Source organism: Oreochromis aureus, linkage group 3 (genome assembly GCF_013358895.1).
Source record: "Oreochromis aureus strain Israel breed Guangdong linkage group 3, ZZ_aureus, whole genome shotgun sequence".
Classification (NCBI taxonomy): Eukaryota; Metazoa; Chordata; class Actinopteri; order Cichliformes; family Cichlidae; genus Oreochromis; species Oreochromis aureus.
The window spans coordinates 23,247,934-23,320,022 of NC_052944.1; the positions used below are offsets into that span (position 1 = coordinate 23,247,934).

Here is a 72,089-nt window from a genome sequence, read left to right on the forward strand (position 1 = left end):
ATCTGGTCTCCAGCAGCCACTCCCCATCCTTGGCTTGCTGTTTGTTGGCAGTGGCCGAAACTTTTTTTTTTTAAGTGTGCGGTAATTAAAAGTAGTGCGAGGTGAGTCAGTTGCCTTAATTAGTTTAGTCTTTCTTCTACCTCTCTCATGGAGTCATTAATGTCGACATGAACATTTTTCTCTCATTTGAATGGGTAAATAATGAAAGCAGAGTGACAGTTGGGAGGTGAGCTAGTCACAACCTTTTAAAGCAGCGGGAAGAAGGCAATTAACAGGATGTGACAACCCACACACAAATACACACATTGAGGCGCACAACGAACACTCAAATAGATTCCATACATACTAACATAAAGACCTGCAGCTGGGAAACTTTAGACCAGTGTGTTGTTTGAGAACTTGTAGCAAAAAACCACAAATTTGCCGTCTGTCACTCCTGATTCACCTCGTGTGTGTGTTAGCCACTTGTGCGACATATCCCGAGCTTGTCTGTTTGTCATTGAGATTTTAATCTTGACTTTTTTTTTCTGTCACTTTAGGTCACCTCATATCAAGCAACACCCATCCCATCAGAGAGATAGATGGACGAAAGTTCAATTAACAAATCAAAGCTGTAATTGTTTGGATGCTTTTCTCCTCCATAAATTTAGCAGCGATAATTAATTATAGTGAGTAAAACCACTCATCAGGGAGATGACCCATTAGAGTGTTAGGTAAACAAACCCTTATCTATTATGGGTGAGTGGCTAAGGAATGATGAGAAAAGTTTGATTTTCACACAAAAAAGCCTCACAGCTTTATTTCAGCCTCAATCCAGGGTCAAAATACCAGCAAGTCATCGTGATAAAGTTTTAATTGCATTAGTTATTTTATGTTAATCAGATGACAGAATGATTGTGTTTGCAGTGTTTACTCATCGGTGAAAGTTTACCTGGCTGTCTTGGTGCTTCTGTTGTCTATATTAATTAAGCTGATTCCGTCCTCTGTCTTGATCTTTCTTTCATAATAAGGCAAATGCACATTAAGGAGTGCTTAAGGTAACTTTTCTGACATTAATGGGAAATAACGAATTAATGTAGAACATATTGATGATCATTTGTTCTCTTTGATATCAGTTTTTACTCAAAGTTTCTTTAAGTAGAAACTGTTTTAAGTAAAAAGTGTTTTTAAATGATAACCAGCTACTTGCTACTGCTTCTGGCATATCCAAGGATAGACTGAGGTATTGCCACCCAGCTTAGTACTGCATTTGGTAATGAAGAAGGTTATTTTCTTCTTTGATTTTTAATTGATTTGATGCACACAAAGAAGGAGCCACAGTGAAGAATGGGAGACTATTTTTTATCAACCTTTTACGGTTTTCATTTTTCTTAAAGAGGCGTAAAGTTTTTCAACAGAAAAGCCATCTTTAGAAAAAAAAATTACAATTTTCCTCACAATTAAATGTAAGTCACGCTTTTTATGAATTGATACAAAAGCGAAAATTAGCACAATTACATAATGGTTTGTTGTAATGAGTCTAAAATGCTTCAGTACTTTACAGAAATGACTGAATTAGTTTCCTTTCTGCATCTATCACAAGTTTTATGGAGACGTTATTAAATCAGTTATTGCAGGTTTAGATATTTTGAACGTGTCAACAAATTATACATTTACTGATTCTTAATATCTACCTGAAAAACTGGCAATGTATCTTACTGCCTTAAAAGCACTGCTTGGTTGTCTGGGTCGTTTCACATTCATTATTCACCGGGGACTTACCATAAATTAGCTAAGAATTAACACATGCAAATGTGAGACCCACTGTAGTAACATTCATTTTTTCTCCTCCTCGACAAGCGGTTATCACATGTAATGTAATTACCACCTATTTTTTTATTGTGTTTTATGCTTTTAAACATAAGCAATAAAGGGTAGTAATGCTTAAGCTCTACTACGATGTGTCCCTAGAAGCTTATGTTAACAACAAAGTAATCCTTTTTCAGCAACATGAGTCATTACTCTTCCCCCTGAACATGTTACATTTTTCGTCAAGATATTAAATTAGTTAATGCTCATTAGCCTCAACATTACATATGATGGTGAAAATTAAATATTCAGGCATCTCAAACTGAAGCACCTCAGCAAAGTATGTCACCGAGAAAGAATGGGGACGAAAAGAAAGTTGAATGAGTGAGTGATGGCTGGCAGAGCCAGAGGGAGGCCAAAACAGAGGAGCGAGGGAGGAAAAATGGAAGAGAAGATGGAGACTGCTTGATTGGAAAATGGATCTGTGACAAAACGCCACAGCTTGGAGCTAAGATTAGGATTCCATCTGTCTTGAATGAAATATTCAAATATACGCTGACGAGAGGAGGCATATTACTAAAAGGATGGATGTGGAGAATATGTGAAACAATGACAGGCTCTTTACATCCAGAAGGGTCAGCGCTCACCCAGACTCTTATTTAGCTTGTGGTAGATGAGCTCATATGTTCCTTAGGCATATGTGCTGTTTCGTTTGTGAAGTGAGTAATAGGAACAAATTCAATACGTTGAATGAAATGTTTCCATACACTGTTACTACGAACAGCTGATTATACGTAGTCTACTCAGTATGGGTATTTAATATTTGGGAATTACTGGGCGATCAGAAACAAAACATCCATGTGTTTCAAAAAAATGACAGGAACATATTGCTACAGAATCTGGTGAGATCATTAAATATGAGCCAGGAAAACATAATAAGGTATTACAATTACCATTATCAAAAATCAGCATGATATCTCCATGATTTATAAGATGTTTTGGATGACAAATCAGTTATAAACTCAGAGGAAGGATTTTGCAATTTTAAAACGAGACCACCGTGATCGTTTGTGCTGCAGGCCAACAGTAGAAATATGGAGTTCACGTAGGTGTCCTGTGAAAAAGTATTTGCCTCTTTAAGATCATTAAACAAATTTTAATATTGATAAGTTGAGTAAATGTACACCCAGGCACGATTACAGTTAGATCTGATGAATCAGGAAATCGCGTAAATAGAAGCTGTCTGGCAAAGTAAAAGTAGCCTAAAAGATCTCAAAAAGCAACAAATCATGCAACAATCTAAAAACTCATAAAAAAGTCATTGATCAGTCTTGAACAGGTTGCTAAGTTATTTCTAGTGGCACTGTGATGGTGTGGGGCTGCTTTGGTGCTTCGTGACCTGGACGATTTGCCGTAATTGATGCAATGATGGATTCTGCTCTCTACCAGAAAATGCTAAAGCAGGAAGTTCAAGTGGTAGAAATCAATCAGGAAGTGAAGCAAATGCTTTTTGCAACAAAAGGCAAGGCAGCTGATCTCAAATAAATATTTAATATCTAAAAGGAAAAAATGATTAGAATTAATTAATTTACTCGGTTTTATTATTTTGACCAATTCTAGTATATTTTTGTTAGCATTAGCATAAGCCTGTGTTGAGCCTTAGCTGTTCTATAGCTACTTATGGCTGCCAAAACAAAAACAGCAGCGAATGTAAATGGTTACAGTTTTGCCACTCTGGGCTTCAAAATAGCAGTCCTCAAACCAGTGGGTTAGGTTAATCTTTTATATACAGTCTATGCATAAAGATAATATATCTGTCAAACATTTGCAGGTCTCTGACAGATCATAAATTATATTCCCCTTCATGAATGTCTGGCTCACTTTATTCCCAGCCACATCCTTTCCTTTTCTCGTAGCCACACAAAGACCACACCACTGCACTCACACAAATGTTGAGTTGTTAATGAAGATTACATGTTGTCTTAGATGAAAATAACTAGTGTACCCTTTTGCTTCCCGAGCATGTTGATGCCAAAATGTTTGAGGAGCTTTTCAGTTCTGAGACACTAAAGATCATTATCAATCTAGCCACAAATGCACGAGTATTGTCTGTATTTCACAGAAAATTATTAACTTTCTAATGCAATCCTTCTCCAAATGTTGTGTAGCTGCTGTACTAATCTCCTGAATTTGAAGCCAAAAATCAATTAAATCTGTCATTAATCATTTCTACTGCAGCTTTCATAATTCTTGATATTGAGGGTGGGAAGCAGAATGAAAACAACCCCCCTTGGCATCATTGAAAAAATAAACACAGAACCCCAAATTATTGAAATGTGGCTTCACATAAGTTTAATATAATCAGATGTCTGCTGTTTGGCAAAGTGTGGCTAGCAATTTGTGGTGGATTTCCTTATTGCAGGATCAAGAGCACAGACGACCTCTGAGGTTATGACAAATCACAGAGAATCGAGCGTAATAAAAGCCCTGTATAAATAGTACTTTTAAGTGGAAAAATTAAAGGGCACCACTTACAAGAAATTGCTCGGACGTTCAACGTCATTGTTGAAGATGTCACAGCCACCACATAGAAAGTTGTTTAGCAGCCGAACCCTGACCTCCCTGTGGAGTATGACAGTCAATCCATGTGGGTGGAGAAGGAGGTGCAAGGTGGGATTGGCTGGGTGGGTATGTGAGGAGAGATAATTAGTGCTAAATACAAAAATGCATTTAGAAAAAGAAGTCGTGCCATGATATTCTTATTAGTTGCACCTTTCAGGAGAGCCTCGGCTTGGTCCAACTCATCAAGCATTAAAGGTGGATTGTGGACATAGTGATTTTCATGCTTTAAAGTAATTTAGGAGTGACCTTCAAAGAGAAGGCAAAGAGTGCAAAAACAAATAAGGCAACCAAAATGTCAGGACTGTTATGGGAGATGGGATGTCATTAGGAAATGCACCATAACAGATCCGCTTTAATTCCAGAGAATGGGAGTCTATCAAATGAACGGTGAGCTTTATTACAAAGCAATCAGATGAGATGCATCGACACATTTCCAGAAAGTTAACATTGTATGAGAAGCTGCCGTGGTGAGATTTTAAATGCCATAATGTAGCTATGGGTTGATCATTGAGGACTACGAAGATTGTTATTATTATCATTGTTATTATTATTTCCCACATGCTTTTAGTGGAGCAAATAATCCTAAATACATGGAACATCCCATCTCGAATTAACATAAAAAAGGACTCAGTAAGTGTCTTTAACAATCCGTTACAATTTACGTTTAAAAATTGTTTAAGGGATTAAATAATTAATTAAAGTTATAACCTCAATATAAATGAATGGTAGCTATGACATTATGGCCAATATCGTTTAGAGATGCTCCTGGTGGCTAACGTCCTAGGTTCCTAGTTAGAATTAAATATAAAACTTGAATATTGGCAAAACAAATACTTTTTTAATGAAACCACTAATCAAACTCCTCGTTAATCAAATCATGCTTTAGAAGTAGCCAAAATTTTCATAACTAACATTGCAAACACACATAGTTTTAGATTAGTTGGTAGGGTTTAGCTAACATTAGCAGTGCTAGTAGAAGTAGCCTTGTTTTCTTTCATGCTAGCAACCATATGCTGGTGCAGAATGTGGCTGGTTATTTTCCACTTTATTCTGACAAAGTTGACAAAGCACCTGATAGTGGCCAGTAACTCCTATTTTACATAAATAAAACAAGAATAATGCATTTAACTTACATACATTTCTGGAATATGCTAGCAAATACAGAAATGTTAAAACGTCTAGACAACTAGGTGAATAGTTGCACACATCACTAACAGCTATATGTATTTTTATATATTTCAAAGATAACAAAAGAGCTAAAGTAGTCCTGTACAGTGTTGCCAACTCCTCAGTAAGGAAAATCGCTATTGGCTGTCCTAAAAGTCGCTAGAAGTCGCTAAATGACGTCATCACCTAATTTGCATAATTGGTCACGCTAATGTAATTGTAACCTATGTTGTTGGAGAGAGAAATAACATCGTGGAAGAGACATAAAGTGAGTAAAAAACGTCCTACATGCATTTAGAGTTTATTTAGAACTACAAATTAAATTTCTTTTAGCAATTATTGTTTTTTTAATGTCACAATTCCAACCCTGCTCCTTTACCCGGGCTTGGACCGGCAAAAGTGACCCGAAATAGGCACTCTGGTGGAGTTACTTTGTGTTTGTGTGTTTATAAGTAGTTTTAAACCTTGTGATCCACAAAACAGCATAAGAGTAAAAGATTAAAAGAAGAACTGACTGCGTTACAGCACCCGCTGCTTGTTGAGAGTAAAAGCGATCTGGCGCTTTCACGTCTTTTTAGCGACTTTTTATAGAAAAAAAGTCGCTAGGGGGTCTGAAAACTCGCTAAATATAGCGACAAAGTCGCTAAGTTGGCAACACTGGTCCTGTACACTTGCCTTATAAATGTTATACAAGAAGATGGTCCAGTAAGTTAACATAGCCTCCAGTCTGTACTGAATCTAATGCAAGATGAAAAGTGTTTAGCATTTTTCCTCAGACCATCAGCATCAACATTTGCTCCCAGTAAGATGTTAGATATTAAATTAAAGAAATTCTTCTAAAAGGAGACTGAACATCACTGTACCTTTCCACACTAGACACAGGAATAAAGTTTACTGCTGAACTGAATTTCTTTTACACTGGTAAACAAGCAGCTTCCAGCGATAACACATAAATTTAGCCTTTAAAGGGGGCTTACTGTGTAATGTTACAAAAAGTGTTAGTGCATTTAGTTACTTAGCTTGTTGTTTATAAGTAGCTAAGACAAAATGCAATCGCTGTATATGAGTAACCCAGTTCGCACTTAACCATCAAATTGAAGCATGTAGTAAACAAACCAACAGGGCACAGTGACCTTGTTTGGGTGATTCACAATGGATTTTAAGTGTTGCTGATGCCAACACAGTCCACAAATGTAACAAAAAAAATGTAACTTTGTGTAAAAATGAACAAACATACATACATAAAAAATACCAAATGTATTAATGTGCGGTACTAGACAATTTGTACTTCTGACTGCATCATGTTGAAAACAAAAAGACAGCAATCAGCGTTGCTGCAACGCATCTTGTGGAAAACATGACTGTACAGAGCGTTAGAGATCCACACAAATAGGGTATTTGAAAGATATTTGACCTCCAGCTGTTATTAGCAGACATGTCTAAAAGCACATACAAGCAGCAATGAAACACAAAATAAGCTTTCAAATCTGTAAATCTAGAGCTGAACCAATACATCAGCTGATATTAGCTATTTGCTGATATTTGAGTGCTGATGTTGCATAGTTTGTCCACTAGATGGCACTCCTTGCATAAATGCCACAAACACAATAACCACCTTATCTGAATAGAGTCAAAGCATAAATGACATATAAGAAAATATATATTTAAATGATTTTAAAACCACATTACAATGTTATCTTATTAATAACTTATAAATAACTATACATAACAAATGTTAGGAAAATCTGTTAATGTCTGAAAGAAAGCAAATATTGTCTTTTTTTCAAATATCGTTATTGTTATCTGTCTTAAAATCCTATAATAGTCAAGCTCTGCTTTAAATTACGAAGCAAAACTAGTTTAGCTGATGATTAGATATTATGTACCGTATTTTCCGCACTATAAGACGCACTTAAAATCCTTTAATTTTCTCAAAAATCGACAGTGCACCTTATGTATGAATTCTGGTTGTGCTTACTGACCTCGAACTGATTTTATGTGGTACACGGCGCTCAAAAATCTGTCAAAAAATGTTTTAGTATGACTTTGGTAAGCTACGAAGCCGTACCGCTTGATGGATTGTCAGAGCATTACGGCTACCGTAGTCAGGAGCCTCAAGGAATAATCTGGGTCCAAAACTCCGTCCGCTTCAGGTCCCAAAGTCAAACGAACACTGCGGCATCATTGAGAGTTAAAAACTGTCTAAATTCTTTCATCTTTAATAAAATGATCAGCGTTGCTGCTTTACCAGGTGTAATAATTAAGTTTAACATCCAGGCATCCTTGAAAACAGAATTTATTAAATTTAACGGATTTAGAAGTTAGCAGGAAGTTAGCTCGCTAGTTTCCACCTAAACATGATATACCATGTTCTGACTAAGAGATTACTAAGAAAAATAAGATGTATAGCTCTGCTATCACTTCCAGCATAAATGAAGACAGAAAACTAAAGAGCATTGACATTTGTAGGGTTGCTGAAGTTAGACTAGCTGGCATATAATGATGTGCTACGTGATCGCTAGCGACACAGGTATGTTAGCATAACAAACAGTAAAGCTGGAGGATGAACGCTAACTTTTTTCCACTCGATAAAAGTTAACATGAGGGTTCCCGAAGGTTAGGGACAAATGCAATCGCATGGCAGGATGCTGTAAATGGACCAAACTGCAGTCAGGAGAACAACTGAGATAATCCATCCACTATACGAGGTTAGTCATTAATATACTTAAACAACATGGGAATAGAGCAGCTGTGAGAGAATTCAACATTATTTATTGAGTCAATGGAAGTGGAGGAAGCAAGAAGAAAATGTTGAATAAAGTTTGACTTATCTTACTGTTTTGTTTCGCTTAATGCGCCTTATAATCTGGTGCGCCTTATGGTCTGAAAAATATGGTAGATTATGTTAGCATTACAAATATGATTGTAGAAAACTGGTCAGTAGGAGCACTTAATCACCACTTTTGAAGAAAGTCTTTTTATTGTTCTATTTTGGTCGAGTTGTTAGAAGAGTTTTTTTTATTTATTTATTTTGAAATAAGCTTTTTTCCCCCTCCATCCCACTCGATAAAAGCAATTAGACAATTCTGCACCCATGGATCACACGTAGTTGAATTATGTCAAGGTGAACAATTATCCTTTTGAGATGAATAAATTAGAAGAATGTAATTACCAGCCCAATGCCAAAGAGATGCAAACCCAAACTCTGGCATTTCGGAAGTGAAGATTTAATCACGGTTTGGGTGGCTTGAGAGACCGTGGCTTTCATTGGCTGTGACAACCGTGAGCCTGCAGGGGAGGGGGAGGAGGGCGGTGGACTGGAAGTTTTGGCAAAGCAAAACAGGAATAAGAAGCTGCAGAGTTGAGGTTCGGTGTTGGCACTTTGCAAAAGTCTAGACAGCAATCACTCACGTGTTTGTCCAAGGTGAGATAAAGCCAGGCTGGACCGGCTCTGGGGAGAGTGTACGACAGGAAGGGGGACTTCCATTACAACTCGTATCACCTGTGAGATAGAAGCTTTGGATAAGAGAGCTTCATGTTCTTTTTTTTTCCTTCTTTTCTCTTAATCGTTTAGGTTCCCTCGTACTTTCGTGTCAGCATTTGAAAACAGCAGCCTGTTTGGTGTTTTCTTCACAGCTTTCTTTCTACCGCACAACTCGCCGGGTACGTGCTCACCTGTTATGCTTCTTAACCAAACCGAACACAAGGCGTCTTTAAGAACAACAAAAAGAAGATGACAACAAGTAAACAATCTCAGTTCCCCTAATTAATGCCTCTAAAGTGTATTTCCTTTCCGTCTTTGATAGACTCACTTTTGTTTACGCTTCTTCAGAACACAGCTCTGCAATGTGAAAAGAAGCTCATATCAGTGTCACGAAAACAAACAAGCTAGTGCTTCATTTGATCAAACTTTCTTCTGTTTTTTTAAGGGATGAATTTAAGTGTTTAATTTATGAGAATTTTCGGTTCAAAGAATGAAAGAGTACGTGTAATTTATTCGGCAGTCCAGCGTTCCGTATCGTAGTGTTTTTGCATAATGCAGAAGTTGGCAAATAGTGAATTTAATATAATAATTGTTCCATCAAATGTCACTCCATTGCTTCTATTACTTTATACTGTGTTTTCTGAAGCAAAATGAGCCGCTGAACTGTAAGTGCTCCGTGTTAACAATACTTTAAATGAAGCAAGTCGGAATCTTTTCAGCGGGTTAATTGGAATATTCACAAATGCTTAAAAAAGAAAAAAAACTGCTGACGGTATGCTCTAATGGCACAAGAATGACTGACGCTGGCCAAGTGCAAAACACCTCGAACGCGTAGAGCCAGTCATATATTTGACCAGGCGTGAAGATCGGTTTATTTATTTGCAGCACTTCAATAAGGATGGAGGAGAAAGTTAAAGGTTTGAGACGGAGATGTGTTTAGAGGGATGGTCTGTCCTTGGAGGAAATGCGAGGAACAATTCAAAGAATGTGGATACAAGACAAGAAATGAGAAAAAGGACCTAAAACTATCTCCGTAGCCCCCTCCTGCCCGCCTGGACCCAATGGAGTACTCTCAACTGCCCATGATCATAAATCCAGATCTGGGCTCTGCAATATAGGGTAGCTCCGTGCTTCCTCTCCGCCCCCCTCCCGTTTCCTTTTTTTACCTGCACCGTACCTGTTGGCGGAAGCAAAATACGTCCTACATATCAGCGAGGAAGAAGGGAGGGGAGCCACCAACTCAAAGGATGTTGATCACTTGTGTCTTATCACAGGCTGAGCCAGGCCACCCCTTGTGAATTAAAGGAGAAATAGTATCTCGCTCCCTCATTTTTCACCGCCCAGAGATGTTCAGTTGCTCCCTTTCTTCCGGCTCCTGCGCCAGAGAGATAATCCGGGCCCATTTCGGGCAGCGGAATCCATCTTTCTCTGGATACTGGACCGCAAGTCCTTGGCTCTGCTGAGGTCATCAGTGTTGCCAAACAGAACCTCCTTTTTTATATATATATATATTGTTTTTATTCACCAAGCGTTTTACTCCAAAAGTTTGGGACAGATAGAGCAAGGACCACAGCGCTGAATCTTTTAGTTATGTGCAGAAGAGGGAACTCATTGATTACATTTTTTAATTCCTTCTCACAAAGCCAAATGATTATTATTACATTTTACTGTAAGAGTTATTAAAAGACAACATTTCATTCTGTGCTGGCGGAGAAATGTATTGATTTAGTTATTTAGTAATTAAAATGCAGCCCTGCTAAGAAAATGGTGTATATTGCACTGTATACTTTTGATTACATTGGAACAGGGGTTAAAGAGGGATTAGTTGTAGTGGTGCAGCAGGATCATCATCATCTGCATTGCTAGCTTCATTGATACAGGCCATGATCACCTGACCTGTGCTGGTGCTACTCTGAGAGTCACTGCTCTTTGTGGATTAACCAACTGAAATCAAATAGGTATAAAGAGATGTTACATGAGCTAAAAGGACTCATAGCAGAAATTAGTATAAAAGAAAGAATTCAGCGAGTCTAATCAGCACCATCGGCTTAAACTGATGCTCGCTAACCTTGATGTGACCTTACACTGACCATAAACATCACAGCCTGCTCTGCCACAGTCCAACATACAGTAAATGCTGCAAACAAGGCAGTTTAGTCTTCATCAAATAGCCTCATATTTCCTGATGCAGCCTATGAGTAACACACGATTATAGTGCTTCAGTTTGATGTTACACAGATCACTTCGGCACTACATCATGTATAGATCCAATATGTGACTAAACAAGTGTAAAATGAATTAGGACATTGCAAGAAAGATTTAAATTTCCAGTGTATCAAATGTCACTTGCTGAGCAGTTCTCACCGATGAAAATGACTTCTCATCTTCCTCTCCTGTCCTCTCTTTCTTACATCTTTCTCCATCTCTGATGGTGTCATGTATTACCTTTTATTCCTCTCTCTCCCTGGGAAATACAACTGTGCAGACACACTGTGGGCCAAACAGAACAGAAACTATTTGTATTTTTGCTGATATTTGTCACACTGTTAGAAAAGATGCATTTGAAATCACCTGTCACTTAAAAAGCCTTACTGGCTTTATTACTGCTCCTCTTCTGTAGTGGTAGCTAGATGCTGAGTACATCGACCAGTGTAATAAGGATGAAATGTGCTTACTTGCTAATAGGTCAATTAAGTATGCTTATATTTAAAGTTTATATTAATATAGCTGTTACTTACTTTATATGGTGGATCAAATTATGTATCATGTCACTTCTGTGTTGTGTTTTATTGCCTTTTGTGGGTTTTTTCTATTTGTGTCGACATATATTATGTCAGATAGTTTGAATGAATATAACTCTCCATGAAATATATTTTATGTATTCCAGTTTTTTTCTCCTCTGTTTGTTGGTTGTCCTTTTAAGCTGGTATTCAGCCTTCACTGAGTGTATGTGAGGAAGACTTTTTTAGTTGATACGCGTAGGCTGTTTATTCTTTGCCGTATTGTTCCAACTGTTACATATTTTTATCATTTGTATTAAATAATTTTATTATTCCAACCAACATGAGTGCCTCGGGCATATTTCTGCTTTTATATATCAATGAACTACTTTTCAAATACATCTATATTTTGGTCAAAAATTTCTATGAACTGTGTCAGTTCATTATAAAAATGACTAAATGTTGGTATGCAGTATGTACAAAGCAAAATGTAGGTTAGAGGAGAAATCTAATAGTTTCTTTTTTTTTTCTGGTGGAGTCTGTTATAGCAAGCGCTCTTGTTGTTTTTTTTAATTTTTCCCTTTCATTAACTTTAACTCCAGATCTCCTTTCTTATTGTGTTGTATAAGAAGGCGAATTAGCTTCTTTTTGTTTTGAAAGTCTTGTCAAGACAAGTTTTGCGTCCCTATGACTTGGAATTGGAGAATCTTCCCCGGTGGATCGTGGTTCTACTACGCAGACCGAGGTCCCCCTACAGTATCTAGTTGAGAATGACCGAGCTAAGATCCTGTGTGACTTCCAGATACAGACACACAAACTGGTGTTGGCTTACCAACCAGACATAGTAGTGGTGGACAAGCAGATGAAGACGGCTGTAGTGATAGACGTAGCGATACAGACCAATAGCAACATCAGGAAAAAGGAACACGAGAAGCTTGAAAAATAACATGGAGTGTGAAGCAACAGTGCCCCCAGTGGTAATCGGAGCACTCGGTGCAGTGACTCCCAAACTGGGCGAAAGGTTTTAGCAGATCCCAGACATGACATCCGAGATCTCTGTCCAGAAGAGCACAGTCCTAGGAGCAGCAAAGATTACTGCAGGACCCTCAAGCTCCCAGGCCTCTGATAGAGGACCCGAGCTTGAAGGATAAAGACCGCCCAGCAGAGCGACTGGGACTATACTCTCTATATAGTAACTAGTTATCCTTCCATTGTTTATTCCATAATTTTCATGCAAACATCTGCATCATTGCCCCATAAATATATATGTTGTTATTGTCTGCTGTCTACTCTGTAAAGTACAGCGAGAGCAAAGCGTGCAGGCGCACTTGGTCAGTAAAGCTGATTCTGAGCTAAGTAACTTTTCATGAGTTAGCTGCTATAATATAATAACTTCCCAATTTTCTAGATAAATAAAGTGTATCTTATCTCAGCTGGCCTGTGCTCATGAAATTTTAGATTGTTTTTACTCCTTGGCAGAGACCTGCTATGTCAATTGAAGAGAGGTTGTTTTTTTTCCAACATTGTTCCAAATTTTGCTATAAACAATGCTATTTCCTTCCTCCCCTCATTGGATTGTATATATTTTAATATAGATAGCTTTTCTTGCAGGGTCTTGCTCAGCTGACCTGTTGCTTCCACTTACAGAACAGTGAGATACCACTTGGTTGGAATTTCTTATTTATCTGTTGTGGCTGTAGTGTACAAAGGTTTGTTTGTGTGTGATATATAGAAAAACGCAGGATTGACTGGATATTGCTGTGTGACTTGCTAAGCCCTTGTCCTTGCCTTCTCCTCTGACAGCAAATAAAAAAGTCAGACATCCTAGAATCCTGGATATCAGCACCTATGAAGCAGATGAAAACTGCCAGGATTGTGTGGGCGAGGGGAAAAAGAGAAGTAAATAAATAGCTTGGAAAAGATATTTTCTTCTAAGATTTTATGCGTCTCAGAGAGGCGACACAGTTTCTTTGTAAGGGGAATATTGGTGTGACTTGACAGGAGTTTAAAAGATTTATGAAACACACAGTGAGTGGTTGTGTGTTCCTGTATGTGCAGCCTACGCTCCTGTAGAGGGTAAAGAAATATCTCTTTCCCCCTTGCTTTAAATTCAAACTATGATGCAAGTCTGGAAACTTACACTGTAAACTATAGATGTTAGGGGACAAAATGTGATTACTCTGGACTTGTCTGCATGTGTTTTGCCACTTTCTATGCTTGGCTTCAGATGAGTGCTTTCAGGCCACTAATTGGACAGCAGACCATGCCTGCTGAATGGCATATGTTTCTGCCTATAATGACCCTCCTGTAGTAGCTCGGTGAGTGGACAGGAGGAGAAGAGGAGATGCCGTCTGACCTGTAAATGTGCCAGAACCCCAGCTCATTGCATGTCTTTGATGTGGCATTTTGTAGTTCAAATCGTGCTACGACAACGTTGCTCGCAGACCTGAGTTTGTCACACGGACATGTTCTACGTTTGTGAATGTTTCTGACTCCAATTTCAATAAAAACGCCTTTACTGTGCTGATTAACAGGGCATAATCAATGGCCTTCGTCTCCACTCCAGAACTTAGCCCTAAATTAAGACGATTTTCATTGTGAGAGTTGAATTTCAGTGATGACACTCCCTGCTGTGTCCCCTATTCAGATGTTGAGTGTGGATACATTATTGAAGGTCAAGATAGAGCCCAAAGCAAATGGTCTGAAAGGATAAGACAGAGAAAAGGGAAGAGAATAAAGATCTTCAGGATCTGAAGATTCTCTGTCTTTCAGCTTTCAGGCCTGCTCAAGGATGAGGACGGCCATTTCTTTAATTGGTACTCCAGATTTTTGAAGCTTTCTCCTTTAGCTCAGTCACGACACTTCATAGGATCATCTCAGCCAAAAAGACAGTGAAAAACCGAAGGAATAGCGATAAAGGGGTCTTATAAAGAGATTAATACCACTAGGAAAATTACCAACGCTAGGTGCAAGTCTTCTTTTCAAGCAGGGCTCTTTATATATGTTCCCGCACAAGCATTTGCATTTGATTTAACGTGCCGGATGTTCAAATTTAAACAATGGCTGGAAGCTGTATCTCGTGGGAGAGCATTTGTAAAGGTATCCCTGCACAAACTAAAGTGTCACAGCATGACAAAAGTACAATCATACATGAGCGCCACCATTCATCCAAATATCTGTCCAGGTATCAGCTCGCGAGCAGCTTGTTCCTTCAAACTGCTCATGCATCACGTGTAATCTTGAAGGAGGATGTATCCCGTCAGTGTCTGCAACGGAAGAGGTTTACTGGCGATTTGCTCTGAGGTTTTTTTTTTCCATTAACTGAACTGTGTTGCTTCCTGAAATCAGAAGCCCCAGACTCAGATAACGCAAGTGGATGTAGTGTGTATGTGAAGGGGGGGCACATGCAAAACAGAAGAGAGGCAGACTGAATCAGAGAAGAATTCTTGTTTGATTGGTTTTAGTTTAAATACCAACAAATTAAGCAAAAACTGATGACTAGTGCTCCTGTGTGATATATACGCATATTATTTTAACGAGTAGTGTCTTTGAGACAGTTTTTGTTTAATCATTCATTTCCAGTCACATACACAAAGAAGACACACAGGTATGAAAGACTGTGCTGAGCACTCAAGTATTGACAAGCAGTGTCTGACAGCAACAGGAAGTAAGTTCATTCCAGTAGAGGGAAACAGATGGAGAGCAATGGACTAGCACCACCTTGTGGCCTTTGGACCATTTTCCTGACCAAGTAGAAAAATAGAATTTTCTCAAATGGCCACTAGAACCAGTTTTGTTCTGTCTGCGTGTGGAAAATGTGAATGTTTGAAATCTGCAGATGAGCAATGTCACCACCAGCAAAGGAGCTGCACTGGATTGGTCTGAATGTGGAGATGGCATCGAGGGTCAGGTAGCTCCATGTGCTGTGAGACTTGTTAGAGTATTTTTTATAGGCACAAGCTGCATGGCTTTATCACTCAGTCTGTCAATCGGTCCATAACAATTTCAGTCAAAACAACTATTATACATGGATTGCCATGCAGTTATATATATATTCATGTTCCCCTGAGGATGACTCTTAATTGTTAGTGAAGCCCCTTTTCTACCATCATTGTGAGGTAGAGTATGTTTATCCCATTATGTTCACCTCACTGGTGCAATGCTTAAAATCTAGCCAGCAATTAAGCATCATTTAAGCATGAGGTTTTCATTGGTATAAAAAATGGGACAAAAGCATTGATTGGAATGTCATGAGATTCGGTACTCACATTCATGCACAACTTCAACTCATTAAATATAACTTTTGAGGTCCTTTGACTTTTTACTTGGTGTCACTATAATATTTTTTTTAAACTTTGTGATCAATTGATTGCAGCTTTAATTAAATTTCCATCAACATTTGGATGTGCAGTCATGTGAAAAAGAAAGTTAAAAACAAATCTATGTAGTACTGTGAAAAAGGAAGTACCCCCTCTGTAAAGAGGGGGTAGTACTTTTCTTTCCAAGCTCCTTAGACTATCCCCTCTGTACAAATTAAAAGTATAAGTAGAAGCCAGATGCTGAATGCATTTGATGCATTTGAACAACTGATCATCAGGAAGTCCGACAACCTCTATAAAAGCAGAAGTTTTGACAGTTTGCGGGTCTGGAGCGTTCATGCGTGTATTCACATAGGGTCAGATTGTGCAATCAAGCTACATATCAGACTCAACAGGTCTCAGTCAGCATGTTAAATGTTAAAGTTCATGACAGCACAATTAGAAAAAGACTGAACAAGTATGACTTCTTTAAAAAGTTTACAAGCCTCTTCCCTAAAAAGAACATGACATCATGATTAGATTAGAAAGTTTCATTGAAGAACAAAAACAGAAGACTTCTGAAACAATGTCTTTTCAACAGACAAGACCAAGGTGGAGACGTTTGACCATAATTTACAGCGACATCTTTAAGGAAAACCAAACACAGCTTATCAGCACAAACGCTTCATACCAACTATCGAGCACGGTGGTGGAGGTGTGATGATTTGGGCTTGTTTTGAAGACACAGTACCTGAGCACCTTGCAGTCATTGAGTCAACCACAAACTCCTCTGTACACCAAAGTATTCTTGAGTCAAATATGTATCTGACAGCTAAAGTTTGACCACAATTAGGTCATGCAACAGGATAGTGATCCCAAGAAAAACTGCAAATCTGCAACAGAATGACTGAAAAACAAAAGAATCAAGAATGACCCAGTCAAAGTCCAGACCCCAACCTGACTGGCTTGCTAGTGTGGGACTTTAAGATAGCTGTGCATAATCGTATACCTGCAAAACTCGATGAACTGAAACAACGTTGTAAAGAAGAGGGGGCCAGAATTCCTCCACAACAATGTGAGAGACTCATAAAGTCAAAAAGAAAATGATTACTTCAAATTATTGCTGCTCAAGGTGGTTCTACAAGCTATTGAAGCATTAGCTTTGCACAGGACTGTATTGTGAAAATACTTTTCACATGACTGTGTTGTTAATTGCCATCTAACAACACGGTTTACATAGTACCTACATGTATGTCAGCAATATAATTGTAAACAATGTTAGTGTACTCATTATTATTCAAGACAAAGCACCACTGTGCTGAAGCGTCTAGGGCAGGGGTCCCCAATCTCGGTCCACGAGGGCCGGTGTCCCTGCAGGTTTTAGATGTGTCCTTGATCCATCACAGCTGATTTAAATGGATAAATTACCTCCTCAACATGTCTTGAAGTTCTCCAGAGGCCTGGTAATGAGCTAATCATGTGATTCAGGTGTGTTGACCCAGGGTGAGATCTAAAACCTGCAGGGACACCGGCCCTCGTGGACTGAGATTGGGGACCCCTGGTCTAGGGTAACTTCAAATATTAAGTCTTAGAAGTCTGAGCCGATTTATTTAGACAAATGGTATACAGTTTTTTTGAGTTAGCCACTCACTTTAATATATAGTATATTATTAAATATGATATATATCCATCTGCATTTATTCAGGGAATACAATACCTCGGTCTGCTTCAAAGGGTTCATGCACTCATTGCACAGTCTGCCTGATAGGCGGGCACACTTGACGGTCAAAGGACGCGGCTGTCACAATCCTCGAGTGACTCCTGTGATTGACAGCCAGATAACAAGTGTCACGTAGACCATTTGCAATTGTTCCATGTAATCAAGTCTTTACCTGGCATCTGTGAAGTGCCACTGTGGTCACTGGCAGCATGCTGTCTCAAAAACCCCTGACACTTTTGTTGTGCACCTTGCCATCCCCTCTATTATCACTCTACACCGCCCGCTCTTGTTATTTACTCTCTAAATTCATCTGCATTTTTATTTATTTATTTTTATGACTTTTTTTTTTTTTTAATTTCAAAGCTGCCTCACATTACAAGCATCAAAAAAATAACCTGCACATTCATCATCTTTCAATTTAGAGCCACGAGATCCAACCTCCAAGATGCACTAATACTCCAACAGGGACGCAGATATTTGCATTTTGATTAGTGGGGGGCCAACGTCTCCCGTCTCTCTCTCTCTCGTGTTCAATTCCACCCGGCAAAGCTGGCAACAGTCAAACTGCAACTGCACAGATTGAAATGATACAATTAAATAATGAATCGAACGGGAGGGTTGCTTCGGTGCCATGTTTGATGATTACTTTAGAGTAGTGTTTCCCTGTCATTTAGTGTCAAGAGAGACTCTTAAAAATCTCTTATGCGCTTGCTTTTCAGCTTCAGCCTGCTTTTTTCTTCCCAAGGTTTGGAATCTGTGACACCTCGTATTGTTCGGCGGTTTAAATAGGGGGAAGGAGAGCAGTTGTTTGAGCTGTCTTGTGTCACTCATAAAAAGCACGCTATAGGGAAAAACCTGCTAAATTCAAACCAAACCTTGTGGGAGTCGTTTATTGCTTGTATTAGTAAGAGCTCTTCTTTGATGTTCCATCTCCTACAAGGGCTTGGATCGGGACAAAGGAAAACAGCAAATGAAATAAAACAAAAGTTTTCATCTCCCTGATGCCTTGCCATAATTCAGTGTGCCAGAGGAGCTGCGCGCTGTCTCCAAATACTTTGTTTGTGTTGCATTAATTTCACAGGGTGTCTTGTATAGAGAGAAAGAGAGGAAGAGGGAGAGAAAAAAACACATCTCTTTCCAATCAAATCTGCCTGACAAATCGGTTCATTTGTGTATGCAGACAAGCTTTTGCTCACATGTATTCTCAGCCAGACCTGCAGAAAACGAGCCATCCCACCCGCTGAACAAAAGGCTGACCGTTCTCTTTAGGGAGCACAAAGGAAATCAGAGTGGCATGTGTCAATCAAAGCTCCAGCGTTGCCATCTTGTAACTGTAATCGGGGTGAGCATGGTTATGTATCAAAGGATGGAGAGTGAAGTAATACATTACCATATGTTTGCATAACCTTGGGACTCGGTAACCTTGAAAAAGACAGCTGTTTCTCAGCTTGGATGCTCAGTCATCGCGCAATAAGATTTCAATTACAAGGTGTGATGGCAGAATGAGAAGAATGAATTTCATGGCTCTTTCTTCAATGCCTCACATTCCTTCTGCTTATATTCACTGATTCTGACCAGAGTTTGAGTCTTTTAGCGACAATTATTTTTAATTAAAAGCCAAACGAGAGTTTTAGTTGAACTATGTACTATCTCTCGCTCTCTCTTTCTCTCTCGCGCACACTCTCGTCCTCCCAACCCTTCTCCCTGAGGCCTTTCCGGTTCCAGTCGCTGTTTGTCTTGGGGCATTGTTTTATTACCTTCAAAACTCTACTGGGAAAATCTTAAGACAGCAGTTGCCTAGCAACAAGGACCTGACGGTTCCGCCACAGGAGCGGAGTGAAGAGCGGCCCGGAGCGAAAGGGAGACATGGAGGGGAGGGGAGGGGAGGAGGGGACGAGGTAACACTGTGACTGGAACAGCAGCAATATCGTCACAGCCGGAGCCGTGGGTTAGGACCTGGTGAAGCAGCAACAGCACGCTGACCTGTCCCCTTTTGAATCGCTGGTGGAGGCAGAGAGGGGTGATAAGATGAATGTGAATCAGTTTATCTGGGGTTGTAACTGTTTTATCAGAGGGTAAGTGCTTTAAAGTCACTTTGTTAGAGGTATGATTACAGAAAGTTCAACGTGCAGCTATCGCCTGTTTTCTTTATTGATTAAGTCGTTGTTCAGGGAGATAAAGTTTTTTAACACAGAGACTTGAAGCGAGCGAAATGAAATGCATCAATTTAATTAGCTGTGGAGGTCCAGGCAGGCAGGCAGGTTTGGTTATCTTCAGACGGGTCAGTTATCATGGTACGTTTGTACACTGTTGCTCAATTTAAACAGTTCTAGTGGTACAACCTGAATGTCGTACACTGATGATGTCCGCACGAGGAGCAATTCACTTGTCTCCAGTGCTGGGCGTAAAACTGGGTGTACTAAAATTAGTAATCTCATTACAGTTACAAAGGTTTCCAAGTTATGTGTACAACCAGGAGGTAGAAAGAAAAAAATCAGTGCACTTTCACTACAGTCATATGATTTTGGTTGGTGTAGCATAGAAATGGGTTCTACAACTTTAAAGCATTGGAGATATGGTAAAGTGCAACTGGCTTTTTGACAGAAACATCTGCATTATACTGCTAACACAACTTCAACTCTTTGCTAGCATTTGCACAGACCGCATGCTAACACAAAAGCTAGCTGAGAACCAACATCAAAAGGTAACAAAGCCGTTGAAGAGCTTGTAGCTGCCATTGGTACCAGTACGTGTTTCCACAGTACAATCAATATGGCGATTGAGCTGCTGTCTCTTTGGGCTGGTTTTCAGCTTTGCGTTTTGTTGTCAGTTTTGTGTTCACACATAAAGAGAAAGATTGTACATCTGTGCTGTGTGACTGTGTGGCGCTTTAGCCTCATGTTTATATAGTTAGCTAACAATTATGGGTCAGTGCAAATAAGGTGACGCTCCAGAGTAATGTCAAAGTAATGTAACGTGTCACTTTCTTCAATGCGTACTATATATATACTTTACTACTTTACTGTATTACTTGCTAACACTTTAAAGGACATTGCTTTGTCACTGACACTTGGTTGCTAATGAATTTTCTAGTGTAAACCTCTAACATATTTAGCACCCTTTTATATGTCAATCAGTAGTATGCTGCACTCTCATTGGCAGTCACTTTTATTGCTCATCTCACAGCTAACATCTGCCCACTTTGCATCACCAGTGGTTATTTTGTCACTTGAAGTCACTCAATAAGATTGCTTCCCTATAGCCACTGGTTACCATGACGCTGCAAATGACTTCCTGTGTGAATGGCCCTTAATACTAAATGATGACAATCAGCAGTGAGGACTGTACAGAGTTAGACACTATTTGACCGTTTAAACACTATAAGACAACATTTGTGTACTTGTAGCAAATATTACATTGCTGTACTTTTCAGGGTGAATGTATTTACACCAAAAACAGTCAAGCGTAAATACAGGAGCACACTGTTTGATACCAAACACCAGATCTTATCATGGACATTATGAAGGATGGATATGATTTCCAGGTTTAAACAGTGGGGCTAGTGCAGGAGGGCTTTAAGCCATCATTCTTTGTAATTGTCAGCAGGGGTGACTCCTCAGGTTGCAAGCAATTGTAAACATTTTCCTGATGAGAGTGTTTGTTAAATTGCTAGTTTCGGGTCAAGAAAACATGAAGTCCATTTTCTAAAGGATTTTTGTAAAAGTCAGAAAAGGGAGATTATCTAGGATGCCCTCATTGTGAGGACAACACACTCAGCGTGGGGTGTCCTCGGCTTCCCAATCAAATCCACTGGTCACGACATCCGGTTTGAAACTGTTAAAAAATGCTAGGCTTGGGGGACTTCACAGACCACACCGATTACATCATGGTGACTACATTCATATTTAATACTGTCTATGGTCACAATGTGGGTGTCTGTCTTGTCATCTAAATTCTACACAGCAGAACTATCTATCATGAGCTCCAAGTCTACTTTTGTTTTCTCTGACAAACAGCCCAAAACTTTAAGACAAAAAAAACAGATTTGCCATTTGCAGTTAATTGCCCTGTAGACCTGTTTTCTCAGGACTGGAAGTGTGAATTGTTTTATATTATTCTACTATAGCAATTCTGACGATCACCATAAAATCAGATAAAAGACTTTTCCAGTGCAAAGTCAAACTCTTGACTCGCTGTCAGTGTCTTGTATTTGTTAAAGGAGATGTCAGTGGCAACTGGTCTTTTTCAGTGAGGACCTGACACGGTGTCAAGCCAGGAGGCTTTCTCTTTAACTGCTGATGGAATTTGCATTTGTGCTACTTAAAGTGCCCCTCTTCCCCTGCCTCTGTATCCACCCTTGCTTTCACCCTTTTGGTTCAGGAGACTTTGACAAGCAGCAGCCTACAGGCAAAGAAAAATCAGAGCTGTGGTTACAAATTGAGGTCACGAGAGAGAACGCAGTGTTTGCGGGTGCACCTATTTAAGCTTTATCTGTGTTTACAAGAATGAAAACACAGTAAAGTTCCATGCATTCACTTCACTACATTGCCTTAAACCAATGCAGAGTGACTCCTTGACATTTGCACTACTGCTAGCTGCACTAGAGATTGCTTTGCTGGCACCACACCAGATATTTAATCATAATTAGCCAAACAATTACCAGGCTAATTGTTATTGGTGCGATATTGGAGTGCAAAGAGGAGAAATGTCAGGTTTATTGGCAGGGGATGTTCATCCTCTGGCTTGCCTTTGTCTCGCTTCACTTTAGAGTGTCAAACTCATCCCTCGCCTCATCTGATTCTTCAACACAAAACCTTCCGTACAGACACGGCCCCCCAAAAAAGACAAGGTAACACACATCTGTACATCGTCACCACTTGGTCGAGCCTATTTGTGACTGTTCTCTGAAGGAAATAGAAAAGAGGGGAAAAAAGGAGTAAAAAGCCATTTAAAGGCCAATGTGAATGGCAGCGCCTTTTGAGTATCAGCATTGTGTTTTACAAAAAAGAGGTCAGGCTCAAAACTGTGTGACTGATAAGTGTGGATGTTTCAGAAGGGTCACGCAGTGCTCAGTGAAGTGAGGCCTTTGCTCTCGCTATTGATAGCTCCACCAATACACCTCATGCAGGGTGGAAATCGATGTTATCTGGTGACTGTGAACTTTGTTTGTGCTTCTGAACCCCGACTCACATGAAGGCCTGGAAGATTTTATCCAGAAAAGGTAATTATTTTTATTTACTGCAAGTGCTTCGCTTTGCTTGTTAAATGAAATAACCCACCCTTTTTTTCCCCAGAATTCCTTCGGTGCACTTTTAGCAAGAAAGTTTTTTGCTCTGTGCAAAAAACAGTGGCTCAATTGTATTTTCTGTACAACAGGAGACTTGAAAGAGAAACTCTTCATTGTTCTGGCACATTTGCATTGTTTTTTCTTTCCCCTCATAAATTCTGCTGAGCTCTTACAGTTTACACTCACTTTGATTCTGCCTCCATCTGCCATTCCCATGAAACCCATAATTGCTCATCTATTCATTTTGTCAACAGTCTCTTTTAAAAATCATCTTTGTGAAACGATTAGCTAAAGCAGAGGAAATCATAGGAGATTTAAAGCATATGATTAATTCATTCCTTGTTGTTTTGTCAAATGGAAGATGACAAGGGTGTCAGATGACAGTTTATTAGATAGATTTCCTTTCTCCTTCGAAATTACAGTCTCATTGTCATTAGCCTTTGGGAGGCCTGTTATTGGTCTAAGAGCTAAATTGCATAATACTCGGTATTTATGCGTGCTGCTCCACTATGATTTAAGCTGAAATTAGTACAAAAGAACAAAAAAGGCAATATTTGCAATTGAGATTAGAGTGATGCAAGTAATGCATGATGGAGGCCAAATGGCGATCTAAGTTAGAAATGTGTGATTTAATCTTGATTATGACTTAATACACCATACGCTTCTTGCAATTAGCTGTCCGTGGATGACCCTCCCATCATTTGTTAAGAGTTCAATGTAGCGTAAAATCTGGGGCAGGTCAATCCCAAGTGTTTAATCTGCTCTTGGGTAAGGAAGATAAAAAAAATGGCGACGTCAGCCGCGCAGGGTAATTAGCCGGGCGCATCATGTATGAGAGGCTGTATCCCTCTCCCGTTCTTCCATTCGGGCTCATATAATGAGTTAAGCAGGCACGGAGCAGACGTGTTGAGAAAGGGGGGAGAAACGTGAAAGAAGCAGGAGTGCACAAGGGTAAGGGAGAGAGAGGTGCAGCAGAAGATGAGACATTCTCAGAAGACCAAAGCAGCTCTGCGGCCTGTCAAGAGCAACTGTGTGTCCATCACATATCAGAGCCCCAGTGTTACAATTCTGATAAGATAAATCCTGTTAGCTGGATCTCTGTATTAGACCATAGTTTTACTCTTGAACTGTATCACAAACATTGTTGAGAGCTCATCAGCTCCTGATTTTCCTGTATTATCTGTTTAAAATGTAGGAAAAAAGGATCTGAGTACATGTAGTTGTAATTTACCCATTTAAAATTTCCATTGTGTATAAACTAAAAGTGATTTATGGGATTGTTGTCTCAGTTGGATGGATTTAGAACCACCTATATAAGTCCAGGCTGGATTATAACACGAATATGATTATTAGAAATGAAAGTGTGTTTCTCAAAGATTCAAACATCAGGACAAAGCACATCAGACACAAAACTTTTCTGCCTTCTAACTTTCAAAATGTGAGATCTCAGAGTACCTCATAGAGCTTTGTTTTCGTTGTTTTCTATGAGGATTTTCTTCTTTTGTTTACCTTATACACAAGTATGCTCATACACACACATATAGGAAGACTGTTATAGTAAGACCAAAAAACGTATATATTTCCAACTCTGAATGTAAAATACTTTCAAATAAAGAGAACAGTAGCCAAACAAACAAGCCCTGAGCAGAAAAGTATGAAATAAAACACAATCCAAATTCTAAATATAACCTCCATGTCAACAGAGAGGGAAGAGGCGTGTGTAGCTCGCAATCCTGGCGAGGAGTTAAAGGTATGAAAACTGGAAAGCAGTAAAATAAGAAAAAAAATCAATATATTTTTTCATGTAAATTGAACCAAATTTTCCTTGGTTTTGTGACCATTAGTAGGACTTTGAAGCAAACATAATTTAAAGGCAATGTATGTTTCATGACAGCACCGTGTGTTTTTCCATTTTCTTCATCATGCAAGAAACCAGGAAACTAGGAGCTGTCAAATAAAAAAGCATACGAATAAAGAAACTGTAAAAATGTTAGTCCTATGTGGGATTTGGGTGAGTCGAGCGCTGCATGGATGACTCTTTCATCTGGCCAATCCACAGTTAGCATCACTCTGGTTTTCTAGATAAAAAGCCAAACTGATTTTCCCATTGGAAAACAAATTTAAGATACATACACGTATTCTTAAACAAATCAACACCACATGTTGATTTTGTGGGAAGACTGCCAGGTGGGCCAGTGGCGCAATGGATAACGCGTCTGACTACGGATCAGAAGATTCTAGGTTCGACTCCTGGCTGGCTCAATTCTTGAATCCTGAATTTATGACTTCTGATAGAAGGAAGGGTTTTTATCACATTACATCATCATCAAAGATTAGATTTCCATACCAAAAGTGCAAAATTGTTACCTCATTTCCAGTTTTTAGGATCTATTACAGCCCTCAGTTGGTCTAATGGATTATACCAAATCCTAAGCTGGACATGTTACTATAATTTAATATCATCAGGAGTTGAGGAACCAAACTTCTCATGTGTGTACATCTTATTTCCTTGAAGGTATCTACATCAATAATTATGACTTCATCATGTTGCCTAGCAACTACCTAGAAACACGCTAACAATACAGATTTTTAGCATTTATGCATCTATATCAACTGACGAAGTATCTTTTTTAATTTTATGGCAGTAGCATCTCATTAATAGCCACTAAAGTTGAGTTATACTATATAATATACTATGATAGTATCAGTTTTCCTTGCAGCCATATTGCAATGGGTTAAAATTACCAATTTTTAGCATCTACCATCGACATTTTTTTGCTTTTCTCGGTGTGATCAAGTATATCAGCCTGTGGTCTTAAATCATGAATACAAATGAATAAATAAAAGTTTCAGTAACTATTTTGCCAAATGCTTTCAGACTTTGCAGAAACAGTTTTTGTGCAAAAATAATTCCTTTTCCTGAACGTGTGTCAGCAGATCCAATTTATTTCACCAAACATCTGTCAAAACAGTTAACAAGCAATCAAAAAGATCAAATTCATAATTAAGTATTTAGCTGCATACAACCCATATGGGAAAAAAAATCAGTAAGAAATATTTGTGTTTGACGTATATTTTGTGTTCAGTGTCTGTACTAGACTTACAAAACTTTTATTCTGAAAGAGTTATACTGCAGATAAGGGATAATTGTGCTCTTTTTCAATATAGGATGATTTAATCTTTATTCCGGTCATTTGTTCCTATAAATCTGCCCTGCCTCTTTGATTAACTTGCACAAAGTGAGCGCTAGAAAGTTGGTGTAGTTCCTCGACCACTGCTCGAACAGTTACCCAAGAAAACACCGCACTTAACTTTGCAGACCTCAGATGACCAGAGCAGCCACCAAACACGCACAACTCCACAGCGATCGCATTCTTCAACCTGGCCCAAGAGCGCGACACCAGCAGCTGAGCCCCCTCCCTCCTCCGCACGCTCGCACCCTTAATCAAGGTTGGAAGATGCATTTGGTGAATTCAGAATTTCGAGCACCTCTCTACTCTACCAGTGTCTCGACTTCGCCTGATTAAAATGATAGAGGGGCTGGAGAATGTTTGATCTCCAAATCAATTTACATTTAAGATTCAATTTTGCACCTGCAAGACTTTGATTTTGGAACTTTACGCCTTCCCCCCGTCTTGCCAGGACGGAGATTAATCTACACCAGCTGTTGAAGGAAATATTGTTGATTTTTCTTTCTCTCTCCTCTCTTTTACTCACAAATAAATTCAAATAAATTCTCACAGATGAATCAGCCTGTGTGATATGTTAAACTATTTTTTTTTCCCCTCGATTAAAAACGTGCCTTTAAAACTTTGTCTGAGGTGAATATTAACACGGAGTGTGATCTAAGACTATCTGCTGCTTACAACTAATATACCCAGGGACACACATAGATGAGAACATGAAAACTCTCACACTCACATGCACAGAGAACAAAGAAGCAATCCAGGTCCTTTGAAGCATAGAGGGAGTTATTTATTTGGGGGGAAAAAAATCCAAAGGGGTGGAATGCAATCGATGCTGAAAGGTGAGAGAAGAGGAACTGTGGGTGCAACAAACAAACAACAGGGCCCAACACTAAATCAGAGCTTACAGTCTTAATGTACACCTCCAGGGGGACATATCTGTTTTAGAACAACCCCAATGACTTATTGATCCTGGAATTGAATTACCCGTGCCCTCTCCCCCTTTATACAAGCCCACAATATTAAGACATGTTTGATGTTTGCATGCATTTAATTAAAACAGTTCTCAGGAGAAACACTTTAAGAGCTCGATTTGCAGTGTTTCAACAAAAAAAAAAAAGAAAGCAAGCTTCACTTCATTGCTTCATGATTGCAAAATTATTAAAAAATAAAGTTAATACTATAAAGCAGATATCCAATTAGTCCTTCAACTGAATTGTGGGAGGAAAGTAATTGCACTGTTTTATTTTTTAGGTATATTTTAAATGTTCTATTTTGTCAGCTTGGAGCTAAATTATAGTTCCACCTTTAAAAAGAAAAATAATCGCAAAGCAGTGTTTTCCGTCATGGAATAAGTGGTATGCTTAGACAATGATTAAAAAAATAGAGTTTCTTATTTGTTTATTTAATGCAGTTTGGTTGTGGCGTGGACGTGATTTACAGATTTTTATGTCAAGGATGCTTTTGATTGATTTTTCACTTTTCCTACCCGAATGCAGACGTTAGATTAGACCGAAAGGTTAAAGCTACTTTGGAGTAAATATTCCTGTCAAGTTGACTTGACAGGGATTTGATTTGCAGTTTCGCTGGGAAATGTTGGTGAATTTAAAGTATGTTACAGAATATCATAACTAGACTGAGAGGTCTTCAGCCATGATTGTAGCTCTGCGCTCTTTGCGCTGACAAGCTGCCAATAATGAGGCGAATATGATGATGTTAAGCAGGTAATTACCATGTTCGCCATCTTAAACTGGCGTGTTTTAAGGCAAATATTGCCAGAACACCGGCAGCCTTAACCCAATTTCCTTTGGGATCAATAAAGTATTATCAATCAATCGATCCAAATTACTGCCCCTCTCCTCTCTTTTAGGTCATAGAACTACATGGATTTCTCCCAGCCAATCAACAGAGATCAGGCTACATCACAGATACTGGCATCAATCTTATCTGTATAGCTACTTCATTGACCTTGATGGAGATCTTGTAATAGAATAATATAAATAATGACATAATCTTGTAATAGGTTAATTTTGAATTTCCCAATATTTTAATGAGTACCCTGTAGAGGGTTACCAGAAGATTAAGTTACATTTTTTTTCCTTTTACATCATTAGTGCTAAACATTTTATTTAAACTGCCACACTTACCCAGTATGTTTAAATGTGACACAAAGGGGTCCTTTGTAAACATGCATATGTAAGCAGTTCAGAGTGGCAGACTCCTCTCGCTACAACCCACCATGTCACAGCACAGACACAAAAGGAGACCATATGTGTATCTGTGAGATGCCAGCTGCCTTGACAAAAAGGCAGTGTTTGACTGGGAATGAAGCAGGCTGATACATCGTGACATACATGCTCGAGGAGTCAGCCTGTTTGCTGTGTGGACCGTGCTTAAAATGTCGGGCTGCGTGCCCTTGTCATCATGGGCAGGAAACATAAAGTTCATATTGACCCATCAAGACATGCGGATGTGAAAATGATGAGTTTTATGTAGTTTATATACCAAAAGAAACGGTTTATTGTAAAGACTTTTATTCTTGAAAGGTGTGGAGTAGGCTGATGTTCTGGAAATTTATGGAGGATGACAATTAATTAATGTGTATATGAATTACAGGAACCTGGAGTTGTATTATCTTTAAAAGTCAACCCACTGTCAAAACTCTGCACGCAAAGAAAGAGCAGATGACCACAGAGTCCTAATAATCTCCCAAGTTAGCAATTATCCTCGCAGACAGATGTTGTGCTGGGATGATGGCAGAATGGGTGTGGGTGGCCATAAGGCTGTCTTATGATCATGGCTGTGCAGTAAAGAGTATTGGGTCTTCAAAATCAAACCCACTTGGAGCATAAATGCACACACAGAAAATATTACGAGTTGTGAGGTACAAGTGTGGCATCTCGCTGACACTTTGAATATCATCAATATTTGCCTCTCTCCCTCCTGGGAACACAGCAAATGCCTGGCCAACAAAGCTATCAGTGTTTTGTTGAAAAGTTAAGTTGACTAATGGCAGCGCCAGAGAAAACGTCACCGTCACAGTCACCATAATCAATAGGTTTCTTCCTACGAGATGGGTGAATGTGAGCCACAAATTTCGTGCCAGCCTGGCCGTTTGCTCCTTAGATCTGTCAATCATCAGTACTGAGGCTGAGGGCAATGAGGTCATGCAGTGTATAGGTTTTTCTTACCATGATTAAAGTAATAACTTTTTTTAAAGACCTTGTCTGAATGATGAAATGCCTGCGTTTATTGGCCACTCACCGATACCAATGTCAAATGACTCTTGTTTTAGATAGACTTTAAAATGTTCCCCACAGGCTCGTGTAACCCAAAGATTTAAACTGCATTATTTATTAAGTATTGTAGCAAATACTTGAAAGTCTATCACTGATTCTAAGGAGCTTGGAAAGAAAAGCATCTGGACTTTTTTAGGTTCCTTGAAGATGTGTCACCTCTCATCTGAGAAGCTTCTTTAGTTCTAAGAGCAACTGGTGGAGAGTCCCAGATTTTAAGCCCAATGTGAGTGTCCCCAATCAGGGTTATGGACCCCCTATTGATTCCTCTATTGGTGTGGGTCACAATCAGCCAAGGATTCAGGTGAGCTCACTGTGAAACATAGCCCCACCCTATCATGTGATTTACTGAGGTCAGATGGATGGATGTTTCAGCCTTTTCTTCTGTTCTTTGCCAAGATGATCCCACACTGCTTCAAACACATTGAGGTTTAGGACTATGGGGAGGTCAATCCATGACTGATAGTGTTTTATTGTCTGTTTTTCTATCCAAGTGATTTTTATTGCATTGGCAGCGTGTTTGAGATCATAGTCATGCTGCAAAATGAAGACAGTCAGATGCTTTCTCGATCGCATTGCATGGTTGGTCAAAATCTAACAGTACTTTCCTGTGTTTATAAGACCATCAGTTTTAACACGATCTTCAACACCCACTGGCCCCAAACCATGACCTTCTTTGTGTTTTATAAACAGCTGCAGGCACTCGTCCTCTAACCTCCCCCATACATAGTAACAATTTGAAACACCTGGCAGAGTCAAGGTGAGTTTGATCGTGACATGGTTGTTGGTGCCAGATAGGTCGGTCTGAGCACCTGAGAAACTTCCTGTTAAAAGAGAGATTTTCCTTCCCACCATCACAAAGTACTTAATCATAGGGGATTGCTGGGGTTTTCGCTCAAATATTGGAGGGTCTTTACCTATATAAAGTGCCTCGATATATAAATAAACATGAATTGAATTGAATGTGCGAGGAATATTTTCTTGGCACACTTTGGGCCCCATCGACCTAACTGAGCATCACTTAAATCCCACCACCTACCTGAATATTGTTGCTGACCACGTCCTTCCCTTTATGACCACGTCTTCTGATGGCTGCTTCCAACAGGATAACTCACCATATCACAGTTCAGATCATTTCATACTGGTTTCTTGAACATGTCTGTGAGTTCACTGTACTCAAATGACCTCCACAGTCACCAGATGTCAATCTAACAGAGCATCTCTGGGATGTGGAGAGACGGGAGATTCTCATCATGGGTGCACAAACAACAATATAATGTAACATGGACCAGAATTAAGTAATGTTTCCAGCTCCTTGTTGAATCTGTGCCATGCAGAATGAAGACATTTCTAAAGTCAAAAGGGGGCCCAACCCACAAGGTGTACCTAAGAAAATGGCAGGTGAGTATAAAGCACAGTATTAAGTGACGACTGAAAATTGCTTTAGCTCAGCATCACCATAAAGCCCTCTTACTACATGTCACATTCATTTGCAACTGGCATGCAGCTAATAACACACAGTTCACTCTTAAACATACAATTTGGAAATTATTATCCATCAAAATATAATAAAAATTCTTATTTGAACTCATCAAACTGTGACAAAGATGATCAATGGATTTTATTTGCCAGACGCAAATTCTTTATTACGTTATTTTGATGCTGCAGAAGGTAAATTGCCTCCTATTTTTGGCCAGTAATTTCCAAATTGATGCCCTGCATAGCTGAAAGCCAAGCCGGAGCAGCTGCAATCAAAAGATCAGCCTGCAAGGTGTTATTTAGAAAATTATTTTCAAGCCATGTTTGCCTGTTTGTTAGAGAGTACAAAGTGAAGACAGGCAGGGATGATAGGGGAAGAGTGTACGAGCACAGAGAGAACGTAGGGCAACCGTGGTCATGAGTCAGACCCAAACTTAAAATGCACCCAGGGACCCCTTAAATGTATTAGGGTTTCCCATAAGTGTTCCATAAGTGTTTTCACAGAAACAGTCACCAGTGGCAGATTAAGACAACAATTATTTGACACTTTGGAGATAAATCCAGATGTAGAAAAAGACCAAATGATCATCACTTAAACCAAGAGTTCCACAGATGTGTTTAAATTATTGTCAGCAACATTAGTATGACAGACAAACTTTCAGAAATATTTCAGTTTTACTTCAAACCCATCATTATAATGAGTTGGAGAGCCTTGAGGGTTAATATACTACACTATACTGTACTATTCTACTATACTGTGCTATTCTACTGTCCCCCTTTTGCCTTTGGTGTGATCCCAAAGGAAACATCTTTTATCTAAATGTCAAAAGTCTCAGAAAGAATTCACTGCAATGTACCTGCAATGAAACTCATTTCTGTTTAAATTATAACTATAACAGTACTAAGAACCCAGATAGGCGTTCTTGCATTCAGAACATCTACTGGCACATTAAAAACCTTTTCAAAAGACTATTTTTTAGCTTTTTTGGAGGTTTTTGCAAGTTTGAGGAGGCGATTGGTATCCCTCTTTTGTCTGAAAGTTGAACCAGTTAGCTTAGCTTGATCCACAGATAAGCTCTGTCTATCCGAAGCCAAGCATTACCTGTAAGCCAAGGCAACAATCAAGGACCCTGTCCATGTGATAGTCCTGTAAAACCTCAATGTATTGTTCATAGTTAAATGACCTGTTACATGTTCGCTGTCACATGCACAAACATGCAGCTATAAGTAATATGGCTCTTATTTCAGCAACATGTTAGCCATAGCATGTCCATTCTAATTGTCTTATCTAAATCTTGTCAAGAAAATGAAACAGCATGGGTTTTAAAATGCCCAGTTATTTTTTAGCTAATACGCTAAGTTAGCCAGGCTTAGCTTAAATGCTGCACAATGTGGAATGAGCGATTTTTACCAGAGTAAAATGCAAAAGTACATTTGGCCCCATGACGCAATCGGCAACCGTGCAGCACTGCATACATCTTTATGACTAGTTTCACCTACTGCCTGCCAGAAACCTCCAGCAACCAGTCGGGGAATACACATTTTTTCCCAGCAGCCAGTGGTTACTTGCTGGTCACTGACTGGTCTCTAGGTCTGTGTGACTGGGGCATTAACCAATATGTAGCATCCATTATCAGAATGCAAAATCAGCTCCCTTAACCTGTGGCCTTTCAAAGCAGGCTGTGTTAGCTCAGTCGAATCTAAAAATAAACATCAATTTAAACACACCAAAGTGAATATCACACATAGCACATTAGCAAGCAGAGCTTTGACAACAGAGAGGATACGTAAAAGCCAGTTTAATAAAACAGGCAAGGTGATAGGTGCAGGCTCAGCCAGCACTTTCTGTTTTGCATATCTGAGAAACCAGTACTAAGTTTCACCAGCACACCACCTTCCCTGTATCTCCCTGTAGATATAGACATCTGACCATATCACACCCCTTTAATTCAGCTGTTTGTTTGTTTTGATTATATTTTAGTATTGTTTTTTAAGAGATGCAGGCCTGTGTTTTCATATGATTGAAAAGAATATGATGCATAACTGCAGACTGAACAGCTCAAGCTTAACCATCTGCAGCAGTAATACTGGTCCATACAACAGTGATGGGGAACATTTATCTACAGAATAAATACTTGTACTTTTGATGCTTTATGTACAACTTTCCAGTAATGCAGTTTTATGTGTAGTGTTTTCATAGTGTTTGCTAAATGGATAGTGAATAATTTTGGCAATACAGTAGATAGTATTTTCCAATTCTTCAGCCAGGAGGGAGTTCAGAAAGGTGAAGACGTCCAGGAAGAGAGCAGCGAGCTCTAAATATATTTGGCATAAGCACAAAATAGTATTTTGTATTTTTTCTGTAAAAGTCACGCTGCCTGTAACATAAATACAAGATAATAGTATTGTTTCAATTCAGGTCTGATATTTTGTTTTTTATTGATACTATATTTCCAAAAACTTAGTAAAATAAGGTTTTTGTCTACAAACGCTCTTATTTAACCTATTTTACTATGACAACAGGGAGTGAACAGACTTTCTAATCCCTATCTGCATCAAATCACTGTATCCACTCTTATTAAAACGGTAAAGTTTAGCAAAAATGTACACTTAATAAGTGAATGCATAATTAAATACATGCTATTTCTGGCTTTACAAACTTCCATAGCTTATATTGAAAGCATTAGCAGTTTTGACTTAGCAAAAGATAACTTTAAAGGTTAGCAAACTTACTCTGTTCTTGATCAGCCTCATGCTTTATTCAGCCTCATATCAACAAAGTAGACCATGTGACCCGGGGTTGAGTTGACTCATCATCAAGCCAAAGCCATGTTTTCCTTCCTTTCTGCTGATGGGAGCAAAAAATAGATTTCAGTTGGGAGGAGAGAAAGACTGTCAAGGATGAGAGGGAGCGTCAGTTTGCCAAGATCAATAGGTGAATCAAAACCACTGCTGATGTTTCACTCTTCAGTATCCCACTTTCATGTATTCACCTTCCTTTTTCTCTATCAAGTCTTTCTTCATCTGATGCTGCCAGAAAGCCAAAAATGCTGACAAACAGTTGTCTGGGTGCTTCCAGCATCTTTATTTGCACTCGATCCAAGAAGAAGAAAAAGAGGCAGATGAAGAAGAAAAAAAAAGCAACCTCCAGCCGCCCTACACCCCCTCTTAAACACTTTGTCTCTCCCACACTCTTGCAAAGCTGCTCTCCATATAGGTGAGCGAAACTTAAGTGCTTGTGCCCCCGAGCTGAGGAACACCCTGGTCCCAAACCTCTGTGCAACCAGTTCTCTTACTTTGCTACGGTCTCATCGTCAAACTTTCTGTTTCTGCAGCTAGCCTTTGCTTTGTCCACCCACACTGCGAGCTTGCTGCATTGATCAGTGTTTGCTGCCGTTATGCTTCCTTAACGCATTTTAACAAATTAACTTTTTGCTTGTATAACATATTTTTGCTCCTATTATTAAAGCTTCCAGCTTTTGTCTTGAAAGAAATACAAATTAACAAACAAGCTCTGTATTAATTATGGAGAGATTCACATATGTTAACCATGCAGGGCATGGAGAAGTGACTGTCATTTAGCAAAAAAGAACCAAACAAAAACAAAAAGACCTACACCTACACCGGAAGACACTAGAATGGCATAAATATAGACTATTGTTTCCAGGCTTTCGTTGTCACTGCGGTTTGAAAGAATTAATACAAACCACAGGGGTGTGTGGGAGACACTCACAATGCTTGATCTGATTTTCTTCAGGGAAGCAACCGTCCTAAGCTACGAGCCAGAGCCTCCTCCACCGGGCTATTCACGCTAATGTTGATGTTTTGACAAATGGGCAATAACAGCGAGTCTGCTTTTCTAACTGAAATTGAATTTGTATAGAGATGAGTGGAACAGGGGTGTAGGCCCAGGACAAATAACTTAACTCCATCAGATGCTCCTGGCAAAACTGCATTAATTTGAATCTATTAAGAAGAGAGGATAGAAAGAGGTGCAAGCGGACCACACTCTTGCTTTCAGTTCCCTATAGTCGCTTAACAACGAACGGCGAAGCCATTTTATTGGTCTTAAACATGAGCATAGGATGAGTTTCACAATAAAAGACTTTGCATATGCAGCAACTGCATAAGAAAAAAATACAGCATAAATATATACAGATTTATGTGACACAATGACACAGTGCAAGCCACGCTATATATTTAAAGGCTTAGATGTATGTAATGGGTTATGGGCGATCACAGGTATGTGGCGATCCCATACTGTACCATAAAGCACTTTAAATGCAGTATGTCCTGGGGCAGATGGATCCCATAAATGGCCTAAACTTTTGAATTCACACATGCCAGCCACAGCACACACCTGCAGATCATTCCTGCCAGGTGAAAAGCTTCCATTGTGAAAATATGAAGTTCTCTGAAGGAAATAGGCTCTTTTTAAGCCATCCTGCAGAGCTTATTAGCTATTCTCTTATATTCACTAGAATTTTAAGATTAGCTTCTAAGACATAACTAAAATGGATATATAAGGACTTTTTGTGCCATGGCCGTCTACGCTGACCTCAATATGTGGACACACATTATTTTATAGCCTTAAAAAAACACTTTAACATGAAATAAGCCTTTCACATATTGCCCCATGCCATTTTATTAAATATTCAGTATATGAATGAATGAATTATTCTGAATCTCATCATCTGGAAACCCCCAGGTAAAACAGCCTGCAAGGTCTTACTGTATGTTCATCTTCCTAAGGCTGTGAGGTATAACTTGATAAGTAGAACAAAATAAGGGGGGAGTTAATGTTCACGAATTGTAGTGATATATATACATGCATGGTAAAAAGAAAGTACACACTCTTTCATTTCTTGGGTTATAAATAAAGAAAATTGTCCAGTCAGATCTTAAAAATTATTGAAATTCGACCTCAGATGAAGAACAACACATGAAATATTACACCGTGTCATTATTAATTGAAGAAAAAACTGAGCCAAAGTGCAGAAGCAGCATGTGGAAAAACTAACTACACCCCATGACTCAGGAGCTTGTAGAACCAACTTCAGCAGCAACAACTTGAACTTATTTCCTGTTTGGCTTGTGGTCCAGTCTTCTTTACAGCATTGCTTCAGTTCATTGAGGTTTGCAGGATTTCATTTATGCATATCTCTTAAGGTCCCACCACAGCCTTTCATGCAAGGTTGACATCTGGACTTTGACTGGGTCATTGCAGCACCAAAATTCTTTCCTTTTTCAGCTGATCTGTTATAGATGTGCTGCTGTTTCACATCATTGTCCTGTTGCATGACACCATTTCAGCCACCTCTTAGCTGTCAGACGGATGATCTCAGGTCCTGCTGCTGCAAAAGAAACACTAATATCACAGCTCCAACCATGATTGATGATTGGTATGAGGTGGTTGTGCTGATATGCTGTGTTTGGTTCTGTCCAAACATGGTGCTGTGCAATATGGCCAACCATCTTCACCTTGGTCTCATCGATCCAAAGGACATTGTTCCTTATGTTAAGATTTGCTCAGATGCAACTTTACAAACCTAAAATTACAGATAATTGTAATTTATTTGAATACTACTTATTTTTTGCACAATTGGAGCCAATGCAACAAAATCTCATTGTGTACTACAAGATGTAAATTTGAATGACAATAAAGTATGTGTTAAAGTGTTAAAGACGCTCTCTCCTGCTTGTTCAGTCTTGTCTTAATTGTGCTGTCAGGAAGTTTAACAACAAATGACAAAACACACCATGTACATGTATGTTCATGTATATCGTGTAGTACAGGAACTATACTACTGGAAGCAAGGGCGTAGATTTGGCATGGACGGAAGGGACATGTCCCCACCAATAATTTGATCTCTGCGAGTAAAGAAAAACAAACCCGATAGAAAGAAAAAAAATGATCTGTCAACGTCTCATTCACCCAGCGGTGCAGAAAGAGTTAAATTACGTTCTCTACTGGAGTCCTACCTCATGTGACAAATATGGCCAATCTGACTGCCTGTGCCTTTCTGGGAGCTCTGTTTAGTTTTAGCAGCGGCAAGCCTGCGCTGCGAGGACCTGCAAGGAGGAGAGGAGGATGGCAGCAAAAAGGAAGAACCTGGATATAAGAAAGTATTTTTCAAAGAAACCTGTAAGTCACTTAAAGTCAAGTTCACTCATAAAATGTGTCCATCATAATAACGTTACAGGCTATGCTAGGCCATACATGCCAACATTCCGGGAGAATCCTGAATTTCAGTGCCCCTCCCGAAAATCTTCCGGAGCCACCATTCTCCTCAGTTTCTCCCGATTTTCCACCCGGACAACAAAATTGAAAAACCATATCCCAGCTTGGCCCAGCCGATTCCAGTTTCCATCAATGGCTACTACTACTGCAGCTACTTAGTTTTAATATTACTCTTATTACTCTTTCTGGGTCGCAAAATAAACTTTTAACATATTTTCAGGCGAGAATGTAGCTGTGTAAACTTCAAATATCTGTGTTATTTTACTTACATTATAATCAATAAGCTCCCTTTTGGCCCACATCAGTCTAAAGTCGTATGTAACCATGAATAACGTGATGCCATGTCCACCAGGAGAGACTGGACAGTATAGATGTAAAACAAATATGCCAGCAGTTTATCTCAGCTAACGAGAGGAGAAGGCATGTGTTTGGCTGCTTCACATAGTGGACATTGAGTTGTTGTGTGGGGCACCAGTAGTCTATGTCTGTTGCTGTAACAGTAGTTCATGTTTAGAATAAGAAATCCCAGCTCACTGAGTTGATCGGGGCAATAGTGTGTCTAAAATGTTGCATAATTTTGCTGAGAGATCTTTTACTTTGTGGTAATCTTAGATGAGTAGTTTTATGGACAAAACCCACCAGGTCATTCAGTGTTCCCTTAGTGCTAATGTATCAGAGATGTTGGTGTACTATAACTGAACTAAACTGAACTAAAAGTCATATTCTTTTATTGTCATGACTGTATTTGAAGCTATTTTTATTTTTGTCTGATACCTGATTTATATGGAATATGGCTGAAGTAAACTAAAGTCTAAAATAGTTAGTCATTTGTTTAATAGTAATTTAACATTATATAATTCACATATAAAACTATGAATAGCATATTCTACATGCATAGGCAAGGTTTTTTTTCTCCTTTTTTTTATCAAGAAGCAAAGACAAAAAGAAAAAAAAAAAGAAACAGGGCAGGGTTCGGTGGTTGAACCATCCATCCCCACCAATGCCAAAACCAAATCTACGCCCTTGACTGGAAGGGTGCAGTAGGGCTATGACACACAAATAGAATGAAAGAACATTAAAAATGATTAAAAGCTTTAAAAATAATTATGCTAATAGATGGGTTAGACTTTTACTAATGAAATGAAAACATTTGTGTGACCTTGCTCTTTTGCCTTTACCTTTGGGACCTTACCTATCTCACCTATCCTTTATCTGGCATCAGGAATAATATGGCTGTAGTTCGCTAAAGTGAGCATCTGTTTCTGTTTGGAGATGCTCGTGGATAGATTCTGCAAAACAAAGCAAAAAAAAAAAAAAAAATCAGTGAAAAGATTTCTACAACCAGATTTAACCAGCAAATGTTTTTGCTACTAAACCTTCTGGTGAGCCATGTTAAACCAACCGGTAGTAGACTTTGCCTTTATTGCAGTAAAGCTGTGTTTTTATTCCAGTTTGCAAGAGATGTGAAATTTTAAAATGTTCACCTCCAGCAAAGTAAAGCAAAAGAAGATCCAAGCACTCTCCTTAAATGAACAGCAAGCAGCTCGTCAGTGCAATTACTGTGACATTACTGTTAAAAGGATTTCATTTATTTTTTTGAGAAAGAAATTCAGGATATTGGATCTATCCTGCTCACATTATAGACTGCACAGGCATTTAATACAAGAAAACTTTATATTGAAAAAGATATAACCTTTTTACGCTGTAATAACACTTTCAGTGTTCCCATGACTCATAAGAGCTTTAGCATACTCACACAGTAAGGAGTCATTTACAGTATAGTTTGGCAAACATTGCCCCCAAACGACTTATAGAGCGTCATTAAACCGTCCTTATGGTTGTATATGATCTCATTGTTTTTCTGGCTGGACTGGCAGCAGCGCATGATTTGTTTTCTTCTCATTTCCTTTTCATGCCGATTAAATTTGCATGTCGGAGAGAGCAAACTATATCATCTCTTGGATTTGTTCCAGAGTTGAATGTTTTTCTCTTTTCCTAAAAATAGAAATAAAGTGTATTGTTTGCATCATGATGTGAGTGGATAGTAGGTGTTTTGTCCATAGTGTAATTGGAATTGTGGGTAGCTTCCATTGCTGAAGTGGAGCTAAATCCAAACATATGGCTAAAATAGAAATTGATAAGAAAAATGAATAAATGTGGTAGGAAACGGTGGAGAAAATACGGAATTAGTGAAACAGATTTGGAAGCGATGATAGGTGAACTTTAAATTTAACACAGAGGCACCTTCTCACACAGATGGTTTATCATGAAGCAGTAGCATCATAATCCAACGAATGGATTAAAGTGATTAAGTTCCAATTGTGGAGCTAAAAACAGACTGCACACGATTCCTCTTGACAAAAGTGTGTGTTCCTGTGAGGCAGAGCAAAATCCGTGCCCCAGTTTTGGATTCTTATCAAATTTAGACAAACCTTGTCACATCAAGCTTCACTTATCTCTCCGAGAGCTCTGCTCCCCTCTGTCCTGACGAGACCTCGCCCCTCCCCGTGACACATTTCATCTTTTGACCTTGTCACCAGTTCACACATGACCGGCATTGGCCTAAACCCCTGTCAACGTAAGCTTTATCTCTTCCGATCGCTAACGTTTTTGACAGACGTACGGGTCTCGAAGAGCCACGGTTGAGATGAATCTGCCACAGTTTGACCATGGATCACGCTTGATCCGGGATAAAACACTGCATGTCATGAAAGCTGACAGATCCCCTTTGTTCGCGGGGACCAATCGGACAACCAAAACTCTTTGCTGTGGCAACAACTTTGCCTCCATCTTTGGGACACAGGGGTCCATTTGCGCTGTGAGCTGTCGGTTTGACGGCGCCCTGGGCGCACCGTGGGACTGGAGATCCACACACTTTGCACAGAGTTGTCACTCTGTCAGAAAAATGTGCCGCGGAGTCGTCACGAGCAGTGGCTTGTGCGACGCCGCCAATGTTTTTCATCAGATGCGGTTCACCTCACACGGTTTAGGAAATATGTTTAGCGGAAAGCGCAGGTTGCAGCTAAGGTCAAAGGTCGTGATGAAAGTCATTGCAGCTTATCTTGATCCGTGAGCACTCCATCAGACTTCAGCATCAGCTCGAGATTTCCTCGCTGCCGCTTGCTGAGAATGACATCCTTGGAAATTACGATTTTTTTTTTTAGGAAGTTAACTAATACTGCAGAATGAAAAAGCACTCTGAAATCCTGAAAAGATGGATGGCGATGGAGAACGAGAAATATTCAGAGGTATGGAGGAGAAAAAAAAAGCACCATAAAAAATATATATATAGGAAAATGTTCCCACCTCTTGGTGCTGCAATGTGCACCATCAGATTCTTCACCCGGGGACTGTGGAGCACTTAACTCCGTGCTGTCGTGATTTCTCCAATTACGGGTGACAGCTTCCAATCCGCGTGGGAGGTGGATCACCTCTGGAAGTGCCAGGCAGAATACGAAGCGCACCACAACATTAATAATTCACCGGCAGAACATTCATATTCAGTCTAAGCGCTGCAGTTTGGGGCCCATTAGTGATAAAGGCGAGCCGACGCTCCCTTATACCTTTCAGCTTGATGTTCAATCGCAGGTATAAAGCCCACATGTTTGATTTTTAAGAGCCGAAATGCTTTTATTTCATTGCCTCACACATGCAACCACGGGAACAAACATCACGAATGCTCCTAAGACTCCAGACTACAGGTACTAAAATACTGCAGGGAAAGTTTGTTATGATCCTAAATGGGTTTAAATGAGTTGTCAAGGCACTGTTTTCACTACGGACACCAAATTAATCCATCAGTGGCTTAATTATTTACAGAAAGAGAAGTTTGCAAAGGCAAAATAAGTCACAGAGAAGTTTGAAAGACATGCTGAAGTCTATTGTCTATTGGTAGCGATTACTGGCATCGACGACAGACGGCATCGGTGCCCAGCAAGTACACGATGTACCCAACCAACTGCCTGGGCTCAGCAGGCTGCGGCACACGTTGCTTTTTCATACAAAAAGAAAAAAAACACACCTGTTCTCCAGAGGACCAGAATAAAATGAGCTGCAATACAATACAGAGCAGGCATGAAAAATGGATTGCATGTGGGTGCGCGGGAAAGAAAGCTGGAATGGCAGTCATAGCAAAGCGATGAGCTTCGGTCTAGACGGGTTTTTAAGCAGCCACGAGTCTAAATTATAGCCACAACACTTTCGAAGTCGGCCTTTAGGAAAGATGTGAATTATGTCTCAGAGTTACATTCAGTTAGGACCTGTTTTGTTGGGTGTGAACACGCATAACTGCCGAATCAGCAATTACAACTCTGAATATAACAGTTTATAAACCATTAATAATTAAGTTTGTGTGCAAACACTTTACATTACATTCTTATTGAGTCCTTCGAAGTATGACCTCAGGCTACAGAGGCTCTAACAACAGAGTTTCTTTCTGTCTCCTTAGTCAAAGTAGAAGTTTAGTTGTTCAGTGAATAACACTGACAATAGCTCTGTGCCCATGTAAACCCCGACAGTGAAGCCTGCACGCACTGGTGGACCTTGAAACGCAAAAAGAATTCCTTCATTTCATTCATCATTTCTTTACACCTATTCTTTTTCTACTGTGACATGTCAAAATGTCTTCTGTGAAGAAGTAGAAGACAGCTAATCTCAGTCTGTCGCAAACCCTTTAAAACTCACCAGAAAAAAGTAGCGTTGAAACTTCAGGGAGACTAAATGTTCTCAAGCTGCAGCTAATTTGCTTGATGAACATGTTTTTGACAAAATGCTTTACATGTTGGCAAAAATGCCTCCGCGTTCAGCAGGTGTGATCTGCACGATGAGCTGCAAGCGTGTGGGAATTTAGGGGTTAATTGTGTCAGTTAACAAAAATGCAAAGAAGTGAAGGGTTTACAAATAGCCGAACAATAACTGTAACGAAAAATAATGTCAAGTGCAAAGAAGTACAATTTGCATACAATTTCACAGCCTCAGCACAGCTGTACCGCCTATGTATCGGCTTATTTATTACTTTTGGCTTGGTGCGTGTGTGTTTGTGTGCGTGTGTGCTTCTCAGTTTTTGTATAGGCTCCTTTGTTGTTTGCATTTCAGAGTATGGACTTTCCGTTAAATGGATAAATGCTCTAGCGGTGGGGATTCAGCTCCATTACAGTGCTTGTCACGTTATCCGACATTTCTTTTAAGACGCGACTGGTAGCATCCTATACAAATAAAAAAAAAAGTATTAAAAAACTATTTAACAATTTGGTTTTTTCCACAGCAGCCGAGTTGTTTTGACCCAAAAAACCCCAAATTAACTAACAAAAGCAACAGACTATTAATCTAATACGGCCACAGGTGGAGTCTCCCAAGTAAGTTATTTTGAGCTTGTGCAGGCCACCCAGGACTGAGAGAGATGAAGCAGCAGCCTGGCTGCCCACCTCCTTACTGCCCTTCCTGCAGGCCCACTCATACCTCTCCATTCCCACAGTGAGCGCGATGGAGCAGGAAGGCCTATCTTCCTTCAATGTGTATTCCCCTGACAAATCACTACACAGATGATGTCCCTCCCCTGTTAGAAAGGACACTGAAGAAGAGCTAAGGAGTAGAATTCTGCCATTAGCCCCACCTTTCAATAATGTTCTGGGCACGTTGCTTCCTGAAAAGCCAGATAGCAGTGCTGAAGGATGAAAAACCCTGTCTCTTGAGGGATAATGACTGTCCCTCAGTTGAAGGAACTAAAAATAATTTCAGCTTTTTAAAAGTTATTTTTTGGTTTCTAGTTTGGCACAATGGTGCAGTAGTACTGTAGCCTCATGGTAAGTAGATTCCTGGTTTGAACCTGATGGGCTTTTCTGCATGGTCCTCTTCACTCCCTACCCTCCAACACAGCAACACATTACAATTACAGCGTCTTCAATATTGTTCAATATTCTATTGACTTGCCTAAAAGTCATGTATTACAGATTACTCATTGCTTTTCTTAAAAGCAATGCAGTACATTACTTTATTACTCACTGGATTTGATTACTCCATCAAATGGCCTGAAACACACTGTTACACAATTATCAGTTAACAATGTAAACCTGAGTCCCACACACCGACACAGATCCTCAGTCCTAATGAGGACACACACTGGAGCTTTGTTGTAGTTTTAATGTACGAACACAAAGCAAAGTTGAAAAACAGCTCAAAGAGCCTTTAGAGTGACAGTGATTCTATTCCAGAAACACATACAGGAAGAAATGGAGACCATAATGCCGCAAGCCTGGCTTCTCATCACTGCATATGTTACCTGTTGAAGATCAGACTGGTTGCTGAGTTGGTGATGACATGCAATCTGGGTTCTTGGCTAGTTTTGTGTTAGCAGTGTTGTCTGTGCAGATGGCTCCAAAAAGTCGTGGATGCAATTTGCACTTTACCATCATGCACTTTTGTGCAATAGAAATAGAAATAAAATTAATTTCCATATCTTCATTCCTCAAACGCTGTAGAGCAGGTGATTGTAGCACAAGTTTTTTTTCTTGTATTAATTTTATTTATGTAAGTGTGATATATTGACATTTTGTAACTCTTAAGCTTTGCCCTCCAAAGGAAGTTAATGCATGTTACCCCATATGTGAAGCATCACAAAATTTAATGCCTGTTATTTTATAAGCTTGTTCATGTATCCTGTTCAGTCCTGTTTCATTTATATAGTACCAGTTGACAATAATAGTCATCTTCCATGACCTCTCCATGATAAATTACTCATACAAAACATAAACAAAACTGTAATATAAGTGCGTGCCAGGAGAGATTAGTCATTATGTGTGAAGCAGTATACGAGTATGAAAAATGTTTATTATACTGAAGGCACTTTGAAAATGCCAGTCAGGTATCGACCTAGAAGTGTAGTGACTACTCTCTGTAGGAGCTTACTAGTATTTTAATTCTAACCAGTTAAGAACAGGCACCAATTAAATCCTGCTCCTGGTGATCATTCACTGATGAGTCCTTGTGATGTGATAAGCATTCTCCATCAGTCCTGCCGATGCTTATTATTAATTACAGAGCAAATGACACGATATATTGGCATCCACTTCACACTTCAGATGCATTACAACAACTAATACAAGAGCCACAAAAGAGCGTTCTTGAGCAGCATGCTCATCCCAGGACAAATAAACTACCTCGAAACTGCCTTTCATGCCACGAGCTTGGTTACTGTTTCAGAGTTACTGATGGAGAACAAACAACCACTGCGCTATCCTCATTCATCAGAGCAGAAAAAGAAAACACTTGAGCACCCCTGAGTCACAGATAAGTGAATTTTGAAGCCTATTTTTGCTGCCAGAATAAGTCATTTTTATGACAAATGCTACTTCATGAACACAGTTTGGCTGGGAAGGAGAAATTTCTGACACCGGTTACTGAGTTACACTTTACAAAGTCTACTTTTTAAAGTCCTTTTTTTGCAGTGGAAATGTACATTCATTGCGAGCAGGGCTTCAGGGCTGGGAATGCTAATCCGTTTACAGGTCCAGCACTTTGGTCCAAACCGACATCTCAAGAAATCGCATGGTCTTCCTTGAAACTTAGTACAGACATTCATCATTCAGTGCAGTGGTACGCAGTGACTTTTAGAGAAAGGCGAGTAGAGACGATGACCTCACACAACACTTCCTCCACTGTTTAGCAAGACAAATTGGTAAAGTTTCATAATTTTGTGCTGCCCAAATTTCATTTTTTTATATACGTTGACAACCTCCTGCATCTTGCTGAGCCTGAACCTGTTCCACTTGCTTGCTTAATTAAACCTGACAAGACAGAAGTTTCCCTCTCTATCATCAAGTCTTTCCTTCCTAACAGAGTTATTAAAAACTTCACACTACAATATAACTCCTCTAGATCACATGCTGGGCAAGTTGGTTAGCAAAACCAATCCGTTAAGATGATGCATCACACTTGTTTACTTGTTAGTGGTAGCTCTATTTCCACATACTGTGCAGATCCTAAATCAGAGTAGTGAAAGCAGAGCCAGTGACAATCTATCACCAGCCTCCTCACAAAGACCAAAGGTTTATCTATAATGTGCATGCACAAACAACCAATAACCAATATAATTAGAAACAGACACTAGAGTTGGATGTCTCGAGACCGGTCTTGCACTTGAGACCGGTCTCGAGACATCCACTTTTACGTGGTCTTGGTCTTGTCTTGGTCTTGACGGACGTTGGTCTTGGTCTTGTCTTGGTCTCGCTGTCTCGGTCTTGCTGTCTCAGGTCGACATAGTGGTCGGGAGATTTGGAGTCAACAGTATCCATGACACAACGTAACGTTCGATAATGTGTCATGCGCAAAAGCATCAGCTCTAAGAGCCGTGCTCAGAGAGTGCTTTGTAGTGAATCAGAAGAGTCGACTCCCATTGAGCGAGAGCCGGCTCCTCACTTAATTTCCTTTTGCTGCTCAGCTCTCACACAGTGGCTCAGTTATGCTCCAGTCCCTCCATAATGTGGCCAATCACATGCGAGGATACAGGATAATATCATTATGTGAAAAACAGAGAGGGTGAGAGACGAGACAGTCAAGTGGAGCATGCGTCTGTCCTCTCAGTAAGTGAGTGAGACAGTAGACAGTGGTGAGGAGGAGTGCATCGCAAAAACACATAAATAGGCCTGACACCTGTAAACGAAGCAGCATCTGGCTGCAGTTTAAAGACTTTTTTTGTCTCGGTCCCGTCTCGACTTTGTTTTGGTCTTGACTCGGTCTGTCTTGGTCTTGACTCGGTCTCGATACCCTCAGGTCTTGGTATTGTCTTGACTACAAGTCTAACAGACACCCAAATCAGCAGATACTACAGATTCCAATGGCTCAAAGTCAAGCAGAATTAATCCTGCTTCCAGAGACAACAGCCAACTGTGGACACACGATGGCAGTAATTTAAAGGACGGAAACAGACCAGATGTTTTTTTCACAGAATGAAGTTCGAGATACAACGAGAAAAATTGCTTTAACTTTTTTTCTTTGTGTAATATCTTCCAACCAGAAGTGGATATGGTGGCATGGTAGAGTATGGTCTTTGTGGTCCATGCCTGAAACCTGAAAAGCTACTGGATGGATTTGGCTTAGGCATTCATGTTCCTCTCAGGAAATGCAGCATCTCCTCAGTTATTAAGGACCATTAATACATGATATTCTACATTTTTTCTAATATTTGTTTACACACCCTATAAATATCTCATCAACCTCTGCTTGGAAACATTTAAACGCTACGGCAAATGTCAGCATTGTAACATACTACAATATTGTAAACAAACTAATGCTGTTAGTGATATCATTTCTAGGTTAAGTGTTGCTAGCATGACTTCTGCATTGTTTATACCTTCACCAACGTGCCAAACACAAGAGTAATATCTGCGTTGTGTGTATTTTGTAATTAAATCTTTTTTAGTTTTACTGGCATGTTCATTTGTACTTTAATTGGTTCGGAACGTCTGAATTTGAGCTAATTAGTAAAACCCACGACAATGTTAATTAGAAAAAAACAGAGAGGGGAAGATAAAGGAGAGAGATGAATATACTCTTAGCCTGAAATTCAGGTGAATAGATGCCCTCAGTGTGCACCGTTATGTCTTATGTACGCCGTTTCACATTCCCACGGCTGAAGAGCACAGAGAATGTTTTTAATAACAAAAAAATAATAACTCATATTCCTGTTGGCAGTGTTTACAGCCATGATCTCAATAGCTGTTGCACTTTAAAAAAAAGAAATCTGTGTTTCTTTGGATCCCTAAATGAAGAGCTCGATTTCTATCTCATGATTTACTCTTTTTAACACAATTATACATTTCGTCGAGTGTAGCATATAGTTTACATATTGGGCGAAGATACTGAAAAGAGCAGCGCATGGCGATGCTTTAGCCACGAAGGCGTGTAAAAGGAGTCATTACTAAGTTTAAAGGAAAGTGATGACATTCGCCTGTCAGCAGGTGAGTGTGAGCTCCATGAAAGCCATATGACCTTTTCACACAAAGCCTGCTCTCCACTTAGAAAGAAGTGAAAAGGGTGAAGAAATTGCAAGAGGAAGAAAAATATTTCATTTAAGATTATGAACTCCGTATCAATGGTGGCTGCATAGCGACACCTGATTCTTAATAACATGATTTCTTCAAAGGTATTCAGCAAATCGCGGTGCATTTACATTTCAAAAGGAGAAAAATTGCTTTCATTTCACTCTCCCTGTACCCCCCCCCCCCCCACACACACACACACACACACACTCTCCTCCTCTAAAGGTGACTTTTATTTCTGAAAGTGTGTTTTTAAGAGTTTATCTTAAAGTAGGTTTGTCACGAGTGATGTCACATCAGCATATGTTTGGGACTATCTCTGGAAAAGTCCTTGGGAATCATCGCAAAGCAGTGACACAAATTGGTGGCTTTTACATAAATGAGCATTGGTTCAAACAGTTTTGGGGGAGAGATTTAAGGAGAGGCATGAGTACACATTTTCCTCTGCCGGGGTTGCACAGTTTTAAGTGTTACTTTTTGCAGCACGACATGATCTAAATGCACCAGAGTCTGCTTGATCCGGCAAAGCCATATTCCGCAGTCATACTGTATGTGAACTTTACCTTTAGTCCCTATATATGTCTATGACATAACTGAATGCATGGTTTAGCTTCTGTAGTGATTACAAGTGGCTTTTGCATAGGCTCTGCACTTGAATTCACAGCACTGTTTCAGACAAGTAGCATCACGGTTCTGAATACACCTCCCATGATTGCTTGAGGTTGAACGGGGTGTTAAAAAAAAAAAAGGAATACATTTAAAAGAGTAATTAATCATCTTAATCTCATGGATGCAATGCTCCACTTTGGTATTTGCCTCAAACGCTGTGAGCTGTTCATCAAAGCCAGCCATGTAGGTAATAACTTCCTCAGTGCTTTAACACCCTTCCTGAATTTGCATTTAGATCGCAAGATGATCCCAAGCAAGCTCTTCATAATGTCCATTCATCCCTTATAAAGCTGCAGCCATGCGGTACGCCATGCTGGGTGGATACATACTGTAGTTTGATACAGCAGTAAGTACATAAATGCCAATTGATTTGTTCCGTCTATTGCTTGTTTCTTCCAGGGCCGAATGAAAGGTCTGTTGTACCTTTATGACGTGCATCTTAGCCGGTGAGTAAGCCTTTGCGGGTAAATGTCACCAAAACAATATCTCGTGTTTTTATATATCTAACGCAAGACCGAGCAAACACGGAGAGCTGACAGGCGGGCTGTGTGCAGACAGGTGAGAGATCGTGACACGCTCGCCATGAAGAGAAGCGCGCAGCTGCTTAGAGCAAGCAGTCAACAGGGAAATCACCGCTTTTAATTTCATCTTCGCCAGTTAAACACATGCGCCTCACTTCCTCTTTTCTCCTTGTACTCACAGAGAGGCACGCTGGGGGATCGTGCACTGTTTTGTGGGTCGTTACAGAAGGTCACAGTCATGGACCCGTGCCAGTTTATGAATTGTGCCAGGATGTTATAGGGAGAACAGCCTGAAGTGTTGCTGGTTGACAGCACGCATTAGATTTCTGAAATCTGATGGTTTCTTTAGTTGTATATGTGTACTGTGTGGCTTAATACAAAATTAGACAGCCAGCAAAGCAAGCTAACTCATCTACTGTTACTTGATAGGGACTAGTATTTGCATTAGCTGTGTATAGAGTCAGGGGTCTGTTATTTCTTTAATAAATTTATAGTTTAGTCCATGCCTGCAGTACAGTAGGATTAGTATCTCCAACTGCAGGCATTCACATTTGACTGTGCATAGCAGCAAGACCCCCTATATAGAACAGACCATGCATCACTGACAACAGATATCAAACTGACACAGCATAAAAGAGGCGCGGAGGTTGAGGCAGGTTGTAGATGAGCGGTAAGCTGGCTAAAGCAGCTTAAATAATGCGCCTTATAATAGATCTGTCAATTGGATGTGTAGAAGGATATCAGGGGAGTCATCGGCTGATGTGGCCCGGCACTGAGATCACCTGGTTTACATGGATTCGATGTAAAAACATTTGTCCAACTTCACAAGAAACAACCGCTAACATTCACTGATATACAAAGATATTACTAAAATATTATTTTAGCGTAATTTCTTGTTTTATTGAAACTGAACTCTTTTTCAGTGTGGCAGTTCAGTGCTGTTTCTTGCATGAAAGTAGTACTGTTTTATCACTCTTCTTTTTCATTATGGTAAACCTTTTTGCATCCAAATACGTTTCTGCCTACTTTCAAGTTGGCCCCAAAATGTGTTATATCTTTAAAGAAAGTATAGTCAAGTAAATGAGCTGCCTAGTTAGTTAGAAATATACTGTTATTATGTAATATATTATATGTTATATAATCAGCTCAAGTTATTCATGTCCAGTTATTTACAAATCAATACATATTATCCATCACCTACTCCTACATAAGGTTTATATAAAAAAAATAATACTAATTCCCTTTAAAGTAAATATTGCCCAAAAAGTGAGAGGTTTGCTCTCTCTGAGTGCTTTTTGTTCTATTCTGTGATCTCTCGCTTTTCTGAGAGTCTGTAATTTACCAGAAAATGTCGACTTTAATATTTATTTCTCAGCTTTAGAACTTTAACAACAGGAAAAAAGTGTCCCTGTAGTGTAGTGGTTTAACAAATGAAAGATCCTGAGTTTGATCCCGGGAGGAGACATACTGTAAATCCCTTTGACAGTTGCAGCAGGAAGGGCATCTGGTGGAAAAATCTGCCAACTCAAACATGCAGAGTTACCTGCTGTGGTGACCCCTTGTGAATAAAGGAGCAGCTGAAAGTAGTTTTACTGTAACAACAGTCAAGAAAAAATAGAAAATTGCTATAATAATACAGGAAACTTTAACAAGTCAGTGTTATTTGTGAATACAGTAAATTACTGTAAATGCTGATGAAAAATTATGAACCCACATGCGGGTCATGGATTGTTCACGAGTCAGTGTTGAACATATTGTGAGTGTTAGCAGGTTAAAACAACCTGCTGCACAAACTCAGGTCTCGCTGTGTTTGAATCCACCCAAAACCCGTCTGCTCAAAATCAGGCTCACTGCTTCATTTAACACACACTCAGCACAGACTGAAGAAAGTTGGTGCAAACTACTATAACAATTCGAAGAGGCAATTGCTTGGATTATGGACAATTTATGTGCTTGCAAGCTCAAAGACTGTAACACCCACTTAACTAATAACCTATTACCGGATTTTCGGACTATAAGGCACACTTAGAATCCTTTAATATTCTCAAAAATTGACAGTGCACCTTATAATCTGGTGCGCCTTATGTATGAATTCAGGTTGTGCTTACTGACCTCGAACTGATTTTATGTGGTACACGTCGCTCAAAAATCTATCAAAAAAGTTTTTAGTACGACATTGGTAAGCTACGAAGCCGCACCGCTTGACGGATTGTTGGAGCAATACGGCTACAGCTTTAACAGAGTAAGAAGTTAGCATGAAGTTAGCTCGCTAGTTTCTACCTAAACATAATATAGCATGTTCTGACTGAGAGATTTCTGAAAAAATTAAAACGTACAGCTCTGCTATCACTTCAGACATAAATGAAGACAGAAAACTAAACAGCAGTGACGTTTGTAGGGTTACTGAAGTTTGGCCTAGCTGGTATATAATGATGTGCTACGTGATCGCTAGTGACACAGCTATGTTAGCATAACATAAACACAGTGAAGCTGGAGGATGAACGCTAACTTTTTTCCACTCGATAAAAGTTAACATGACGGTTCCTGATGGTTAGAGACAAATGCAATCGCATGGCAGGATGCTATAAACGGACCAAACTTCAGTCAGGAGAACAACTGAGATCATCCACAATACGAGGTTAGTCATTAATATACTTAACATGGGAATAGAGCAGCTACAAGAGAATTCAACATTAATGAGTCAATGGTACGGAAGTGGAGGAAGCAAGAAGAATGAGTTGAGTAAAGTTTGACTTATCTGACTGTTTTGTTTTTCGGACCATAATGCGCCTTATAATCCGGTGCACCTTATGGTCCGAAAATACAGTAGTTAATAAGTTTTGGCTGGCTAAGAACAACAACGAACGTTCAACTAGCACTCGATCACCAGATCATATTCAGGCAACCAAAGCCAAAGAACTGACAGTATGATACCATAAAGGCACTGTTACAGTTTTACAATAATAACAGTATAATCCTGTAAATGCTTAACTTCTTAAACTTCTTACAGTTTAATGGAATTCAATTCAATTAATTCAGTTTTATTAATACAGCGCTAAATCACAACAACAGCCGCCTTAAGACGCTTAATCCTGTAAGGTAGAGACCCTACAATAATACAGACAAACCCCAACAATCAAACGACCTCCTGTGAACAAGCACGTTGGCGACAGTGGGAAGGAAAAACTCCCTTTTGACAGGAAGAAACCTCCAACAGAATCAGTCAAGAATTAAAGCCATGTAGATCCTTAACAATGACTAATATTTGCTTGGATTTCCAGCCACACCCGCAGCTTTTATTTGACTTTTATTCGATCACCTTTTATAACTCTACCTTAAACATATTGAAAGAATACCATACTGATACACAGTGTGACCTTTCATTTGAATTGTTCCTCAATACCACGCATGAAAGTTTCGCTATAGTTCAGCGTTTGCATTTGATAGTGTTGTGATAAGATGTGAACACTAATGCTGTGCTGAATCTGAGTCACTGCGGTCCTCGGTGTGATTTAGTCACTTCATTTGCATAGGTTAATTTCAAACAGCACCTCAAATTAGGCTTGAAAGGATAATTACTTAATCTTACCTCTCCTCTCCTTTTCCCCTTCTGCCTCACCGCTGTATCTTTTTTCCACCCGGGTTATATAAAGGAATCCTCCAACATCTCCTTTCCCCGGCATCTGTTTTCACGCACAGACCAATCCCGGCTCTGCTTCTCTCCTCTCTCCCTCATAATATTGGTTGGACTTTTCTTTAATTCACTCCCACTCATGCACTCTCAAGCACATTGCCTACACAAACCAGATTATTTTCTCAGCATACCATCAGCTGCAATTTGACAGCACAAGGGCAACTCCATTTCCATTCAGTTGCGAACGCGGATACACACATCTGAGGAGAACAAGCACGTCAACTTAGTTGCGGTCAGTGACAGTAATTGTCTTTCTTTGAGCAGTAGTCGTGCAGCATTCATCTACGTTTTTCTTTAGAAGAAACTCCGCACATATGGGATCAAAGGCAGATCCATCCTCAAATCTCCGACCACAAGGAACGAGCAAGACACAAAACAGTAATGTAGATATAAAGGATTCATTGATGTGCTCACTGTACATACTACACCACACTTGTATATGTTTAAACTCATACTGATGCCAAAAAAAATACACAAAAACAACTGAACAAATATTTTAAGGTCGACAAAAGTTCACTTTTTTTTATTTGGCATGAAATAGATGAACTTTGAGTATGCTCCAGTAACCCTTTTTGCAGTGCTGAGATGACCTTTAACCCCTTCCACACGGCCACAACCACTACAGGACTTTAATTATATAACAGTTTTGATAGAGCCCAGAATGCAAAGCATTCAACAAATGCCCCAAGGCCAAAAGATCACAAATTCTTAAGTAATCAGACTGTATAGAGTGCAGTACCTCCTACTTCTTTTGATGAAACGTGTGCATTATTACTTAAAGTTAAAACTTTTGTTCTTTGTTTGATTTGACACGAGATCGTTGTTGTTGGGGGTTTTTTTCCTCCCTCCTCAGAAGTTAGCAAAGCTTCAATATTCCCAAAGTGCCTCCCACACTGCCTGTTCCTTGCTATACTGGTGTTGAGATTCAAAAAGATGATGTTTTATCATTCAGACTGAAGATCCAACCTATTTACAGTAACAGCAGGTAGCCACATCAAGGCCTCCAGTCTGACTGCCTTCATCTTCAGTCCTGAAGTCAACTCCCGTATCAGTGAAAGGAAGGAAGGTGAAAATATTTTACCTTGTTGGAAGAACTAATACTTATTGTATTTTAAAAAAGAAGGTGTACCGTATTATTCTGTGCGAGCAGAAACCAGAAGCCAAGTGTCTACTGACACTCGTCTGAGCGATGGACATTTAACGTGTCCCCACTGGAAGGGCGACAGATTTAAGCAGAAAACTCTCAGTGTAGTCTCCGATTCAGCAGCTGTTTTATTCGTCTGAAAATCTAGCATACTTAAAAAGCTCTGGATTTTTCACAACTACTCAAGTACATAGTTAAGTCCTTGCAACTGTGTATTTTGTTTGTGGTAACCTTCAAAGATAGTATAAAGCAGAGATGTCCAAGTCATTTGGCCCACATACAGCCCAAATGACCTCAAGTGGGCCAGAATGGTAAAACCATTTCATAAGAAAGCACAGTTTTAAAAATGAGATGTCTGAAAACTGAATTCAATTTATATCTCTTTCACAGTACTGTGCAAAAGTCTTGATTCTGCTCTAATGTCTTTATATTGTGCTTCCAAGGAGCCAGACTGTCTTGTCATTTTTAATGAGAATGATTTGGGCAATAGTTCTCTGGGCTTTCTGAAGGTCTTTCAGCCATTGTCCAAAGTTTTTCTTTGGACAATGGCTGCTTTTTCACTGATTTTCAGTTGAGTCTTGTACCTGACCATTTTCAGGGGAATGGGTTTTTTTTGTTAGTCTTTTAAGCCACTTTCATAGGTCACACTGACCTATGACTCATTCAAGCATAAAACGGCACTTAACTCAGTGGATAAACCAGTGTTGTGTCTACACATAACGGACAATTTAGCAAAGAACCAATTTTAAATCTTACCTTTTGGCACTTTGTTACTAGCAGCCTGTCACAAAGATACATAATGAAAAAGAAGAAGAAACTGAACAAGTAGAGGACAATAGAAGAAGTGAGAGGCCTAAAAAATATCTACAGTAGATGAACAGTATCTGAAAGTCGTGTCTTTAAGAAATAGGAGATAGAGATGTATCTGGCCCTCTAGTCGACACAGCCACTGTTCACTGACGCCTCATCAGAAATGGTCTCAGTGGAAGGCTGACTGTCAAGAAGCCATTCATAAAGAAGGAAAACAAGGAGAAAAGACTGAGGTGTGCCAAATGACACAAGATCTGGACTGAAAATCAGTAGCAACAGGTCTGATGGAGTGGTGAATTCAAATTTGATGTTTTTGGTTAAAATCATCAGTATTAATCATCCAGTGCGAGAGGCGGTCGCATTTTCTCCTTCTCCCTCTCCCTTATCTTTCCTGCTTGGCTTCTCATGTCTTTTGTATAGTCTTGCTTATTCTCTAACCCCAAAAGAGTCTCCCAGACTTGTTCTTGTTCTGGAGTTCTTTTTTCTCATCGTCTTTCCTCATGTTGTGCATTTTCCATTGTTATACCTCTCTGACCTGTCTTCCCAATGTGATGCTGTGTAATGTATGTATGGTTGGAAGGGTAAGATGGCGCTGGCAAAAGGTCGGCAGCCTTAACCCAATTTCGGGGTCAACTTCGGGGTCAACCTTCAGGATCAATAAAGTTTTATTGAATTGAATTGAGACACCTGAACAAAATCGAGTGTCTACAGCCAAGGTACACGGTGGAGGCTCTGTTATGGCTTGGGGCTGTGTTTAAGCCAGTGTTGTTGGAGATCTTTGTCAAAATTGATTGAATAATGAACGCAGAAGAGTACCATTTTGATCTGTCGTGGAAAACCATCTGAAAATGATCTGACTGGCAACAGCCTCAGTTTTCGTGAAGATCATCCCAAACACACTGCCAGTGCTGTAAAAGCAAACCTAGATAGAAAAACACACAATGGAACACTATCAGTCATGGATTGGCCACCTCAGAGCTCGGACCTCAACGTTATTAAAGCAGCGTGAGATCATCTTAACAGAAAACAGAAAAAAGGCAGAAAATCTAAAGAAGAGCATTGAACGTCCTTCAAGACGCCTGGAGAACTTTTCCTGAAGACTACTTAAAGAAAGCTTAGGCCGTGATCAAAAACAAGGATGGTTATACGAAATATTGACTTTCAAGCTCATTAGAATTGTGCAATCTCTTTTATTATTCTTATTTACAGTATTTCCATGTATTTCTGCACAATTTTTAATAACTCACTGAACCTATTGCCCATTTCCTTGGAAAATATAAATGCCGATGGGGTAGTTTTAGACTTTTGCACAGTACTGTACAGTACAGGCATCACATGTAAACTATTAATATTCATAAGCAAACACAAGACAGCCAGATGATTGATTGCTGGTTGGGTTTTGGCTAACTTTTCGTTCATCTCAGAAATGGGAATCATCCATCCCAGTGAGGCTCAGATCAGTCAAAAGTCCACTTTTTTGTCAAATCCACAAGTCAACAGACGACTTCTTCAGAGTACTCTTCTGAGCTTATAGAAACTGGAAGAAAGACAGAAAATGTGGGATAGAGAGAAAACAACTGTGCCTCCCACTCACAAGTAAATAACAATTGTCTGTTTTAACCCAGGGACATAAGTCAGCAGTTTAGCGGGCAAACATCATGATGAGCCACCTGCAGCTCTCCCTGCTAATACTATCATTACAGGGTTGATATACACTTTATCACTTACCACCCCCACAGACACCATCTGTCCCAGCACACATAAACACACATACGATTATCCAAAGACAAGCAGCCCCTGCATTGCTTTGGTCAGAAATTAAATCTTAATCACATTGCTTAAAGGAGAAACAAAAAGAGACAAAGAAAAGTGTCTTCATTTTTATCCTGGCTACCACCCTGTGCTCCACTCTCAATGATTTGTTTGCTTCTCTTTGTCCTTCAAGAAGCTAATCTCCTGCACCCACACTCCGTGGAGATAGCCAGACCCTTCGAAAGGTTTGTGTGTCGACGTGACGCTTCCTTCGCCACATACGTATGCGCTCCATTCACCTTGCAATCACAGCTTTTGCTTGTCCAGACCCCGAGCGCAGGTGGTCCATACAAAGCTCTTCATCAGGAGACGAGATGAAACCCCCGAAAGTGCCCGTGCTATAGCCAGAATGGATTTGTGTGCTCACAGAGCAGCGACACTCATTTCAATTTGGGGCATGATAACACAGTCGTTTAAAGTACAGAGAGAAGCTTCAGTGTCATGTGATGTTGGCATTTTGAGCTGTTGTGCTGGTATGTGGTGCATTTGAAATACGGCACGGCACAATACGGGGAATTGTAGGCCATCTTTGTCTGCTGAGAGATGAAGCATCCCCACACGCTGCCGTCTCTTTCTCAGCCCTTTTATGTGCACACATCTGACAATGGGCCTCGGGCACAAACCGCAAACTAATTTACTCTTAAGCGATAAATACATGAGATCTAAGATGGCTTGCCAATATGTGACGAAACAATGTGTTGCTGAGAGTTTCGGTGATGTTGTTTCTTTTGGTTTTTTTATATGAATATCATCATTTTTTGAAATCTCGTGGATCATTTTTATTTATGATGCTTGCACAAGCACAAGGTTTTGTTTATGAGGGTAAAATACGTTCAAATTTCCCATATTTATCTCCTTGCTCCATAACTGCTCCTTAGTCTATAACTGCTGAACTACATGCATGGCGTATATGTAGTAAATGCCCAGTCCTCAACTCTTGATGAATGATCCTACAATTCCCATTTAGATATAGTCTTTTTTCTTCTCCCTCCTACCTTTCGGACCAGTACAACATCAATCAATAATTCCCCGCTGAGTTGTGCATTTATGAGTTCTTTGATCCACTTTGGAGATTATGGATTTCGTGTCAAACAATGTTCTGCGCATTATTCCTCTCCTCAGTGACCTGCGATAAAGGTAGACTGCAGTTTGGAAATCCAAGTGGGAAAACCGAGAAGTTGGAAATGCCACGGATAAGAAATGGCTCAATGAAAGTAAGTAAAACGCCTCAGAACAAACAGTGAAACTCGGTGGGAAAAGGTGATCAATACGCAGTGATTAAGAGTGCTAATTCAAATGCAAATATTCGCATCACATGTCACGGCTCAGTGCGTGTGCTCAGAAACTGTGGAGAAAAATAACCCGAGTGTGTGTGAGAGAGGACGGAAAAATATGGCATTGGAAAAACAAGCGGGTTGACCACCAGGGTAATTAGTCAAACAGACCGTTCTCCTCATCAAAGAGGGCCAGCGGCCATGACTCTGCTGCCACATTATCAGCCTCGCCTTTGTCCTCAGAGGTAAACAAGCAAACTAAGGCCAGACAACATCAAAACTAAACTCCAGAAATCCCTGCCTATAACGAATGGAGAGCCGGGGGGCGGCTTTTCTCTATCAGGTATGCTAACAGGGTAATTTAGAAGCAAACAACAAAGTAGATAAAATGGCTGCTATGGCGACGGCACTTTGCTGTTTGCAGTCAGTGTGTTTAAAGAGATGTGGTATCCTCTAAAAAGATTTAGCATTCTCCACACACGATCCAAAGAAGTAGAGATAAGTAAAGTCGATTTTACTGTAAATCGTGTTAGATTTCCAGTCAAAGGACAGGTTCAATATCAGCCGCTCTAAGGAATAATCAAGCCACAGAAGGAGCGTTTATGATAAGACACTTAAACGCATCACATTTCATTTCAAGGCTCACTTGACGCTGACCCTCTTAGGCTCGCTTTAGCCTCGACGAATGTTGCCCTCACACTTCAGAAACACAAACTGGCTGAATGAAGACTTTGGTGGGGGCATTGCGCTCACTCTTGAAGGTCAAGAAGGTTTTGGCAGAAAGTGACAACTTGAGGTGAGATTGTCTCATTTACAGGTGGCAGCCGAGCTGGAAATCACGCGGGACGTCTCAAGGACAAAACCTTTAGCTTTGATTACGGGCCTAGACGGATGCGCTCGATAATGTCTCTGCTTTTAGACAATCTGTCGTGTGCTACGCTGTCGAATCTTTTATATACTTTTTAAACGACAAGAGAGAGAAAAAAAGTCATTTCCATTAAGCAATAAGCTAATTCAGTAAGTCTGTTTGAACTAAAAGCAGGTACAATGAAAAAAAAGCCTTATTTGATTTCTTGCCAAGACTTTGATGAGAAAATAAATACTCACTAAAATTATATTACACACTGTTCACAGCCCTGCAGTCCTACCAGAGCCCCGAGGTCTAGAAAATGACTACTGTCGGGCATTGCTACAGCCAGGTTTAACAACAGCTGCAATAGGGCCTATGTGCAATATTAATTTTAAATGCAATGTTAAAACAACGTAAATACAAGCAATTTTAGAAACGTATGTTATGATATTGAAGTTGGTGTAACTGCATTGTATTATCAGCTGTAACAGTTTTACAGTGTAGATGTACGTGTTCTTCAAAGGTTGATCAAAGAGGGGCTGTGGTCCAATATTTCCATGCTAGTGTTACCTAATTTGGAACACTAAGCAGACATTAGTGGTGTAGGGATCGATTCCTCCGATACCAGTCATTTATGTTCTAGAATCGATTCTCATATTAAAATATCGATATTTTAGTAATTTGGGGTAAATTTGTAGTTTATCATGAACAGTGGAAAGAAACTATATCATTCGGTCTAACTTGGAAGGAACTACTTCCTTTTCTGCCTTTCTTAGTCATATGCGAATGACTGTATAAAGGTGTCGCAGCCAATGGCTGAGCGTAAACGGCGTCATGTGTGGACGTATTTTACCTCCACAAACAGCCAAGACGCAGTTTGCGATACATGTGGTAAGACAGTGAGGTGTTGTGGCAACACCACTAACCTCGTCAAACACCTCAGAGTAAATCATATAACAGAATCCGACGAGCGATGTTGAGGCAAACTGAAGAGGAGGAGAGGGACAGGTGCTGCTAGGACGAGACGGACGTCTCTCGCGGAGTCCTTTAGTGCTGCAGGCAGCAACATGCTCAAATAGCACAACTTCAGGTTTTTTATTTATATGATATTTCTACATTATTAAGCAATACGAACAAGTAGTCTGATGTCCTGTAATCATTATGAAGCTATAATATAAAAAACAATAAAACATTAAATTTTTGTATAAAGTATCGATATCGGATCAGTATCGTCGATACCACCCTGAATTTTACTTGGTATCGGATCGGAAAGGAAATCAGTGGTATCGCACATCACTAGTAAACATTAGGGCGACAGAAACCCTGCGTGCAGTCTGCTTTGGGTGCTAGCGGACTGCATGGAAGACACCGCCTTGCCTGCAAACTTTCTCTAACTACTCACCAGCGACTAATGCACCTGTGAAAAGTGCAGCTGAAAACTGGAAATGGAGACTGCCCACCTACAAAGTAAAAGCTGCACCTTTTAGTGTTTATTTTGTTATCGTATTGCCGTCATTGTTGGTCAGCGAAATTAAGACTGGCAAGTACGAGTACTTAACCCATGTTTGCGCGGAAGTCAACACCAGTATGGGCAACTACAGTAACCTGCAAGCAGCCAAAGCGATTATAAGGAGGCTGTAAAAGCAGTGTCCTGCAGACAGCTAGCAGACACTTTCCTAAGCTAGCTCACGACGAGTAACTAAACTGTGAAAGTCATTTCTAAGCAAAGAACAAAATAGTGTCTTCATTTATTACTACAATATTCAGAAAACTCCATATACTTTTGGTAATGATTTGAAGTCCTGTCCTGTTTTGCTGGGAATAGTAAATGCAGTGTTTCAGATGTGTGTGGTCATATCCACAGCCTTACCAACTGACATTAGAGTTATTTATCTGTGTAAGGCTAGCACATGATTTCACAGCAGAGAACTAATATTGTTGTGCAACATGCCATGTAATATGCCTCAGCTTTTGCCCACTCCCTCATCATCATAATGAGCACTTCAGAGGCTGCTGGCTGCCAGCGTGTTTTTGTTGCGTCCTCGTGTTCTGAACTGAACACTTCAGCTATGCTGTCTGTGCTCACTGGCGCTGGTGCAGTCTACAGGGGCATCTGTAAGCCTGTCTGGGTGTACTCACAGGATTAGCCCCAATAAGGCACAAGATGGTGGTGAGACTGGATGTAGGAGTGTGTGTACATTTACTCTCACACGCTGCCACTCTGGAAATCCATGCACCTCAAGTACCTTAAAAAACACTGTTATTTTTAAATCTGCGCATTTTCAGCCCCTCATTTTCTGTTTTGCTTTTTGTTCACAGTCAATGACTAACCTGGGCTTTGGGATGCTCTAATCCCCTTATTAGGTAGCAACTGGATTTTGGAAAAGCATGTCTGTGTGTGTGTGTGTGTGTGTGTGTGTGTGTGTGTGTGTGTGTGTGCGTGTGTGCGTTGTCACCCACTGATCAACCTACCGCTATTTCCAAAGCCCATTCAGTGTGTGAAATTACAGTTAAATTTCACTTTCCTTTTATATCAAAAGTTAGATTGCAGATTACAAAAACCATTGACTTTAAATTTACAATTTTCTCTATTTTTTCCATGGAGAAAATTTTCTATATTATTTTGATAGCGATGTTCCTTTTGTAATGTGACATTGCAAAGGGAACATCGCTTGTAAGGCTGAGTCTTTAGAGAATTTACAACCAAATTTGCAGCTTCCCACGTTTCACCGAGCTTCATGGCACATTTTAGGTCACCTGTTTCCCTGTGGTGTCTTTTTTTCCCCATCCTCAGCAGCTTTCATCAGCGACAAAGAAAAATCACATCCAAACCACATGTACACAGCTTCATCAGCACAGCCAAATGGCAGACTGACATAGTTGGCAACTAACAATCGTGTCACCTGGATTTTTTTAGGCTAATACTAGGTTTACAATTATGTCAAAGCCATGTGCCCGATTTCTCTATTAGGTTACCTGGATAATGGCCATATACAGTAAACATAACACATACAGTGGGGATATACAGTCCTGTGAAAAGTCCTGTGTCCCTGTTCCTTATTAAAGGCTCTCCAAACCTACGTGATCCTATGTGAAAAAATAATTGCCTTTGTAAATCATGAATTAACTATGATTAACCATGTTTTTTGGAAAGCTAAGTTCAATTTCACTAGCAACTGTCAGACCTATTGAATCAAGAAATCCCTTAAATAGAACCTGTCTGACAAAGTCTCTCGAATAGCAACACATCATATCAGGATCTAAAGAAACAAACTCACTGACATCTAAAATCAGTGTTGGGAAGGTTAGTTTAAAAATGTATTCATCTACAGATCACAGAACACATGGCCCAAAATGTAGTTTGTAACATATTCTGTTAACTTACTTAATGTGAGTTTTGTATTCTGAATACTTTGGATTACTTGATATATTGCAGTGCTTTTTACAACTACATGAATGTACTATTGCTGCGTGATTTATTACTATTACTGAAGGCTACTTGCCACCGAGCTAACATTGTTAGCTAGCGTTAGCTGAGGTTAGTTCATAGACCTCAGACTGTTAGACTTGAGGGCGTTAACAACCTGCTAGCTGCAAATAATCATGTGCAGTTCTGAAAGCAACACCAGCTATATTTTTAAATCTTAATATAAAGTGAGTAACAGTAGGGTGGGCATTAGGTAAGGCTGCACTTTTTGCAGTGATCTCGTGTAGAAAACTATTTCTGTATCAGTAATATGTTTTCTTTATGTCTGCTTTCAGAACTGCACATGATTATTTGCAGCTAGCAGGTTGCAGCCGTCTTTAATAGTAATAAATCACACAGCGATAGTATATCGAAGATACTGAAGTGGAACTTAACCCAGGTAGCTACCACAACTAAAACAAGGTAGCTGCAGTGGGCTAACGTTAGTTTTTAAAAAATGAACTTCCAGATGTTTCTTTAGGTTGGAGTCTTTTGACGCTTAGAGCAGCGTGGTTGCTGGCAAACAGAGTTTGCATTGCTCGGTCAGATATCCAGTCAGAGCCTCTTATTGTATGCTTTGTTTGGGTTCCCGGCAATAGAGAGGGGCCAGCCTAGCGTATGAAACAGGAAAAGACCGCTGTGCAACCCATTTATTTCAACAAAGTAACTGTATTCTAATTATCACCTATTTACACTGTAACTGTAACAGAATACAGTTACTCATATTTTGTATTTTAAATATGTAACGCCGGTACATTTAATCCATTACTCCCCAACGCTGACCAAAATTAATCCAAGAGCGCTTTGACGACTCGTCCAGGACGTCACAAAAGAACCCAGAACAGCATCTGAAGAACTGCCGGGCTCACTTGCCTCAGTTAAGCTCAAGACTTCATGGCCAAAAAACTGCCAGCTATCACAAATGCATGATTGCACTTCTTGCTGCCAAGGGTGGCACAAACTTAGTTATTAGGTTTAGGGGCCAATTAGTTTTTCACTCCGCACCAGGTAGGTATGGAAGTTTTCTTTCCCCTTAATAAATTTACTCAGGTTATCTTTGTCTAACATTAAACTTTATTTGATGAGAAACGTGTAAAAAATATGAAAAAAAGAGTAAGAAATCATGAAGGGGGGAGGCAAATACTTTCACACAGCACTTTAGGCGAGTGCTGTTAAAACTGCAAATTAATAAAACTGGGAAGGTGAAAATGGTAGATGGGTATGGAGAGTGATGTGGAGTGCAGGTGAGAAGCACAAAGAAAAGGAGCTGGCTGGGGATGTTAGTGGTTGGTTACACCGATACGCCCACATGGATCTGTCCAGGGGATTGGGATCAGATACTTCATTTGAGCAAAGCAACACTACATCAAAGACATTCAAATGAAGTAGTCTTCTATTGCAAATTAAGCTCCAGGGGTGTGTGTGTGTGAGGATGTGTGCGCAACTGTGTGCTCGAGAGTAGAGAGCAAGTGACGAGAAGCAGGGGGGGGCAAAAATCAAGGGAGGAAGAGGCTGAAAGAAAGGTGTGTAGGCCTAAGCTCTTTATCCATATCTAAAAGATCTATAAGAAGTGTACACACTTCATGTCTGTGCTCAAATCTCTGTAAGATATTGAGAACAGTATGCAATGCGTGCCCGTGTGAAGATATAAAGCACTTTGATGGGGGAATTCTCGGCAAACAACACGGAGATTTGACCGTGAAAATGTTTAAATAGGGAGATTTATTCATTCTGACCCACCGGATATTAAAAACATTCTTTCTTTCTTTTTTTTTCTTGATGACTTTGTCACCTGGACAGTATTACATGTCAGCACATTAACGTAGACGATAATGCACGGCTGCTACAGCCCGGTGCTCCTCTCTGAGGTAAATAGATCTACAATTAATTCCGAATGTGTATTTAACGTCGGGGGGGCGGGGGAAGCTTTAGGTGGCAAAGTAATTTCCACAATCCTGCCGCTATCTCCCCCACACGCCTCCACGCCAGATCAATAAGCTTTTAACTGATCAGCTCCGACTCTAGCAAGCAGCCGGTCTTGTGGTTTTTACACAGAGAGCTGAGAGCAAGCATAAAAGCTACTCATAAACTTTTACGAGAAACAAGGAGCGAATCCTCTTTGCTCCGAAACTGCTGGTTCTGGTCATTCGGCATGGGCGGTGAGATTCCTGCTCTTTAGAGGGAAAATAGGTTATTTCATTATTAAGCACATTGTTCAGTGCTGCCCCTTGGAATATTATCACATCCAAGGGAGGCCTCGAGCAGGCGCTAATCGGCTAAGGTGCTTTAACGTTTTTTGCTGAGTGTGTCATACAAAATGCCTTTTTCTTTAATATCTCCATGTTCAAAGTAAAATGTCCACTAAATAGGCCGGTAATAAGTGTTTATGGGATGTAGGTACGTGACAGAGAGAGAAGCTTAAATCCCCAACCCCCACTTTCAATGTTTATTTCCTCCTGAAAGATTAAAAGTACATAAGCAAACAGGACTGGGTGTGTTGTGACTGGCCCCCACCTTGGCTAATGTGCTCTAATCGCACGAGAAAACACCCGTCTCCTTGTCATGCGTGACGAGCGTCCGACTGGCCAGAAACTTCCCGTGTGGTGGTATCTCGGGCAGGTAATACCATCCCGTCGCAGCTTTACACCTTCAAAGCGCCAACGCTATCTTGTTTCACCAGAGACAATCGCAGGATTTCAAAGGAGCTGCTGGAACATTTACAGTACACACACACACACACCAGAGTAAATCCTTATATTTCTGACGGGAAGTTAGAGAGGAATTTTTGGGTGCTTGAGGAATGCACCTCTGTGCTTTGGACCTGCAGATAAACCAGCGAAGAAACTAATCTTTTAGTAATTTACACAAAACCTTTTTACTGCCGGCGAGCATCTCCCGGCACGATTAGCAAAAGGATTTATTTTTATATTCACCAGACTGGGAATTAATATTTAAGTCCCCCTGGTAGCAGCATTGTGTCATTTCGAAGCTGATAAGTGTATGGATGTGTCTATGAGATTTCTCTCCACTTGCTGGTGGCACAGAGGAAGTAATCTTCCTCTGTCTTCACTTTAGACGCGGGAATTTATTGCGGCATTTATGAGTTGTTGTTCTTTTTTTTTTGTATTTTAATGAAAAGTCGCTTTCTTTAAAGAACCATCAGGATAAGGAAACGTCCTCGCATTTTTACCGGCTCGTGTTTTGCGAAGCGTTTTACTGGCTCGCTTACATCGGTCTCGGAGACGGGTGAGGGAGGGGAGCGTGTTGTAACTCTGTAATCTGCTCAAATAAGCAACACGGTTTTATCACAAGCTCTTTAGTCATGCATTAAAAGTAAACACGAGTCGCATTCAATATACTGATTAGATGGAAGGTCATAAACAGGTTAGAGTTCTCGTGTTTACCTTAAGATTGCAAGTCTCTTTTGCATGGTAGACACACTTCACATTGACTGATGAATCTTCATGAGTGGCACCTTAAAGGTCTTGGAAACGTGTGTAGATAAATGGAGAGAGACGAAAACACATCCCCCAGAGAGATGTGAGGAAAAGTGCATGGAGATGGAAATTAGCTTGCAGGCGTGGTGCATTTGTTTGTGTGTTTTTTGTGATGGCGTCTCTGCGCACATGCAGTTGCCTGGATGTCCTTTGAATCCATATGCATGCAGAGCGCATAAAGAATATGTTCAGCAGTGTCAAGCTTAATGGCTCTTTTGTTAGATACACCATTCTGGTACAGGATTGGACCTTCTCTTGGCTTCAGAGCTGCCTTAATTCTCCATTTCACAGATTTAACAATGTGCTGGAAGCATTCCTCGGAGATTTTGGCCCATGTTGACATGACAGAATCACACAGCTGCTGCAGATGTGTATTTTCCATTTTCCCACATCCCAAAGGTGCTCTATGGGATTGAGATCTGGTGACTGTGGGGGTCACCTGATTACTGGTTTGCTGAACATGACTCGTTGTCATGTTCAGCAAACAGTTTGATTTGAGCTTTGCGACATGGTGTGTTATGCTGCTGGAAGCAGCCATCAGATGATGCATGACTACACTGTGGTCATAAAGGGATGGACATGATCAGCAACAATACTGGGTGATGGAGCCTCGGCCTCTCCGTTATCATAGGGCAAGAAGCAGAATACACCCCAGTCTATCACAGGGCTAACACCCAGTTACAACTATGGGCAATTTAGAATCAGCGATTAACCCACTCAACCCACAACTCGCTCACTCAATCTCTTTCAGACCAGTCTCTGTAAACTCTACAGATGGTTGTGAGGGAAAGTCCCAGAAGAACAGCAGCTTCTGAAATACTCAGACCAGCCTGTCTGGCACCAACAACAACGACACACTCCTTAAGTCACATAACATCTACCTGTCTTTTATCCTGTCTCATGTCTTTATCCTGTTTTCCTTCTCTCACCCCAACCGGTCGCAGCAGATGGCCCCGCCCCTCCCTGAGCCTGGTCCTGCCGGAGGTTTCTTCCTGTTAAAAAGGAGTTTTTCCTTCCCACTGTCGCCAAAGTGCTTGCTAATAGGGGGTGAAATGATTGTTGGGTTTTTCTCTGTATGTATTATTGTAGGGTCTACCTTACAATATAAAGCTCCTTGAGGCGTCTCTTGTTGTGCTTTGGCGCTATATAAATAAAATATTTATGTGACTTTTGTTGCCATGATGCCAGGTCTCTCTTGGAAATGAGATTTTAAATCTCAATGAGATTTTTACCTGAATAAATAAAGGATTAGAAAATTGTATTGATTGAAGTGAATCTACCCCATTCTGATGCTCAGTTTGAACTACAGCAGGTCGTTTTGACCATGTCTACATGCTTAATGCATTGAGTTGCTGCCATGCGATTGGGTGATTCCATATATATGTTACTGAGCAGTTGAACATGTGTACCTAAAAAAAGAAGGCATTTAACAGCAAAAGTGTATATGTATTAAGAAGGACTAGATGGTCAGATTTAGTTATTTTACAAGGACTAAACAAATTTTGTTTCACTGCATCTTTAATTGTCATAGTTTCGTCCTTCATCAGCTATGGTGATATTTCTTTTTTTTTTCTAGCAGAGTTCCTCCTGAAAACTGTGGAAACTGCTGCAGCACGTCTGAAGGGCACACAGTTAATAACCAGACAAAAATAATTTGCTAAAGAAGAAACACACACACACAAATATGACAAATTCTCAAATCCAGAGTTCAACCAGAAAGTTAGTAGATGACCTGATTTCACAGTGCCGGTAACTCCTTTACTTTAGTTTGATCTTCAAAAAGTCTCGTTACCCCTTTTGCACCTGTGACTCATTTCACAGGCTCCTCTTCACAAATGAAAGGCGTCGTAAATTAATGCGCGAGTCACAAAGTTTGTTTCGCTTTGTTGTGTGCGCGTCAAAAGTACTGCTTTCTTTTGATCAGTCAAATGTGCGGAAAAGAGTTTATAGACCAAATTATCTCGTGTTCCAAGTCGCAGCTCGTGTGTCGCAAATTTGGCGAAACGAGCTCGTGTGATTCTGTGACCTCTTGCGGTGTTTTGCCCTGCTGGGTTTCTTTTAAGCAATGTCGCCGCACTCCAAGGTCCCAACAGTTATCTTAATGAGTGCAATGTTGTTACTAATGGTAAGACATAAAGGGACACTCAAAACACATAACCGTATATAAATGTGCCTTTCTTTTCTTTAGGGGAGCACTACTCAGCCTGTAAAAACAGCACTCTAGTCTCTTGATTGTGGCTAAGCTTTATTAGGCCTGAGAAAATAACATTGATTAAGACATTAAAATTATCTGTGGTTAGACCTTACATTCTGTTTTATATATTTTTAAATTAGGATCTGTTTTATAGGCTGGAGGTGTAGTCATTTTTAAACATAATGATATTTGACAAGCAGGAAATTTAAGGGTCAAGCAGTTTTAAAGCTACATTATAGCTGTTTTACATGAACTGAAGACAGTGTTGAGTGTTTCCTTTCACATATGAGACACACTACAGTAGATAATCAGCTTCAGAGGTTCTCCTACTAATGGGAATGCTTTGCTTAGGCCAGGGGCCTCAAACCCTTGGCTCATTCACCCATCTACAGTGACCTGCTGTGGCTTTTAAAATAAAACTAGATGAATAAGAAAATTAACCTCTTAATTTTGCTGCACGTGATAGGCTAAATTATATTTACAGCTACTTAGTGTGTCACGTTCATTAAGCTGTGGTAAGAAAGGACGAGATAAACTTCTTTTGATAATAAAGTTTGCCGACTTGTGGTTTTGATCAAGAGGCAACTTATGGGGCTGAAAAAAGAGTCCACCACAGACGTGCTGTAAAATGCAGTTCATGATGTGGCCAAAAGTGAGTCCATCCTCATAGACTCCTATATTAAAAAGTCGGTTTTGATATCTTCTGCCTTTATAATAACTGGACATAGACATGTCTGCCTTTACTGGCTGGTTGCAGGAGCCAGCAGCTCTCTGCTCTCTGGAGGATGAGGTGTGCAGGGGACCAGCTTGGCCTGAGCCGGATGTCCGGGCGCCAGAGGGACTTGCCGTGCCGCCCGGTAGAGCGGAGGTCATGGCCCGCGGGGGTCCTGCCAAGCCTGAGTTCGGCTTGCTGTCCGGTTCGGCCTCTCTTCCATCAGAGGCTGGCGCGAAGTGTGGTCCTCTGCGCCGGCCGCCTGCCGAGCCGCCGGGGAGCCTCAACTCACAGTCCTTATCTGCTAAATTTGAGTCCTTAAACTGGATCTCGCAACCACGTTTGCAGTCTTGGTGCCGTTGGAAGCGTTTTGAAACCAATTATCTGACATATAACAAGTTTGGGCGGTGAGTGAAATTCTAGCATTTTATTAGCCTTAGCAAAAATTAGCTGGTGTCTTGCCAATGCACACATGAATGCTGCTGCTAACCAGGCTTGCTAGGGTCAGGCCTACATATTGTTTCTTCTGGTTTGAAAATAAAATAAACCTCTATAATAATATGAGCAAGCGCTTGGCGACAGTGGTATGGAAAAACTCCCTTTTCACAGGAAGCAAGCTGACTTTTTATGAAACGGTTAAATAATGGGGGTTTCCCATACCTGTTTGAAGTAAATAGTCCAATAAAGAATGTCAGTATAAAGAATGTCTGACACAGGACCGGGTCCCCACCCCCCAGAGCCCAGCTGCTTGCATGTAATGTCTGCTGAGTTACACAGTAAAAGCTTACAAGGAATCACGAATCCAGCGTCTTTACTCAGCATCAAACACAGAGTATGGACATTATGGCAATTTTGTACCCCAGCAGAACATGTAAACAATCGCTTAATTTCTGATGCAATTGTGCTAGAACATTTCAGTTTTCCCATGCAGCTCATGTCAAGAAAGTCAAAGCTATTGTGCATGTGTGAAAACAACGTTTTGTGAAAATGAGAATCTCAGCAATCTCGACCTCAGGGTCAAGGTCAGAGGTGAAGTTTTCTTAAAATCTTGTGAACGCAATAACTCCATAGGTGCATCTACTAGAAGGCTGAGGGGCTTATTTTCTGTCTTTAGTTCACCATCTTTATGGAAGTGCTATACTTACAGTATTGACTGGAGAGCCCATTTAGGTTCTAATAAAACCCGATTATCCTTTAACTTGCTGTCTGTACTGACACTGAACTGAAAGTGGCCTAAGAACCGGTGGTAGCGGGATGTAAGCCACTCATCAGCAGCTTCTGTAGCTGTGCTGATACTGCTCCCACTGTACTCCTCCACACCAGAGGCAGTCGTAAAGTGCTTTAAAATAATAAAGGCATTTAAAGTGGCCATTAAAGTCAATGTCGCTTCAGATTAACACGTGCGCCCCTGCGGTGTGTGCGCGCATATGAAACAGACATGACGCTTCATTTATTAAACACAGTCACAGCTACAGTGTCGACTGATCTGCTGATTAAAAGCCGCAGCTAGATGAGGTTACACGCACGCGCGCGTTCACGGGACGAAACAATAGTCAGCATTGCTGAAGTGCATTTTAATTGAGGGCAAATTTAGCACGTTCTCTCCCCCCGAATGTATCGCCGCTGCGTCCCTCTCGTCGGCATGGTGGGTGGGTGATGAACTTTATCATCTATCATCGTTCTTCTTCCCTTTGCATCTTGCTTTCTTGCGTGAATTAGAATAATAACTGAGCTGACCGAAACTGGTATAAAGGCAAGAAAGTGTGGAAGGGGCAAGGGGCCCCACTTCACACTTGAAGAATTTCTATGCTGGACACATTGGCTGATGCCAGCCGAAACACGGAGGAGGTTAAGTTTGATACAAATGCTGCGAGACATGTGCCCGGACTATTATACGTTTTCCTTACCACCGTGGATTTCTTTCTCTTTTTTTTATGCTATAATTTTCTCTCTTTTTATCTTTCATATTTTTCTGTTTAAAATCCTTTCCCTCAAGTTTGACTTTTTTCTCCTTGGATGAATTTTCTTTTTCCCCACTATCCCTATATTCTAAGTTACAGCTTGCAGACTCTAAAGTCTCTCCTCCCTTTACTTTCTCAACCTCCTTTGTCCTTCTATCTCCTTTTCACATCCTTATCTAAAGGCTGTGTCTGATAGATGGATCCGCTACATTTACTTGAATCTGACAAATGCGGCGCTTCCCTCCACAAATCATCACACACTGTGGTGTGACGTGGAGTGCGGACGGTAGAAAAACACAGCATCTTTGGCACTTCCATGAACATGCAAACAAACACTGGGGCTGTTTGGAGGTAGCCGCATGTGTGCCTGTTTGTGTATGTGATGATCCAAACCCTCGTCCGCTCCACTGCCTCCATTATCAGGGCTTTTTTTCTATTATTTATGCCCTTTATTTGGCAGCATGCTACAAAAATATGTTTTTTTTAGCAAACTAAATTATTTAAAACTATTAATAATGCAACCTTCAAAGCCACAGTGATTTAATCCGAGCTACATTCATTTGTCATTCATATCCTTTGACTTCACTAAGCAACAGTTTAATATATACAATAAAACTTTTCAAACAACTTTTTAAACATTTTAATTATGTGATCGTGAGGGCTGCCAAATGAGCACCAAAAAAAGAAGCCAAAAAATAACAACAGAGCAGGTTCCCTCTTGTAATTGTGCACTGCTGTTTATTTCACTGAGCTTCAGGAGCCGTAACATTTACACCAATCAGCCACAACAATAAAACCACTGAGAAGAGAACTGAATAACCTCCATCATCTCGTTGCAAAGCAAGGTAATGCTCAGAAACCCTGAGTCCTGCTTGCATTCACTTTTAGCTTGTACCACCCAAACATTGTAACAGACAAGCTGGGGGGCAGGGAGGGGTTCCCAGCGGCATAATGCACCCTACCACACCACAAAGACTCCTTAAGAAGAGCTCAGGGAACAAAACAAAGCAGTAACACAGGCTTCAACCTCTCTAGACTCCAGTCGGGCATCTAGTGTACACCTGAACCGACCCACCCCACAGTGAAAGAAAAGTCTTCTTTCGGCTGCTCTCTTTAGGGGTCACCACGGTAACATCTACCTCCACCCTATCCTCAGCATCCTCCTCGGCCACACCAACCCTCTGCATGTCCTCCTCCACTACATGCATGAAGCTCTTCAACATCCTTTGTCCAGTATATCCACTATCCCTCCTCTGCACATGTCCAAACCATCTCCTTGTCTCTCTAACTTTGTCTCTAAACTGCTGAGCCTGAGCCGTCCCTCTCATGTACTCATTTCTACTCTTGTCTATTCTGCTCACTACCAATGAAAACCTTAGCATCCTCAGCTCGGCCTCATGTATGGTAACCGTCCCGCATCTTTACTCCTTGAATCTTCACTGTTACACCTGTCTCTCTCTCTTATTCACACTTGTGAATTCTGTCTTTTTTCTATTGTCTTACTTTCCCTTCTCTCTCCTGGGCATACCTCTACCTGTCACTGCAAATCACAGTGTCGTCTGCAAACGTCGTAGTCCACAGAGACACCTGCCTGGCCTCATCTGTCAGCTGGTCAATCGGCGCTGGAAACAAGAACGGTTTCAGAACCGATTTGTATATTTATTATATATAAATTGCAGATCTCCCGACACAGCCGTGAGGTCCTCAGTCAAGGCTCCCACAATCTCGGCCGAGGATGATCGGGCGTTTTGGAATAATCTCCATGCAGAGATCTGATGGGTGAGTTCACTTTCATCTTCTAAATCCCTCTTAAATACCTATTTTTATTAGCAGGCTTTTTCTGTGCTTCCTGTTTAAGTTATTGCTGCAGTATGTTGCTCTTCATAATTATTTTATCACCTTCTCATAGTGATCTTTAACTTATTTTAATTCTTCTATATTTGCTTTTAATTGGCCTTTTTTTGTTTTTATTTTCTTTATTCCATGCTTTGCATTTCATTGTGTTGCCAGTATTCATATAGCTGATGTAGTTTCACTTTCATTCACTTAAAAGGCTTCGCTTGTTTTACGCAAAGGTGTCGTACACATTTGCCCCTCGTTCAAGCTTATCGCCTGCATGTGCATGTGGAGTAGAAGACGGTAAGAGAAACTGATGCGGGGCAGT

General features: G+C 40.2%; 1 long non-coding RNA gene and 1 other non-coding gene across 2 annotated transcripts; one reads left to right on the top strand and one right to left on the bottom strand.

Annotated features, from left to right (window-relative positions):
- The first annotated feature begins 25,275 nt into the window (after positions 1 to 25,275).
- Positions 25,276 to 25,348, top strand: trnar-acg. The gene has a single exon. It is a non-coding gene; the product is annotated as a tRNA-Arg (tRNA).
- Positions 25,349 to 35,356: 10,008 nt separating this feature from the next.
- Positions 35,357 to 52,256, bottom strand: LOC120437436. Its single transcript, XR_005611127.1, has 3 exons — positions 52,101 to 52,256; positions 38,480 to 38,576; positions 35,357 to 36,400 (listed from the first exon to the last, which is right to left on the bottom strand). It is a non-coding gene; the product is annotated as an uncharacterized LOC120437436 (long non-coding RNA).
- Positions 52,257 to 72,089: the final 19,833 nt, after the last annotated feature.